At 43.0% G+C, this 64,270-nt stretch overlaps 5 protein-coding genes and 3 non-coding genes across 9 annotated transcripts; 7 read left to right on the forward strand and 1 right to left on the reverse strand.

Moving 5' to 3' along the window:
- The first annotated feature begins 5,937 nt into the window (after positions 1-5,937).
- LOC111575534 (mRNA decay activator protein ZFP36L1) lies at positions 5,938-10,284 on the forward strand. Its single transcript, XM_023280732.3, has 2 exons — positions 5,938-6,099; positions 7,783-10,284. The coding sequence occupies exons 1-2, from the start codon at positions 6,046-6,048 to the stop codon at positions 8,857-8,859; spliced, it is 1,131 nt and encodes a 376-aa protein (XP_023136500.1). The 5' UTR covers positions 5,938-6,045; the 3' UTR covers positions 8,860-10,284.
- A 9,635-nt stretch (positions 10,285-19,919) lies between these two features.
- LOC111575557 (transmembrane 4 L6 family member 5-like) lies at positions 19,920-22,278 on the forward strand. Its single transcript, XM_023280764.3, has 5 exons — positions 19,920-20,388; positions 20,543-20,611; positions 21,111-21,265; positions 21,341-21,533; positions 21,667-22,278. The coding sequence occupies exons 1-5, from the start codon at positions 20,212-20,214 to the stop codon at positions 21,685-21,687; spliced, it is 615 nt and encodes a 204-aa protein (XP_023136532.1). The 5' UTR covers positions 19,920-20,211; the 3' UTR covers positions 21,688-22,278.
- Positions 22,279-24,088: 1,810 nt separating this feature from the next.
- On the reverse strand, positions 24,089-29,981 carry LOC129349328 (protein phosphatase 1 regulatory subunit 14A-like). 2 transcript variants are annotated; one of them, XM_055012324.1, is made up of 5 exons: positions 29,840-29,981; positions 28,783-29,414; positions 27,448-27,528; positions 27,200-27,232; positions 24,089-26,527 (listed from the first exon to the last, which is right to left on the reverse strand). In XM_055012324.1, the coding sequence occupies exons 2-5, from the start codon at positions 28,972-28,974 to the stop codon at positions 26,390-26,392; spliced, it is 444 nt and encodes a 147-aa protein (XP_054868299.1). In that variant the 5' UTR covers positions 28,975-29,414; positions 29,840-29,981; the 3' UTR covers positions 24,089-26,389. The 2 variants fall into 2 exon arrangements, with proteins under 2 accessions (XP_054868299.1, XP_054868300.1); XM_055012325.1 differs by lacking the exon at positions 27,200-27,232.
- On the forward strand, positions 29,857-39,208 carry LOC111575515 (kunitz-type protease inhibitor 2-like). Its single transcript, XM_023280709.3, has 10 exons — positions 29,857-30,146; positions 33,620-33,790; positions 35,615-35,707; positions 36,323-36,346; positions 36,466-36,627; positions 36,799-36,867; positions 36,952-37,119; positions 37,211-37,255; positions 37,705-37,810; positions 37,921-39,208. The coding sequence occupies exons 1-10, from the start codon at positions 30,017-30,019 to the stop codon at positions 38,012-38,014; spliced, it is 1,062 nt and encodes a 353-aa protein (XP_023136477.1). The 5' UTR covers positions 29,857-30,016; the 3' UTR covers positions 38,015-39,208.
- An 862-nt stretch (positions 39,209-40,070) lies between these two features.
- LOC111564449 (ATG16 autophagy related 16-like 1 (S. cerevisiae)) lies at positions 40,071-60,646 on the forward strand. The gene is made up of 21 exons (XM_055012050.1): positions 40,071-40,234; positions 43,002-43,113; positions 43,283-43,379; positions 43,476-43,578; positions 45,706-45,779; positions 45,873-45,942; positions 46,414-46,595; positions 46,670-46,735; positions 46,819-46,905; positions 47,265-47,324; positions 47,422-47,463; positions 51,000-51,102; positions 52,653-52,758; positions 55,139-55,209; positions 55,288-55,359; positions 57,548-57,668; positions 58,210-58,315; positions 58,469-58,618; positions 58,744-58,791; positions 58,872-58,974; positions 60,193-60,646. Exons 2-21 carry the CDS (start codon positions 43,008-43,010, stop codon positions 60,301-60,303), a joined length of 1,878 nt encoding a protein of 625 aa, XP_054868025.1. The 5' UTR covers positions 40,071-40,234; positions 43,002-43,007; the 3' UTR covers positions 60,304-60,646.
- On the forward strand, positions 46,055-46,327 carry LOC129349395 (small Cajal body-specific RNA 6). Its single transcript, XR_008602380.1, has one exon. It is a non-coding gene; the product is annotated as a small Cajal body-specific RNA 6 (non-coding RNA).
- Positions 52,881-53,153, forward strand: LOC129349394 (small Cajal body-specific RNA 6). Its single transcript, XR_008602379.1, has one exon. It is a non-coding gene; the product is annotated as a small Cajal body-specific RNA 6 (non-coding RNA).
- On the forward strand, positions 55,424-55,698 carry LOC129349396 (small Cajal body-specific RNA 6). Its single transcript, XR_008602382.1, has one exon. It is a non-coding gene; the product is annotated as a small Cajal body-specific RNA 6 (non-coding RNA).
- Positions 60,647-64,270: the final 3,624 nt, after the last annotated feature.

A 64,270-nucleotide genomic window follows, 5' to 3' on the forward strand; every position in this document is an offset into this window, starting at 1 on the left:
CACAAAAAATACAACAAAAGATACAAAATGATGACAAAAAGACACAAAACTGGCACAGAGACAACAACATGGGACTAAATGACCACAAAAGCACACAGAATGAGAACAAGAAGACACAAAACGACTACAAAAAGATTGTGGTAGATTTGTGATCATTTTAGTGTTGTTCTCGTCATTTTGTGTGTCTTTTATGTGTGTTTTGTGTCTCTTTGGCTGATCTTCATGTTGTTGTGTTGTTTTGTGCCTCTTTGGCTGATCTTCATGTTGTTGTGTTGTTTTGTGTCTCTGAGGCTGATCTTCATGTTGTTGTGTTGTTTTGTGCCTCTTTGGCTGATCTTCATGTTGTTGTGTTGTTTTGTGTCTCTTTGGCTGATCTTCATGTTGTTGTGTTGTTTTGTGTCTCTGAGGCTGATCTTCATGTTGTTGTGTTGTTTTGTGTCTCTTTGGATGATCTTCATGTTGTTGTGTTGTTTTGTGTCTCTTTGGCTGATCTTCATGTTGTTGTGTTGTTTTGTGTCTCTGAGGCTGATCTTCATGTTGTTGTGTTGTTTTGTGTCTCTGAGGCTGATCTTCATGTTGTGTTGTTTTGTGTCTCTGAGGCTGATCTTCATGTTGTTGTGTTGTTTTGTGTCTCTTTGGCTGATCTTCATGTTGTTGTGTTGTTTTGTTTCTCTTTGGCTGATCTTCATGTTGTTGTGTTGTTTTGTGCCTCTGAGGCTGACCTTCATGTTGTGTTGTTTTGTGTTTCTGAGGCTGAGCTTCATGTTGTTGTGTTGTTTTGTGTCTCTGAGGCTGATCTTCATGTTGTTGTGTTGTTTTGTGTCTCTTTGGCTGATCTTCATGTTGTTGTGTTGTTTTGTATCTCTGAGGCTGATCTTCATGTTGTGTTGTTTTGTGTCTCTTTGGCTGATCTTCATGTTGTTGTGTTGTTTTGTGTCTCTGAGGCTGATCTTCATGTTGTTGTGTTGTTTTGTGTCTCTTTGGCTGATCTTCATGTTGTTGTGTTGTTTTGTGTCTCTGAGGCTGATCTTCATGTTGTTGTGTTGTTTTGTGTCTCTTTGGATGATCTTCATGTTGTTGTGTTGTTTTGTGTCTCTTTGGCTGATCTTCATGTTGTTGTGTTGTTTTGTGTCTCTGAGGCTGATCTTCATGTTGTTGTGTTGTTTTGTATCTCTGAGGCTGATCTTTATGTTGTGTTGTTTTGTGTCTCTTTGGCTGATCTTCATGTTGTTGTGTTGTTTTGTGTCTCTGAGGCTGATCTTCATGTTGTTGTGTTGTTTTGTGTCTCTTTGGCTGATCTTCATGTTGTTGTGTTGTTTTGTGTCTCTTTGGCTTATCTTCATGTTGTTGTGTTGTTTTGTGTCTCTGAGGCTGATCTTCATGTTGTGTTGTTTTGTGTCTCTGAGGCTGATCTTCATGTTGTTGTGTTGTTTTGTGTCTCTGAGGCTGATCTTCATGTTGTTGTGTTGTTTTGTGTCTCTGAGGCTGATCTTCATGTTGTGTTGTTTTGTGTCTCTGAGGCTGATCTTCATGTTGTTGTGTTGTTTTGTGTCTCTTTGGCTGATCTTCATGTTGTTGTGTTGTTTTGTGTCTCTGAGGCTGATCTTCATGTTGTGTTGTTTTGTGTCTCTGAGGCTGATCTTCATGTGTTGTTTTGTGTCTCTGAGGCTGATCTTCATGTTGTTGTGTTGTTTTGTGCCTCTTTGGCTGATCTTCATGTTGTTGTGTTGTTTTGTGTCTCTTTGGCTGATCTTCATGTTGTTGTGTTGTTTTGTGTCTCTGAGGCTGATCTTCATGTTGTGTTGTTTTGTGTCTCTTTGGCTGATCTTCATGTTGTTGTGTTGTTTTGTGTCTCTGAGGCTGATCTTCATGTTGTTGTGTTGTTTTGTGTCTCTGAGGCTGATCTTCATGTTGTGTTGTTTTGTGTCTCTGAGGCTGATCTTCATGTTGTTGTGTTGTTTTGTGTCTCTTTGGCTGATCTTCATGTTGTTGTGTTGTTTTGTTTCTCTTTGGCTGATCTTCATGTTGTTGTGTTGTTTTGTGCCTCTGAGGCTGACCTTCATGTTGTGTTGTTTTGTGTTTCTGAGGCTGAGCTTCATGTTGTTGTGTTGTTTTGTGTCTCTGAGGCTGATCTTCATGTTGTTGTGTTGTTTTGTATCTCTGAGGCTGATCTTCATGTTGTTGTGTTGTTTTGTGTCTCTTTGGCTGAGCTTCATGTTGTTGTGTTGTTTTGTATCTCTGAGGCTGATCTTCATGTTGTGTTGTTTTGTGTTTCTGAGGCTGAGCTTCATGTGTTGTTTTGTGTCTCCTGGTCGTTTGTCTGTTGCAGCAGTTTTTCATCTTTTCATGGGCAGGTTTGTATCTTTCAGTGGTGGGTTTGTGTCTGAGACAGATTCAGATTTAGTATTTTTCCCACTTCTTTTAATCATAAAGTCTTTTCCTCTTTTTCTGACTTTGTCTTTTAACAGTTTTCATAAATATTTCACTAGTTTCTGCTGTTAACCTGCTGAGGACCACAGAGCTGAGCAGCCTCACTCTGTGTGTGTTTTCTTGTGTGTCTGTGTGTGTTTTTGTGTATTTATTGTGTGTGTAGCTGCCCCTCCTGGTCTCCACCCTGTCCTCTGCTAACTGACGCCGTTCACGTCTCTCTGCCACAACATCACGACTTTCATCAAAAGGCACATCCTGATCCACACAAACACATAAACACACACACACACACACACACACACACACACACACACACACACACACACACACACACACACACACACACACACACACACACACAATAACACACTCTCTCTCTTTCACCCAGAGTCAGTTATTCTGATGTAACAACAGATTCTGTTGCTGCGTCACTCAGACCTTCAACCACAAAAACTCTCAGATTCACCGACACAACGGCCTGTTACCACGGAAACCACCGCAGACAGGAAACCACACACAACCCAACACACACAACTCAACACACACTCCATAATAACACACAACTCAACACACACTCCACAGTAACACACAACTCAACACACACTCCACAGTAACACACAACCCAACACACACTCCATAATAACACACAACCCAACACACACTCCACAAAAACACATGCAAATCCTGAAAAAAATCACATCGATGGAGCCCCAAGCCAATGAAAAGTTCTGAATTCTCCAGAAATCCTGTGCTGAGCACAAACCCACAAATAATTGTTCAGAAAGCAGTAATTTGGGTAGAATAAACCTTTAAACCAGAACGTATCCATCAGAAAGTACTATTTTGGACTGAACAAAGCTTTAAAACTAGAAGTAATTGAATTATTAGGTTTATTGCACCTAAAATACTACTTTCTATCCAAATATTTAGACTTTTAAAGGTCTTTTCAATTCAATTCAATTTCATTTGTATAGCACCAGTTACAGGTCAAACTGTCTCAAGACGCTTTACAGAACCCATATTCCACCTAAAATATTGAATTCTGTCCCAGTACTTGTACTCTTAAAAGTTTATTCAGTTCAACAGATCTTAAAATCTCTCCAAAAACGTTCTTTCTTCTATGAAGTTATTGTGACCATTCAGACACTTTGTTTGCTCCTAAATATTTCAAAGTTTTGACATAAAAAGTCTAATTATGGATTAAAAGCAGAAAACCCAACATGTTTGGCGGATTGTTGTCCAGCGATTAAATGTGCTGTTAGGAGCGTTGGTTTCGAACTCTTTAGAACCAGAGCTGTTAGGAGGGTTGGTTTAGAACTCTTTAGAACCAGAGCTGTTAGGAGGGTTGGTTTAGAACTCTTTAGAACCATAGCTGTTAGGAGGGTTGGTTTAGAACTCTTTAGAACCAGAGCTGTTAGGAGGGTTGGTTTAGAACTCTTTAGAACCATAGCTGTTAGGAGGGTTGGTTTAGAACTCTTTAGAACCAGAGCTGTTAGGAGGGTTGGTTTAGAACTCTTTAGAACCAGAGCTGCTAGGAGGGTTGGTTTAGAACTCTTTAGAACCAGAGCTGTTAGGAGGGTTGGTTTCGAACACTTTAGAACCATAGCTGTTAGGAGGGTTGGTTTAGAACTCTTTAGAACCAGAGCTGTTAGGAGGGTTGGTTTCGAACTCTTTAGAACCATAGCTGTTAGGAGCGTTGGTTTAGAACTCTTTAGAACCAGAGCTGTTAGGAGGGTTGGTTTCGAACTCTTTAGAACCAGAGCTGCTAGGAGGGTTGGTTTAGAACTCTTTAGAACCAGAGCTGCTAGGAGGGTTGGTTTAGAACTCTTTAGAACCAGAGCTGCTAGGAGGGTTGGTTTAGAACTCTTTAGAACCAGAGCTGCTAGGAGCGTTGGTTTAGAACTCTTTAGAACCAGAGCTGCTAGGAGGGTTGGTTTAGAACTCTTTAGAACCAGAGCTGTTAGGAGGGTTGGTTTAGAACTCTTTAGAACCAGAGCTGTTAGGAGGGTTGGTTTAGAACTCTTTAGAACCAGAGCTGTTAGGAGCGTTGGTTTAGAACTCTTTAGAACCATAGCTGTTAGGAGGGTTGGTTTAGAACTCTTTAGAACCAGAGCTGCTAGGAGGGTTGGTTTAGAACTCTTTAGAACCAGAGCTGTTAGGAGGGTTGGTTTAGAACTCTTTAGAACCAGAGCTGTTAGGAGGGTTGGTTTAGAACTCTTTAGAACCAGAGCTGTTAGGAGGGTTGGTTTAGAACTCTTTAGAACCATAGCTGTTAGGAGGGTTGGTTTAGAACTCTTTAGAACCAGAGCTGTTAGGAGGGTTGGTTTAGAACTCTTTAGAACCAGAGCTGTTAGGAGGGTTGGTTTAGAACTCTTTAGAACCAGAGCTGCTAGGAGGGTTGGTTTAGAACTCTTTAGAACCAGAGCTGTTAGGAGCGTTGGTTTAGAACTCTTTAGAACCAGAGCTGTTAGGAGGGTTGGTTTAGAACTCTTTAGAACCAGAGCTGTTAGGAGGGTTGGTTTAGAACTCTTTAGAACCAGAGCTGTTAGGAGGGTTGGTTTAGAACTCTTTAGAACCAGAGCTGTTAGGAGGGTTGGTTTAGAACTCTTTAGAACCAGAGCTGTTAGGAGGGTTGGTTTAGAACTCTTTAGAACCAGAGCTGTTAGGGGGGTTGGTTTAGAACTCTTTAGAACCAGAGCTGTTAGGAGGGTTGGTTTAGAACTCTTTAGAACCATAGCTGTTAGGAGGGTTGGTTTAGAACTCTTTAGAACCAGAGCTGTTAGGAGGGTTGGTTTAGAACTCTTTAGAACCAGAGCTGTTAGGAGGGTTGGTTTAGAACTCTTTAGAACCAGAGCTGTTAGGAGGGTTGGTTTAGAACTCTTTAGAACCAGAGCTGTTAGGAGGGTTGGTTTAGAACTCTTTAGAACCAGAGCTGTTAGGAGGGTTGGTTTAGAACTCTTTAGAACCATAGCTGTTAGGAGGGTTGGTTTAGAACTCTTTAGAACCAGAGCTGTTAGGAGGGTTGGTTTAGAACTCTTTAGAACCAGAGCTGTTAGGAGGGTTGGTTTAGAACTCTTTAGAACCAGAGCTGTTAGGAGGGTTGGTTTAGAACTCTTTAGAACCAGAGCTGCTAGGAGGGTTGGTTTAGAACTCTTTAGAACCAGAGCTGTTAGGAGGGTTGGTTTAGAACTCTTTAGAACCAGAGCTGTTAGGAGGGTTGGTTTAGAACTCTTTAGAACCAGAGCTGCTAGGAGGGTTGGTTTCGAACTCTTTAGAACCAGAGCTGTTAGGAGCGTTGGATCAGCTCTGATGAACATGTCTGGGAACCAGCTGAATGCTCCTTTAAGGTCTGCTGCTGGGTGAATAGGAGGAGGAGGCTCCATTCAGCTGCCCTCCCTGCCCCCCAGCACAGCATCACAATGGGACCCTCCCCCCCACATTAGCACACTTTAACACCCCGTCCGCCTCCAGCTGCCCCCGGGGGGTGGGGGGATAAAACTATTTAAACAGATTCCAGCAGATGGTCGGGAACTTTCCTCCTGGAGACCCGCTGCTGCTCTTCGTCCACAGACAGACTCCTGGAACTAGACGGAGCTCCAGACGGTGGACGGAACCATGCCCTCCAACTTCCTCACGCCTTTCCTGGAGCTGGACGAGGAGTTCTGCAAGGTGAGGAGAATCCAGACGTTAATCCATGAAGCTTCTCAGTGATCGGGCTTTTCTCTGACTCTAATTTATTCATCTTTTCTGCAGCTCAAATGTTCAATTTGCAACCAAAACTACAAATACTTGGACAGAAAGTAGCATGCTGGGTTCAATAAACCATTAAAACTACAAATATTTGGACACAAAGTAGTATTTAAGGTGGAATAAACTTTGAAACCATAACTTGTTCATCAGAAACTACTATTTTGGACTGAACAAAGCTTTACAATTTGAAGTACTTGGACAGAAATAAGTATTTTGGGTGAGAAAAACCTTTTAAATTACAACTACTGAGGCAGAAAGTAGCATTTTGGTAGAAACAAACCTTTTTAATTAAACATACTTGGATAAATGAAAAGTAATATTTTGGTGGAATAAACCATTAAAACTACAAATATTTGGCCATGAAATAGTATTTAAGGTGGAATAAACCATTAAAATGTCAGATACTTGGACAAAAAGAAGAAAACACAAGAGAAAAGTTTAAAGAAAGTTTGTTTTAGGATTCCCTGAACAGAGAGATGAATTAAACAGAGCTCAATATCTCTTAAATAAAGTTATGATAAAGTTGTAAAACTGATGCCTCATTTCAACAGAAGCTCCTTTTCTTTGACCACATTTCTAGTTCAGGGGTTTAAAATCTTCTTTTCTGCAGCTCAGATGTTTCATTCAAGTTTTCTACAATGAAGAAAAGTTTGTTCTTACTTATTTTTTAAGCCTTTAGCTTAAAGATTCGCGATGAGTTTATTTCAGATGTTTCCTCACACGAGACTAACTGAGCTCCAGCGTTTCCTCCTGGAGGTAAAATAAAACCAAAGTCTCTGGAAGATGAAGTCTTGTTTCTGATCTGGTGATTTTAAATTAAACTGAGGAGAGTTTCTAGCTCAAATGTTCAGTTTTAAATTAGTCTTTGTTCCAAAATCTTCAGAAGTTTTTGACACTGATAAAAAAGTTTGAAGAGACAATGCTTTTCTTTGAATTTCTAGTTTATTCTGTTATTTATTTCATCTTTTCAGCAGCTCTAATGTTTAGTTTGAAATGTATCGAACACTGAGGAACATTTGTATGAAAGTTTTAAACCCAATCTGGGGAGAAAATGCTTTATTTCAGATTTATTTTGTTTGTATTTTCAGCTGCAGATTGAAGTCAGTTTTTAGATTCCATCTTTTCTGAAGCTCAAATGTTCAGTTTGGAATTTATTTTTAATCGTTTTGTAGACCGAAGAAAGTTTCATGAACCTTCAGCTGAGAAGTTTTTAATTAGAAACATTTCCTCATTGAGGGAAAATAAAGTCATAAAAAGTTATTTTAGAAAATGTTTTTAAAATGTGGTTTTGATGAAGAAGCAGCAGAAGTTTGGATTGTGATATAAACTATAATAATGTGTGAAAAAAACATCTTATAACTCCTGGGAACTTGTTTATATGCCTGTATAAAGGTTACGCTGTTTTTTTATATTGTCAGTCACTTGTTCTGTTCATGCTGCTTCTTTGTGGCAAGTAAAACTTTGCTCTGACTTGAGAGACGACTCTGAGTATTAATCTGGAGAAGTCAGGACTCCACTGGAGAACATTCCTGACAGATTGTTTGGATTTTAAACGTTAATTTCCATCCTTCATCTCATCGTTTCTTCTTCCCCTGCTTTCAGAGTTTCCGTGGTTTGGATTCATCCGATGTTCTGTCCGGCGGCTCTCAGCGAGTTCTGGGTTTCCAGCGGCGCCACTCGCTGTGCCCCGTCACGCTGCCCAACTCCAAGTTCAACAGCGGCGACTCGTCCGAGGCGTGCTGCTGGGGGCTCAACATGGCCGCCGGCCCGCCGTGGAGCCGTGAGGGTCAGCTGAGCTCGTCGCTGAGCCACATCCCCTTCAGGGTGGACCGCTCCGTCAGCATGATCGAAGGCGCCGTCCAGGAGGACAAGATGGCCGCGTCGTCGCCACCGCTGCCGCCTCCTCCGGGCCTCTGCATCAGCAACGCCTCGCTGTCGGCCTCCCGGCCGCCGCCCCACATCTCCACCCGCTACAAGACGGAGCTGTGCCGGACCTACGAGGAGAGCGGCGCCTGTAAATACGACGCCAAGTGTCAGTTCGCTCACGGCCTGGACGAGCTGCGAGGCCTCAGCCGACACCCCAAGTACAAGACGGAGCCCTGCCGCACCTTCCACACCATCGGCTTCTGTCCCTACGGCGCCCGCTGCCACTTCATCCACAACGCCGACGAGGCCAACGCCATCGCCACCGCCGGGACTCAGAAACACAAGCTGAGGCCTCCGCTGCTCCGTCACAGCTTCAGCTTCGCCGGCTTCTCCTCGTCTCCTCAGACCTTCCAGCCACTGGAAGAGCCTTCATCCGTCCTCTTCACTCGGGCCTCCTCCATCTCGCCTCCCCCGTCCTCCTCGGTGAGTCCGGAGCTCCTCTCTCCTCTGTTTCCAGAACCAGGAGCCCTGAAGCACTGCTCCTATCCCTTCTCCGGGATTGGCGACCTGGCGGCTGACGCTGGCGACTCCCTCCGGTTCTATGCTGCGACCGACTCGCTCAGAACCTCCAAACCCCAGAACCTCCGGTTCCTGCCGCCGGGCCTCCAGCGCTGCTCCTCGGCCGACTCGCTGTCCGAGGAGGGCTACACGTCGTCCTGCTCGCTGAGCTCGGCCTCCAGCGGAACCGAGTCCCCGAGCTTCGAGGGCCGACGGCTGCCGATCTTCAGCCGGCTGTCGGTTCCGGACGAGTAGAAGTTCTACACAGACTGGGACAGACTGGTGTAACTCTGACTCCAGAGGATTAGAACTTTAGCGGTTCTATTCCCTCCTGAGTCCGGCCCAGTAAATATCTTTGTGCATATTGCATTCCTCATCCCAGCAGCTGTAGCGCTGCTCAGTGTTCGTCCACTTTTAGCCGACCTTTTGTTCTCTTTCTGTTTGTTACTGCTGTATACTGTTGTATACCTGTTAGTACAGAACCAGAACCTGTGGAGCCCAGCATTGGTTCTGATGCTGGTTCTGGAGTTCTGTGTGAGAACTTCTTGTACCCTGAAGAAGAAGAAGAAGGATTTTACTCTTTTTACCGCTTTATTTGATCCGTCTTTGTGTAGATTCTCAGCCGTCCAGGTCCTGGTGATCCAGCTGGACTTCTGCTGGGTTCTAGAAGATGTTCCATCTCCAGAACCCAGCAAAAGTCTAGTTCAAGAATCCAACATGGAAGCTCCAGTAGCTTCTATTTCTACTGAAGCTTCCATGTTTGTTGGTTGTATTTCTTCCTTTAAGTCTGCAGCTTTCAGCACCTCTCACATTCAGGGCTGAATACCTGCCACTGATTGATTGATTGATTGATTGATTGATTGATTAATTGATTGACTGATTGACTGATTGGCTGTGGACACTTGATTGTACTCGTTTTAACTGCACCGCTGTAGAGAACCCACTGACTCTAGTTACCAAAGTCCTTCCTAACCTGCTAGTTAGCTGTTAGTGACCAGACTGCTGTGATTCTAGTCTAACTCCTTCGTTTTATTTATTTATTGCTTTTTGACTCGTTTGTCGCGTCATGATTGCTTTATGCATTATTCTGTGATGCCAGAGAAATTAGGATGCTTTGTGATGCGTCCACCTGCTGGCCGTCAGAAGCTTTAAGGCGGCTGGTCGGAGAGGAGAGACCAGGAGGAGTCTTCACTTTGGCATTCTGTCTTCATGTTGCCTTACTGGCTAAAGGCCTGCAGGAATCAGGACTCTCCTCTCGACCTCCTCACCTGACCGTCGGACTCACCTTTACCTCAGCAGACCAACAGGAGGAACTGAAACTATGGCCTGTTTTAAGTGTTTTTATGCTGGTTCGTGTGAAGAATGGATCGTAAACTATAAACTCTGGAATCATTCAACTGAACTGTTTTGGTTTTTTTTTAGTCCTGAAACGGACACTGAGCTTCCTTCTTTTTTTTGTAACTTTTGTTAACTTAAAGTCTTATTTATTTTTTTGGTTTTTCGAAGCCGAACCTATATTGTGTTGATTGATTGTTGTGTGTTTTTGTTGTTTTACATAATTTAAGTGCATCTATTGTTTACAGTCTGTGGTTATGTTCATATCTTAGCTCTTTATCTTAATATATGTCCATCTTTATTTCAAAATAAAGGTCTCTGAAAAGAGCTCAGTCTGGAATCTCAGTGGATTTGGTCTCATTTTGTTATTTAGCAGCTTTAAAATAAAGATTTCAAGTTATTTAATCCAAAACTCTTTAATAGAACGCAGCTAGACTTCGTTTTTTTTATATTTTAAGAACCAAAAAAGAAGTCCAGATAACTTAATTCTTTGTCTTATTAGGTTTGCATTTGATGAGTTAAGTCCTCTTTTAATGACGTTGCATGAGATAAAATATCTCAAAATCTTGTATTGAATCCAAAGTGCTTCAGTAGAAATAAACTCGACTTAAGGTTCTAAAATACCAAAAACAAAGAAGTCCAGTTAACTTTTAGTATCTTTTGAAACCAGAAACATCCCTGATTTCATCCTAAAAACCTCTAGAAGTGAAGCGGACTTTCTGAAATCTCTAAAAAACAAGAAGTCAGGATTAAAGGGACATTAAAAAGCTTTTTTAAAAATATTTTTAGAAGCAAAAACCAACATCTAGTCAATGTCTGCTGCAGCAGTTTGGGTTGAATCTGGGATGTTTCAGGTTTTCAGATATTTTCTTGTGAATAACGTCGATTAAATCTCATTAACACAGGGTTTAACTCAGATACCAAGCAGGATAATGATCCTAAATGCTTCAGTAGAAGTTTTTCTTGTTTGCTTTTTTGGTATTTTAAGAACAAAAAACTGAAATCTAGATAATTTCTAATGAAGCTCTTAGAGGAAAATTTCTTTTAAAACCGAAAACATCCCAGCTTCAATCCAAACTGCTGCAGCAGACATTGACTAGACGGTGGTTTTGGTTCCAAAAATATCAATAAAAAGTTTTTTTAATGTCTGTTTAAACCTAAAACACCATGATTTGATCCCAAAACCTTCAGTAGAAGTTAACTAGACTTAGTTTTTGGTATTTTAAGAACAAGATATGAAGTCTATGTAACTGCTACTGAAGGTTTTCGGATCAAATCAGAGTATTTTCCAGTGAATTTAGTCTATTAAATCTCATAAAAACAGGGTTTAACTCATATCAAACAAGATCCTAAATGCTTCAGTAGAAGGTTTTTTTTTTTTTTTTTGTATTTTAAGGGCAAAAAATGAAGTCTAGATAACTTCTACTGAAGCTCTTAGAGGGAAATATCTTTTAAAAACTAAAACATCTCAGATTTGATCCTAAATGTTTGTTTTTGGAGCGTCAAGAACCAAAAAAGCAGCCTACAACCTGAAGCTTTTAGGCTGCCTTTTCCTAAGATCCCAAAATCAGGGATCTTTTAGAATATTTTCCAGTGAATTAAGGCGATTATTTTTCATGTAACTTCATTCAAACGGGGTTTAGTGCGAGAAAAACAGCATTAATTCTTTGATGTTGATATGAAGGAATGCGGGAGTGTGTGTCGTCCCACAGCGTCTCTTCAGTGTGTGTTTGTGTGTCTGTTTGTGTGTGTTTGTGTGAAACGTGGAACGACTGAAAGGCCGTAAAGGTTCAGTAACTAAATGACAAAAAGCAGAAACACAATCGTTCCCACAAGCTTCACTTTAGAACAGTTTCAGCCTCTTTACCATCGTCTGCAGCACAAAAGAACAAAGATTAACCCCGAGAGAGAGAGAGAGAGAGAGTGTGTGTGTTAGTGTGTGTGTGTGTGTGTGTGTGTGTGTGTGTGTGTGTGTGTGTGTGTGTGTGTGAATGTTTGGGCAACAGATGCTCGAACAAAGACTCGTCTGAACACAAAGGAGCTCTGAGATACTTGTGACTGATTTCCATCTATTCAGAGACTGGAGCAGAAGTTGAGGTCCTCCCAGTGTGTGTCTGTTTGTGTGTCTGTTTGTGGGTCTGTTAGTGTGTCTGTTTGTGTGTCTGTCTGTGTGTGTCTGTTTGTGTGTCCGTATTTGTGTTGCGTTGAATCTTTAAATTCTCTCACTGCAACTAATGGGAAAACGTACCAAAAAACAAAAAAAATTCTGTGTTTTATGAGCAAATTCTTCAGTTTTTGTTGTAAAATAACATCCCATAATTATAAACTGTTAAAGCTACTTTATTTTACTGACAGATTTAGTTATTTTAAGTTAAATTTCACTCATATTTACTACCAGAAAGTAGAACCTGCTGCTGTCGCCACATAATGTTGGTTACCGAACAATTAAAGGCCTTTTTAATTCAGATTAACCCCCCTGTTGTCCTCATTTACAGGCACCAAAAAATATTGTTTCCTTGTCTGAAAAAAATCAAAAAAATCAGCAAAAAAAATCCCCCAAATTTCAGAACATTTGCAAAACCTTCAGGAAGAAAATTCCAATAATTCCTTAAAAGTTTCCTTTAAAGGTTTTATTTAAAAAAAAAAAATCCCCCAAATTTGTAAGAAAATTCTTGAAAACATTTTCAAAAAATGAGTAAAAATCTTCAAAAAAATTCCTACAAATATCCAAAGTGATTCCATATATATCAGTAAAACTTCTAATATTTTCTTTAAGAACATTCACATCAAAATGGATTTTGGTTGATTTTTATGTGAATGTTTTTAAAGAAACATATTTTTTCAGCATTTCTTTTTTTCCACCAAAAAATGTTCAAAAATTTTCCAAAAATGTTGAAAATGTGGACATCAGAAGTTTTATTGTGAAAATATATTTTTTCCATATTTTCAAACTTTAAAATGGATCAATTTAACCCGCAGGACGACATGAGGGTTAAATCAATGATTGACGCCAAAAAACAAGTTTTTAAGTTGATTACTCAGAAAATGAACTTGTTCTAACTGTAATTTCTACAACTTTTGAAGGGAAAATGTTCCTAACATGCATTTAATCATCATAAATATGAACACAAACCTTTAAAACTTCAGCTGTCAGTCAGATTTGAATCAGTAGTTTTAGTCTTTTTCCTTGTTTGTGTAGTTTTTAAAAGTAAGTCTGTGTGTGTGTGTGTGTGTGTGTGTGTGTTGGTATTCAGCCTGAGGTTCAGACTCCCACAGCTGCTCTCCATTCAGCAGACGTGCACGCTGGTGGGCACGTGCACGTCCTGGAGCGTGTGCATGTGTGTGAGTGGAGCCCATAAAGGCCAAAGTGCTCAGTGGAACATCTGTATGATAATGAGGAGGAGGAAGAGGAGGAGGAGGAGGAAGAGGAGGAGGAGGAGGAAGAAGAGGAGGAGGAGGAGGAGGAAGAGGAAGAGGAAGAGGAAGAGGAAGAGGAAGAGGAAGAGGAAGAGGAAGAGGAAGAGGAAGAGGAAGAGGAAGAGGAAGAGGAAGAGGAAGAGGAGGAGGAGACTCTAGAAACTGATCAGGAGGAGTTCGGGGTTTCAGGGTTCAGATTAAATTATTGATCAGGAAACTTTAACGACTTCTGCAGCTTCAATCAATTAAATAAACTAACCAATCACTGATCAATATCTCCAGTTCACTAACCAATCACTGATCAATCAGAGACATTTAATAGCAATAATTTAGTTTCTTCGTTGTCATTACAAAATTATTATTATTATTATTATTATTATTACTATTCCTATTATTTATTTATCATTATCATCATTATTATTATTATCATTATCATCATTATTATTATTATTATTATTATTATTGTTTTTTTTTTAAGTTATTTTTTTGGCCTTTTATCAGCTTTATTGGACAGGTGCAGTGAGAGAGAGACAGGAAACAGGGGAGAAGAGTCGGGGGAAGACATGCAGCAAAGGGCCGTGAGCAGGAATGGAACCCGGGCCTCTGTGTCAGGGACCAGCCCTGTACATGGGTCACCTGCTCAACATGTTGAGCTATACGGGCACCCTATTATTATTGTTGTTGTTGTTGTTGTTGTTGTTGTTGTTGTTGTTATTTTAACAGAATCTCTTATCTCTCTCCCACAGATGATGAAGGAAGAAACAGATGTGCAGAGATGACGCCCTCTAGTGGACTCTTCAGTCAGTTACACTTGTCTTCATAATTATTCAAACCATTGCTTTGTTGTGCTTTTTAAATTTTTGTGATGAAATTAATGCATTTTGTTAAGTTTGTTTGTGAGTTATTTGTGATCAACAAGTCAAAAAACGACAACAAAACACAAGAAACTCTTCATTTCATGGTATTTTATTCCTGGAGTCCCAAAAAACACTCCATGTTCAGTATTATTCATACCTCAGTCATTAGCATAGCCTTTGTTTTTCTGACTGCTTCTAGAAGGTTCTCGTCCTCCAGCGTCCTGCAGGTCTCTGTGAGACGTTGGGTTTCCTCACCATCGCTCTGGTCTTCAAGTCTCACCACGAGTTCTGATGGGATTCAGGACTGTGACTTCTACAACGTTGACATTGTTCTCCTTGAAGCGTTTCTTCTCGACCTTGGCGGTGTGTTTGGATCATTGTCCTGCTGGTACATCCAGTGGTGAACCAGCTGGAGCTTTCATGAAGGATCCTGTCATAGTTCTCCTTTCTCATGAGACCTTGATGAGGTTCCCCGTGCCACTGGGAGAAAAGCATCCCCATAGCATGATGCTTCCACCACCATGCTTGACATGGACAGTGTTCTTCAGCTCAGATGCTTCTCCAGACTGCCTCCAGACATATTCAGAAAGTAGAACCTGCTGCTGTCGCCACATAATGTTGGTTACCGAACAATTAAAGGCCTTTTTAATTCAGATTAACCCCCCTGTTGTCCTCATTTACAGGCACCAAAAAATATTGTTTCCTTGTCTGAAAAATATCTAAAAATTCAGCAAAAAAATTCCCCAAATTTCTGAAAATTTGCAAAACCTTCAGGAAGAAAATTCCAATAATTCCTTAAAAGTTTCCTTTAAAAGTTTTATTTTTAAAAAAATCCCCCAAATTTGCAAGAAAATTCTTGTCAATATTTTCAAAAAATGAGTAAAAATCTTCCAAAAAAATCCTAAAAATATCTGAAGCGATTCCATATATATCAGTAAAACTTCTAATATTTTCTTTAAGAACATTCACATAAAAATCAACCAAAATCCAGCGAAATTCGCTGGATTTTGGTTGATTTGGTTGATTTTTGTGTGAATGTTCTTAAAGAAACATTTTAACATTTCTTTTTTTCCACCAAAAAATGTTCAAAGATTTCCCAAAAATGTTGAAAATGTGGACATGAGAAGTTTCACTGTGAAAATATTTTTTTTCCCACATTTTCAAACTTTAAAATGGATCAATTTGACCTGCAGGACGACATGAGGGTTAATTCAATTATTGAAGCTGATTACTCAGAAAACGAACTTGTTCTAACTGTAATTTTTAGGTTGCATCCGTGTGGCCAAATGACTCCAGCTTTGAGTCATCAGACCACTGGTTGACCAAACGCTGGGATCCTGCTGTAGATGACCTCTAGTGAAGGCCAGGAGAACCTCCACGTGGTTCTACGTCCAGGGAGACCTCCTCCATGGTGGACCGTGCCTGGTCAGGTGTTTCTACTAGTTGTGGTCCAGGGGGCAGGTCTGAGGGACACCTTACACTTCCTGTCTCGCCCACTGAGCTCTTTAACAGTGAACCTCTTCTGCTTGTTGATGATGCTCTGGACGGTTGCCACGGAGACATCATACTGCTTTTAAATGACCTTGGAATCCAAAGTTGTTTAAATCAATCCAACTGGACTTTAAGAAGGTTCCTTGAAATTTCAGGAATTTCAAGGAACCTTCTTAAAGTCCAGTTGGATTGATTTAAACAACTCTGGATAACCATGACCTGGATGAATGAGAAACTACACGGAGACCTTGGAATCCTTTCCAACAATAAGACGTAGACGTAGGTCCTCACTGAGCTCCTCCTTCTTCACCATGAAGACCAGAAACTGAAAACAACCAGAACACTTCCTCTATTTACGCTCTTCTGGAAAAATGATTTTTTTTTTTATTGTTGTTTAAGATTCGGTCAACAAACTTATTATTCCACTGAAACATCCTGAAATAAGTACAGGACAAACATGAACACATCTGGGACATCTTTGTTGACATGTTTTCAGGGGTACAAACAGGAAGTACCAAAATAAGAGCGTTCACAAATAAAGAATCTAAAAAAGAATGTCGTTTTTCCTGAGGTATGAATCATTTTGAGGACCACTGTACATGTTTCTGTGTTTACTGCTAATCTGCAAAGTAACTGAGTACTCTTACTTGAGTATATTCACTTCCTGCTACTTGATCCTTTCACTCTACTACAGCTCAGAGGTGAATGTTTTACTCCTTTACATTTATCTGATAACTTTAATAAAACAAAATAATCAGCTGAAAAATGATGATTATTATACAAAATCAGCTGATCTTTAAGGAGAAATTTATATTTTCATCGTTTTTCTGGTTTTAAATGCTCCAATAATCCATAGCTGACAGATTTTTACTGTTTTTTTTTTATGGATTTCTGCTTTAAATATCGTCTTTATTTGTTTTTGATCATCATTAAATTCACTTGTTTCATGTATTTATTGGGGGACAGATGAATCTGTTGTGAATTCTGACAGTATTTACCTGAAACCTCCACCTGAGGTCCTCAGAGTTCAGGTGAGATGAAGCTTCAAACATGGAGACACCTGCTGGCTGCAGACCGCTACTGCAGCTTCAAATCAACATTCGCTCTTTCTCATGTCAGCACATCTTGACAAATAGTTCTTCTTGAACGTCTCTGATCTGCCTGAACTATATCAGAATCTATGGATGTATGAAATGCTACAAATGAAACTTCAGATTTATGAAAGAAATACTTTATGAGGTAAAATGTTTTTAAATTTGACATTCAGCAGTTTTTTTTCTCACATTAAAGATGAGTCTGTTTGAACAACAACATCTGAGGAACTATTAAAGATAAAAACTTTAAAAAAAATTTTTTTTTCTTATTTCGTATCGTGTCATTGATTCAGAATCTGGAATATTGGAGAAATAGATCAATAATCTCTGAGTATGGCTGAGCTGAAATATGACAAATAAACTGATCAACAATTTTAAAAAAACTGATCATCAGAGGTAAACTAGTGATAATGTCTGAACCACATGTAGCTGCAGGTCACAATAATACCAAGCCAAACATGTAGGACGCTTTAATGTGAAATACTGGCTCACTAAAATGGAGGGGGGAGGGCTACAGTCAAATTGTCACTTAAAGATGCAAAATCACCGCAAAAGATGCAAAATTGCCACTAAGATGTAAAATCACCAGAAGAGTGTGTTTTTAATCTCTGTTTAAACATTTGTGTGTAATTTTCTGCATATGTCCTTGTTTATTAGTTATCTTTCTTCCTGCTGGGGCCTCTGGCCAGGTCATCATCATTGTAAATGAGAAATGGTTCTCAACTGATCTTACCTGGTAAAATAAAATAAAAAAATTGTCACAAAAATATGTAAAATTGCCGCTAACATCTGTTCATTGAACGTTAACTGATTTGTAGCACAGGAAGTGAGATATTATCAGATGTTCTGGTCCAAAGCAGAGTTCTGGAGTTTCACCGTGGTTCCACTGAAATCCTGTTTAATACGAGTAAATAACGTAGTTTTCACTTATTTATTGTTTTTTATTTATTCATACACACAAATATGAAGATGAAAGAACTGCTAATGTATTCTTTGACATCTGACTGTAAAATTAAACACTTTGACTGGTTCTTAGTATCATATTTTACAGATAATTCTCTCACTGCTGTCATTGTCTTTTTTTGGTTGTTTTATTGAGTAAATTCAATCTGATTCACTGGGGGTGTGGCTTGATTCATCAGGGGCGTGGCTTGACTCGATGGGGGCGTGGCCTGACTCTCTGCACCTGGCTGGTTGAGCACACCTGTAGATCATCTCATTCATCAGGACTTCCAGTAAACTCTGCTTCATCCACAGACACTCCAGTGAAACCAGTTCAGCTTCCCCAGTTCCAGTCGGATCCATCTGGTTCTGACCACTGATGACACTGAGACACAAGACAGTAAGTTCTTCACATGTGGACCTCCAGATGTGGACTCAGAGGTCTGAATATAGTCGGGAGGAAGTCTCATCACCACGCTGAGGTTTCTGTGGTTCCCCTGTGGTCATGTGACCCTGATGACTCGTGTCATCCAACCAAACCGCCGTCTTTGAGGACCAGAGGTGTCACACTGAAGTGTCTCATGTTTCTGGTTTTACTCCACAGATGTGATTTTAATAATCACATGGTTCTGAATGTCTGGATGCTGTCAGGAACCTCAGTGCTCATGTTCTGTTTCTGTTATCAAACAACTACAGCAGGACTTGTTCTCAGGAGGTTCTGGACCAACCCGAACCCTTCAGCATGAACTCTGGTTCCAGTCCTCATCAGTACCATGGAAACGCTGGTGCAGACTCAACAGGGAGTTCTGTCCATGGTCCCCTTCAACCCTGCTGGGACCAGACCAGCCACTGAACCATCCACTGAACCAACTGGACCAACCACTGGACCAACTGGACCAGCCAATGAACCAACTGGACCAACCACTGGACCAACTGGACCAGCCAATGAACCAACTGGACCAACCACTGGACCAACCACTGGACCAACTGGACCAGCCAATGAACCAACTGGACCAACCACTGGACCAACTGGACCAACAACTGGACCAACCACTGAACCAATCAGCATCGCCCACGTGCTCCAGCAGCAGATCAGACTCTTGGTTCCGTTCACAGGAGGTCGTTCTGCATCCAGCTGAAGTTGATGATGTGTCAGAGTCCTGGTGACCTACAGAGCTTGTCATCCTGAGGGGGCGGGGGCTGATGATGTCACTGCTGGATGATGAGCAGGTTTCCCATCAGGCTTTGCTGTCTGCCGACCAACACAGTGACTCAGAGGAGCTAAAATGAGACGACTGCTTTTAGAAACACTGAGAAAGAAGTGAGCAGAAGAGTCTGGATCCTGAAACAAACTGAACTCTGATCTCCACCAGACATCATCTATCAATCACAGATCATCTATCAATCACAGATCATCTATCAATCACAGAGAATCTATCAATCACAGAGAATCTATCAATCAGACATCATCTATCAATCACAGATCATCTATCAATCAGAGATAACTTATCAATCAGATATAATCAATCAATCACAGATCGTGTTGTCCTCTCTGAGGTGGTCCAGATGTGCAGCATCATTTATCACGATGATCTAGCAGCTGAACAGAGACAACTTTGTTGTTGTTGTTTTTGACGTGTTGCTGATATGAGCGTCATGCAGCAGGTTCCATGATGCAGCAGCAGGCGTGTCCCTATAAAAGCGTGTGCTGGTTCCTGTCTCAGTCTAAGCGTGTGCTGCAGCTTTACGGTGAGTCGACTCCGTTTTTCTTCATGTGATGCTGATTCAGACAAACATTAACAGGAAGTCTGTGTTTCTGCTCTCTGTGGGTTTGGTGATGTTGATGTTTGAGCAGGTTTAAGAGTTGAGGAGATGAAATTATTTATCAGTTTTGTCACCACAAACAGTAAATTTACTCGCAGTTTTAATAGGTTTAACTGCAAAAGCACAAAAGTTTCTGTCAGATTCAGTTTCTCTGTTTTATATAAATTAAATATCTTTATGTAAAACACAAACTCAGACAGTGGAGACAAAAACTGAAATGTTTTTCATCATCAGAGTAAATATTAATCTCATTAATCTGGAAGAATAGTTAATATAATTTTAAAAATCTTTTCACTATGAATCTGAGAACAGAACTGTGTCACTGAAGCTGCACTGATTCATGTTTTTGCAGCTTTTTAGCTTCTTTTAGCACAAAGTTCTGCTGCAGAACCATTTAGACATCATAGTAACGCTCATTTCTAATCAAACTATTCTTTCCATTAATCATAATATTCTGGTTTAAGCTCTGAAATGTTTCCACTTTTTGACATGAAATTGTTCTTTTCCAGGTTTCAGGTAGTTAACAAGATGAGCCAGATTCTAAATGAGTGGATAAATAATTTAAAAGTCACCAAATAACATTAAAACCTGAACAGAAAGCTGAAAGTGTGCAGCTGTAAATATTCCAGACTCCTTCATGCTCACAGATGTGTGTGTTGAGGTGTCTGCGGTGTGTCGGCGTGTCTCTGGTTCCCATGGCGATCGTCTGCATGCTGTCCAACGTCCTGCTGTTGTTTCCTGACCTGAAGGTCCGCTTCCTGCTGGAGGGTCATGTGACCAGAGAGGCTGCCTGGGCGACCGGCGTCTGGGGCTCCGGCATCACGGTACATGTGTGTGTGTGTGTGTATGACTCAGCCGTGTGTTTTCTGTGTGCATTTCATCACGTGTGCAGTTTTGTTTATTCCTCTGAGGCTGAATCAGACCGTCTGACCTCTGAGTCAACAGCATGTTTGAATCTCAGCAACCGTCTGATTCCAGGTTCTACTGGGAGCTCGAGCGTTCATCCAGAGCAGCAGAGAGAGAGGCTGCTGCGCCTTCAGGAGTCAGGTGAGGTGATGGTCCACAGGAGCTGCAGCCTTTACAGATGTTGTTCCTTGTGTCCCAGATGTTGTGCCCTGTGTCCCAGATGTTGTTCCCTGTGTCCCAGATGTTGTGCCCTGTGTCCCAGATGTTGTTCCCTGTGTCCCAGATGTTGTGCCCTGTGTCCCAGATGTTGTTCCCTGTGTCCCAGATGTTGTTCCTTGTGTCCCAGATATTGTGCCCTGTGTTCCAGATGTTGTGCTCTGTGTTTCAGATGTTGTGCTCTGTGTTCCAGATGTTGTGCCTTGTGTCCCAGATGATGTTCCCTGTGTTCCAGATGTTGTTCCCTGTGTTCCAGATGTTGTGCCTTGTGTCCCAGATGATGTTCCCTGTGTTCCAGATGTTGTTCCCTGTGTTCCAGATGTTGTGCCTTGTGTCCCAGATGATGTTCCCTGTGTTCCAGATGTTGTTCCCTGTGTTCCAGATGTTGTTCCCTGTGTTCCAGATGTTGTTCCCTGTGTTCCAGATGTTGTGCCAGGTGCTGGTGTCCTGTGCCTGCCTGCTCGCTGCTGCCTCCTGCTGTCTGGTCAGTGCCACTGGTCTTTCTCAGGGTCCTCTGTGTCTCTACAACTCGTCCTCTGGTCCTACCTGGGGGGTTCCACTGCAGCCCCTCCCGGACAGGTGAGACCCTGGGGTCCAGGTGAACGGAGGTGTCCAGATGTTTGGTTGTGTTCTGAGCCATCTCTGTGTCCTCAGACACTCGGGGTACCTGTACAACCGGACCCTGTGGTCGGGGGTGTGTCTGGAACCCGGCTCGGTGGTGCAGTGGAACGTGGTTCTGTTCAGTGTGATGGGAGGAACCAGCGGCCTGCAGACGCTCCTCTGTGGGTTCAACGTCCTGAACTCTCTGCTGGGGCTGATCCTGGGTCAGGGCTTCTGCCACAACAAGGTGAGGAACATCTGGAACATCTGGAACATCTGGTCTCCACTATATGAACCTGAGAGACAACATCACAAACTGAATCCTTCTCAGACAACTTATACATTGTGTGTGCATGTGCGTGTGTGTGTGTGTGTTGCAGGTCAGTCCGGTGTCGGTTTGAAGCTCCTTCTCAGTTCCAGGGGAGACCAGTCGTGATGGAAACTCTTCAGAATGAAATCTTTTATTTGCACTGAAGCACTTTAGTTGATACTGTTCCGATCAATCATCAATATGCTGACTTTACACATGCAGAGTGTAGGAATGTGAATATTGATCTTCTGTGAATATCAGGTTCCATGTCAGAAACGATCTGAGCCTGTTCATTTAAACAGGAAGTGATGGCAGATCTGAGAACAGACGAGGATCTGATCCCAGTTATTTCACGTCTTCTGATGAAACACATTTAAACTATTTAAACTAATCCAGTGTTTATGTTCTGCTGCTGCTGGATGTTCTGTCATTGGTCGGAACCTTCCTCTAAATCTCGTCCATCCTTTTCAAACCAGTTCTCCAACTAACGTACAGTGATGTGAAAAAGTATTTGCCCCCTTCTTCTCAAATTCTTTTTTTTCTTTTTGCATATTTTCTCCACTTTAATGTTTCAGATCATCAAACTAAGGTAAACATCAGACAAACCAAAGGAAACACAAAATTCAGTTTTTAAATCATGATTTTATTTATTAAGGAATAAACTCTCTTCAAAGCTCCCTGACCCTGTGTGAAAAAGTAATTGCCCCCTAAACCTGATAACTGGCTGTTCCGCCCTCAGCAGCGTTTTCTAGAACTAACTATGAGTCTTTCACGTCTCTATGGAGATGTTCTGGTCCACTCTTCTCTACAGAACAGTTTTAATTCAGCAGCACTGGAGGGTTTTCCAGCATCAACTTCCTTTTTAAGGTCCTGCCAGCATTTCAATCAGATTCAGGTCCAGACTTTGACTCAGACATTCCAGAACCTTCTTTAGTTCTTGAAGCCATTCAGAAGTCGACTTGCTGGAGTGTTTTGGATCGTTGTTCTGCTGCAGAACCCAAGTGAGCTTCAGCTGGAGGTGAGGAACTGATGGTGGAACGTTCTCCTTCAGGATGTTCTGGTAGAGATCAGAATTCATGGTTCCATCAAACACGGCAAGTCGTCCAGGTCCTCAGACCATCACACCACCACCACCATGCTGGACTGTTGATGATGGTTTTTTTCCAGAAAAGCTGCTGAGGTTAGTGACTGGTCTAGTGGGGCTCCTTATGCAGCACCTTGGGCTGGTAGCCTGGCTTCTTGAATGGATAGTGGACCATCTGAGGTTGCTGGAGCCATTATTTGGGCACCTGGTGTTGCTGGGGGACCTTGGGTTACTGGGGGCCAGATGTAACGAGACACACACCTTCCAGAAAGTTCTACTTTGGTCTGGTCAGTCCATAGAAGATTCTCCCAGAAGTCTTGGGAATCATTCAGATGTTTGTTTCCTTCATGTTCTTGTTGGTCAGCAGTGTTTTTCTCCTTGGAACTCTGCCATGGATCCATTTCTGCCCCATCTCTTCCTTATTGTTGAGTCATGAACACTGACCTTAACTGAGGCCTGCAGGTCTTTAGATGTTCTCCTGGGTTCCTTTGTGACCTCCTGGATGAGTCGTCGCTGTGCTCTTGGGGTCATTATTGTTGATTGAACAGGTCTGAAGGTCATCATTCTTGGGTGTGGTCGGTGAAACTGGACTTGTTTTCCAAAAAAATGTGATTAGCCACAGTTAATTCATGACTAAACCAGGGGGGCAATTACTTTTCACATGGGGCAGGTAGGTTTGGATGGCTTTATCCCTTAAACATTAAATCATCATTTACAAACTGCATTTTGGGTTCACTTTGGTTATCTTTGTCTGATATTTAAATTAGTTTTATGATCTTTAATATTTAAATGGGGGAAATATTCAGAAAAATAAGAATTCAAGAAGGGGGCAAATGCTTTTCACAACACTGTAGTGACTTTAATTTAAACTTTAACCAGCAGAGGCTCCATGGACAAACTGACAAACTCTACTCAGGCTGAAGCACACTGAACTGAACTGATATCTGTTAAATCAAACACACTTTCATCACTACATAATAGAATAGAATCATAACACACCTGCACAGGTGAGGATCAGGTGCATCAACATCCACATGCCTGAGGTTCATCTGATTTAACTAATAGAACTCTAAAAGCTGCATCTGTCATAAATAAATCAATAAATTCAGTTTCAGTGTTTCTCTCTGTAATCTGTTTGGATATTTTACCTGAGTTACCTGAAACATCTGGCTGTGTTAAGGTGAGTTTTTACTCTTCAGGTGTCAGACGGGCAGAACTAAAGCAGCTCCATTTCTTCAGATGATGCTGACATTTATTCATTATTCCCTGTGTTGTTCTTCCACTGCCTTCCAGCAGGGGGCTCTAATGCACCTTTAACTGGTTGAGTTTGTGATAACATCCACCTGGTTGCTACGGTGATTTGGTCCCTTTGCCTCCTTGAATGACAGAAGAAGAACTCTGACGGTCGGATCGTTTACATGTTTAATTAAAATAATTTAAAAAACAAAAACAACAAAAGACTTCAGACAGACATAGAAACAGGAGGAGCAGGAAACAGCTGAGAACTAAAACCGTCTCTGAGGACTGAAGATCTGGAAATCAGAGTTCAGGAAAACAGGTTCCTTTCAGTTTCATCCTCCAATCAGACGGAAAGAGAGTTTCTGTTCAGAAGAGGAGTTTAAGTCTAAATTCTACAGAGGTCAAGACCAGCTGCTGTTCAGAGGCTGTCAGACTGTACTAATCGATGCTGTTCAGAGGCTGTCAGACTGTACTAATCGATGCTGTTCAGAGGCTGTCAGACTGTACTAATCGATGCTGTTCAGAGGCTGTCAGACTGTACTAATCGATGCTGTTCAGAGGCTGTCAGACTGTACTAATCGATGCTGTTCAGAGGCTCTCAGACTGTACTAATCGATGCTGTTCAGAGGCTGTCAGACTGTACTAATCGATGCTGTTTAGAGGCTCTCAGACTGTACTAATCGATGCTGTTCAGAGGCTGTCAGACTGTACTAATCGATGCTGTTCAGAGGCTGTCAGACTGTACTAATCGATGCTGTTCAGAGGCTGTCAGACTGTACTAATCGATGCTGTTCAGAGGCTGTCAGACTGTACTAATCGATGCTGCTGTTTAAAGGCTGTCAGACTGTACTAATCGATGCTGCTGTTTAAAGGCTGTCAGACTGTACTAATCGATGCTGTTTAGAGGCTGTCAGACTGTACTAATCGATGCTGCTGTTTAAAGGCTGTCAGACTGTACTAATCGATGCTGTTTAGAGGCTGTCAGACTGTACTAATCGATGCTGTTCAGAGGCTGTCAGACTGTACTAATCGATGCTGTTCAGAGGCTGTCAGACTGTACTAAACGATGCTGTTTAGAGGCTGTCAGACTGTACTAATTGATGCTGTTCAGAGGCTGTCAGACTGTACTAATCGATGCTGTTCAGAGGCTGTCAGACTGTACTAATCGATGCTGTTTAGAGCCTCTCAGACTGTACTAATCGATGCTGTTTAGAGCCTCTCAGACTGTACTAATCGATGCTGTTTAGAGCCTCTCAGACTGTACTAATCGATGCTGTTTAGAGGCTGTCAGGCTGTACTAATCGATACTGCTGTTTAGTGGCTGTCAGACTGTACTAATCGATGCTGCTGTTTAGATTCTCTCAGACTACTAATCGATGCTGTTTAGAGGCTGTCAGGCTGTACTAATCGATACTGCTGTTTAGAGGCTGTCAGACTGTACTAATCGATGCTGCTGTTTAGATTCTCTCAGACTACTAATCGATGCCGTTTAGAGGCTCTCAAACTGTACTAATCGATGCTATCTGGAGGCTCTCAGACTGTACTAATCGATGCTGCTGTTTAGAAGCTGTCAGACTGTACTAATCAATGCTGTTTAGAGGCTCTCAGACTGTACTAATCGATGCTGTTTAGAGGCTGTCAGACTGTACTAATCGATGCTGTCGAGAGGCTGTCAGACTGTACTAATTGATGCTGTCGAGAGGCTATCAGACTGTACTAATCGATGCTGCTGTTTAGAGGCTCTCAGACTGTACTAATCGATGCTGTTTAGAGCCTCTCAGACTGTACTAATCGATGCTGTTTAGAGCCTCTCAGACTGTACTAATCGATGCTGTTTAGAGGCTGTCAGGCTGTACTAATCGATACTGCTGTTTAGAGGCTGTCAGACTGTACTAATCGATGCTGCTGTTTAGATTCTCTCAGACTACTAATCGATGCTGTTTAGAGGCTGTCAGGCTGTACTAATCGATACTGCTTTTTAGAGGCTGTCAGACTGTATTAATCGATGCTGCTGTTTAGATTCTCTCAGACTACTAATCGATGCCGTTTAGAGGCTCTCAAACTGTACTAATCGATGCTATCTGCAGGCTCTCAGACTGTACTAATCGATGCTGCTGTTTAGAGGCTGTCAGACTGTACTAATCGATGCTGTTTAGAGGCTCTCAGACTGTACTAATCGATGCTGTTTAGAGGCTGTCAGACTGTACTAATCGATGCTGTCGAGAGGCTGTCAGACTGTACTAATTGATGCTGTCGAGAGGCTGTCAGACTGTACTAATCGATGTTGTTCAGAGACTGTCAGACTGTAGTAATCGATGCTGCTGTACTGATCCTCTGGGTGTTTGGGTGGAGTGACTCTGGGTATGTTGGATAGAAGTTAAAGTGTGTTTGTTTCATACACCAGCTCCTCCTGCTCCAGTGGTGGGGGGGTGCCGTGGGTCTTAGGATCAGTTGGGAGACGCTCGGTATCTCAATGCAGTGCCTCCCTGTGGGCGGATTGGGAGCGGGTGGAGAGGATGTGTAGCTGTGGCAGGTCGATGCCGTCGTTGTGCAGATCCTCCTGCTTCTGTAAACCCTGAAGCTTCAGCAGCAGCTCGCTGATGAACACCTGACGGGAGGAGACAGACGGTTTCATGGAAATCTGCTGGTTTTTTGTTGGAGGAAAGTTTTTGCTAAACCGGAGAAAGACGCAGCTTCTGACTGAAATGTAGAAATTTAATACCAAACATGAGGCGTCGCCTTCGCTGTGGGTTTGATCAGTAACTTATTAAGTTCTTATCTGAGCTGCTGCTTTTTCCACAAGTTATCAGTTCAGTGTTGACCCACTTTAAGATCTCAGCAGGAAACACAGCAGGAAGAAATAGTGCTATACGTCCATCAGTCAATCAGCTGCTTACTGACTAACTGCAGGAACTGCAGTTTAATACCAGTATAATACCAGTATAACACCAGCAGGCAGCTGACATAGTGTTCACTTGTTGTCATGGTTACAGTGACGCCGTGCTGGCCACTATATCTCGCAATGGGAAATCTTTAACTGATCCGTGGATCCAGACTATAAGCCACATCACTGTCAAAATCTTGGTCCTTGTGTCATTTCTGACCTTCACTGGAAATTTCATCCAAATCCGTTGGTCTGTTTTTGAGTAAAGTTGCAGACAGACAGACAGACAGACAGACAGACAGACAGACAGACAGACAGACAGACAGACAGACAGACATCACGTCAGTCTGCTGAGGCTCCGCCTCCTTGGTGGAGTAATGACTCCTCTGTGCTCACCTCAGTGCTGCTGGGACATGACTGAAGGATGTTCTGGAAACACAAGACAGTTACGGACGTGTTACAGACAGTTAGACATGTTAGAGACGTGTTAGAGGCGTGTTACAGACGTGTTAAATGTGTTACAGATGTGTTACAGACGTGTTACAGACAGTTAGATATGTTATAGACAAACGTGCTACAGGCGTGTTGGAGGCGTGTTGGAGGCGTGTTGGAGGCGTGTTAGAGGCGTGTTAGAGACGTGTTACCTGCAGTCTGTGTGTTCTCTCCTCCACAGTCTTCAGGTCCAGCAGCTCATCGATGTTCAGCTCTTCAGGCATCTGCTCCTCCTGAGAACACAGTAGTACTACTCACTACAGAGGTACTACTCACTACAGTAGTACTACTCACTACAGAGGTACTACTCACTACAGTAGTACTACTCACTACAGAGGTACTACTCACTACAGTAGTACTACTCACTAAACAAATAATACTCACTACAGTAGTACTACTCACTAAACAAATAATACTCACTACAGTAGTACTACTCACTACAGAGGTACTACTCACTACAGTAGTACTACTCACTACAGAGGTACTACTCACTACAGTAGTACTACTCACTACAGAGGTACTACTCACTACAGTAGTACTACTCACTAAACAAATAATACTCACTACAGTAGTACTACTCACTAAACAAATAATACTCACTACAGTAGTACTACTCACTAAACAAATACTACTCACTACAGTAGTACTACTCACTAAACAAATACTACTCACTACAGTAGTACTACTCACTAAACAAATACTACTCACTACAGTAGTACTACTCACTAAACAAATACTACTCACTACAGTAGTACTACTCACTACAGAGGTACTACTCACTACAGTAGTACTACTCACTACAGAGATACTACTCACTAAACAAATACTACTCACTACAGTAGTACTACTCACTAAACAAATACTACTCACTACAGTAGTACTACTCACTACAGAGATATTACTCACTACAGTAGTACTACTCACTAAACAAATACTACTCACTACAGTAGTACTACTCACTAAACAAATACTACTCACTACAGTAGTAGTACTCACTAAACAAATACTACTCACTACAGTAGTACTACTCACTAAACAAATACTACTCACTACAGTAGTACTACTCATTACAGAGGTACTACTCACTACAGTAGTACTACTCATTACAGAGGTACTACTCACTACAGTAGTAGTACTCACTACAGAGGTACTACTCACTACAGTAGTACTACTCACTAAACAAATACTACTCAGTACAGAAGTACTACTCACAGTATTCATAGTATTCTACAGAGGTTGCAGTACTCCTTGCAGTATTAATGCAGTACTCACCCTCCCCCGGTACAGTACTACTTGCAGTATTGAAGTCCTATTTGCAGTATTGAAGTATTATTTACAGTACTGCAGTAGTACTTGCAGTACTACTGCAGTACTCACCCTCCCCAAGTACAGTACTATTTGCAGTAGTACTGCAGTACTCACCCTCCCCCAGTACAGTACTATTTACAGTACTGCAGTACTATTTGCAGTAGTACTGCAGTACTCACCCTCCCCCGGTACAGCTGCTCCAGTCCCCGGTCCGTCCAGCTCTCTACGTCCAGGCGTCGCTGCAGCTCCGTCCGGTTGTATTTGACGGTGACCCGTGCCTGCCGCCGCTGCAGGTTCTGACCCGGATCCCGGCTCGGTGAGGGGCTGCCGCACACCCGGTTCACCCGCCGCCCCACCCGGTTAGCCGCCATCTGACCCGGACCGAACCGAACCGGACCGAGTCAACAGAGACAGAAAGAAGAATTGAGAGAGAATTGAAACTGATTTGAATGAAAACCTAACAGGGGAGACACCGGGGAGTGTCGGTGCAGCGCATGCAGACCGGGACAGGGCGGGGCCGCTGCCGGAGCTGCGTTCAAGGACCGCTGGAAAAACAGGAAACAACAGCTGTATATCCGGTGGAGGGTCTCAGGGGGCGGAGCCCGCTGAACGGAAGATACACCTGGACAGGGGGACAGAGACACCAGAACCAGGTAGAACCAGAACCAGGTAGGACCAGAACCAAGGAGAAGCAGAACCAGAACCAGGTAGGACCAGAACCAGGTAGGACCAGAACCAAGGAGAACCAGAACCAGAACCGGGTAGGACCAGAACCAGGTAGAACCAGCAGGTGGAACCAGAACCTGGTAAACTACCAGAAATAAACAGAACAAACAAAAAGTTTTAGTTCAACAAAATGGAACGTTCTGTCAAATTAAGGTTCTAATGCAGTGGAACGGTCCAAAATACTGCATTTATCACAGTACCGTACAGGATAGTACCAGCTGTAGTATTTATCACAGTACCAGTGAGTATTTATCTCAGTGGTGTCCATGTTTCTGAGCAGACAGTGAATGCAACATCTGCTGGGTCCTAGTGCCGCTGGGTCCTAGTGCCGCTGTGTCCAGGTGCGTGTGTGTGTGTGTGTGTGTGTACGTGTGTGTGCGTGTGCGTGTGTGTGTGTGTGCGTGTGTGTGTGTGTGTGTGTGTGTGTGTGCGTGCGTGCGTGCGTGTGTATGTTGTGTGTATTTTGTGTATGTGTGTGTGACGCAGGGGGCGGGGCCTCGGTGACCTCACCTGTCGCTCAGGTAAAAGTTTCTGCGACAACAAAAAGCCTCCAGACGCGGAAGTGACCGTTTTCTGCTCGCGGAGCTAAAACTCGGTTTGGTTCGGAACAAAGTCACGGTCTGGGCCTCGGTTCTGCTCGGTTCTACTCGGCTGTACTCGGCTCGGTTCGGACGGATCGCTGTGAGGATGAACGTGCTGCCGCTCGGCCTGCTGCTCGGCTCCGGCCTGGTTCTGGTTCTGGCTCTGGATCCTGGACCGACTCCCTACGTGGTCCCGCTGCTGGATTCAGAGCCGCGGAGCAACGAGGCCAGCCACGGTAAGACCCGGTATCGATTATTGATCAGCTCTGATACAACAGACTGCGCAGGTAACAGGTGAGATGGTCACGTGGTCTGAGTTTCACTCAACAGTTTACAGTTAAGTGATCAGAACGATTGATTATGTGAAAGTGATTGATATTTTGGAGCTGATCAGTCACACCTGAGGATTGCTGCAGCTCTGGTCCAGGTTTACCTGCACAGGTGATGTCCGTGATTAAACCCACGGTTCCTCACAATTCTGCCTTATGAGAGTTAAACTGTAAACCTGCTGCTGTGTGTGGAGGTGGAACCAGGTAGAACCATGTGGAACCAAGTAGGACCATGTGGAACCAGGTAGAACCAGGTATTCCCAGCTGTTCTCTCTCAGGTGATCTGGATCCAAAGCATCAGAACTTCTTCTTGTTTCCACTTTGAGCTTCTTTACTTCAGATTCTGTTTGATGTTAAATATTCTGATCAATCAGTCGATCGGTTTTCATTTCATGACTCGTTTTTGTAATTTTGTGTCTTGTTTCTGTCGTTTGTCCCATATTTTTGTCATTTTGTGTCATTTTTTTTGTCGTTTTGTTTTTGTCATTTGTGCCTCATTTTTGTCGTTTTGTGCCTCATTTTTGTTGTTTTGTGTCTCATTTTTGTAATGTTTTGTCTTATTTTTGTTGTTGATCGACACCAACTGTTCTGATAATCGATTGATCGGTTCGAATCTAATATTTTGTGGGTTCTTTCGATAGAACATTTCTGGTTTTGGACTCTTACAAACTGATGGATTCCTCCAGAAGATGATCAGCAGATTCTAGAAATCAATAATTAGTTTTATCTTCAAACAGAAAAGCTTTCTGGTCGGTTATTGATCGTATTGATCAGAATCAGAGACTCTCAGTAACTAAACTCTCGGCTGTTCGTTTGTAGAGGGTAGAAATGAGATGTTTGAAGTCCAGACGAGCTGAACTCCAGTGTTTCCAGGAAGTTCCGATGGAATGTGTGAGATTCCTGGTTGTTGTGTAACTTCACACCATCAGAAAGCAGCTTTCAGTGATCAGCATCCGATTAAGAAGTCCTTAAAGTTCAGCCAGCAAACTACAACCAGAGATGGTTTTAATCCATTAGGAATGAAGGATTTTAAGATTACAAACATTTCAGTTGGACAATATTTTCAGCTTAGACCAGGGGTGTCCAACATGAGGCCCGCGGGCCAAAAGCGGTCCTCCACAGGGTCCAATCCAGCCCTCAAAGTGTAAAAATTCCAGAGAAGACATTAGCTGCAGATTGTAAATTAGTAAAACTATAAATTTAAAATCATTTCTAGACTGTGACAAGTTGTTTGGATCAGAAAGTAAAATACTGGATTGTTCATTTGTCGTTTTGTCTCATTTTTGTTCCTCTCATTTTCTCATCTTTCTGTGTCAGCTTTTTGTAATATTTTGTCTCGTTTTTCTTGTTTTTGTCTGACTTTTGTTGTTCATCTCATGTTTTTGACGCTTTGTTTCTCGCTTTTGTCATTTTGTGTCATTTTGTAATATTTGTCTTGTTTTTGTCTTTTTGTCTTTTTTATAGTTTTTTGTGTTTTTTGTCTGTCTTGTCATTTATTTTTGTCATTTTGTTTCTCGTTTTTGTATTTTTGTGTTTTGCTATATTTGTTGTTTTGTGTACGGTTAATGTTGTTTTCTGTTTTTTTTGTCTTGCTTGTGCTGTCTACTTTTTTGTCCTTTTGTGTTTCATTTTTGTCGTTTTGTTTCTTGTTTTTATAATATTTTGTGTTTCCTTTTCGTCTTGCTTCTGTTTTTTTGTCTATTTTTGTCACTTACTGTTTTGCTTTATTTGTTGTTTTGAGCATCATTTGTGTCGTTTTGTGGGTTTTTTTGTCTTGCTTGTGTTGTCTACTTTTTTGTTGTTTTGCTTCTCACTTTTACAATTTTTGTCATTTGTCCATTTTTTGTCGCTTTGTAACTTTTGTGTAGGGCTGCCACAAACGACGTGTCGACGAATCGCCTGAGCACGATACGTCATCAAAAGCGGAAGTGAGCGCGCAATGCAACAGAAATCACCGTCCGAGTGGAGCGCGGAACACGCATGGACATCCGCGCTGTATCATGCATATATAGTATATGCATATATTATATATGCACGATGCGGCGCGGATGTCCGCGCTGTATCGTAAACGCGGATGTCCACGCTGTATTGTGCATATACTATATATGCACGATACAGCGCGGATGTCCATGCGTGTTCCGCGCTCCACTCGGACGGTGATTTCTGTTGCATTGCGCGCTCACTTCCGCTTTTGATGACGTATCGTGCTCAGGCGATTCGTCGACGCGTCGTTTGTGGCAGCCCTACTTTTGTGTCTCTTTTTTGTTTTGTGTCGTTTGTCTCATTTTTGGTCATTTTGTGTGTGATTTTTGTAATATTTTGTCTTTTATTTTGTGCTTTTAATCCTTAAATCCTCTATGGTTCAGTTCCAGGTGACTAAATGTTGTGTTCCTTTGTCAACACTCTGTGATCTGGAAGTTGTAATGTGGAAATGATAAACTGAGCTGAATGTTGATGAAACTGAATCTATTTTTCTTCATAAATTTCAGGTTGTTCATGATGTTTAGTAAAAGATAATTCCTTAAATGTGAACATTTCTGCACTAAACCAAAGGAACCATCAGGAGTTGTGGTTATTTAGAGGTTATTATGCTGTGGATTTACTGGTCCTACTGGTCCAGTCCACTGGAGATCAGACTGGACTGAACTAAAAGGATTCGTCTCCTCTGATCTTAGACCGTCTATTTAGGTCAGTAAACTGGGCTTTTATTCTGGCGGGAACAGGTTTGATCTGTCAGATTTTTAACGTCTCATCTTGAATGTGAGCTTATTTCCTGGTCTGGTGTCACCTGAGCAGCTAGCTGCTGAGTCACAGGTGGAGGCTGTTTGTTCTCCGTCTGGTCAAACTGGTCTGACCGGTTCCCACCAGTTCAGCAGAACCTGAGAGCAGCAGCGGAGCTCTGAAGGGTAGAATCTGAGCAGCTCCGCTCTGACGGATTAAAACATTCAGATTTCTATTAATATAGATTAATAATTCTATAAATTCGTCAGTGAACACACCTGCTGACTCCACACCACCGGCTGCTCTGCTACATGTGCTGCAGAGAGGTTCAGCGCCCCTGATGGACAGACTGGAACAGCGCAGTTTATAAAATACAGAAAACAACTTTCCTCCATCAGTTTATGGAAAAGAAAAAACCTTCATGTTGGCCGGAACACAAAGACCTCTGATAGGCTGATATCAGCTGATGGTTACATCAGCTGATTGATATATCAGCTGATCTATAGACGATCAGCTGATCAATGAAACTGCAGCTTTTATTTCTGTTAGTGATTGTTTCACTGCAGGTTTTCAGGTTTAATATTAACATCTGTCTGTTGTGTGTGTGTCTGTCTGTTGCATGCCTGTCTATTGTGTGTCTGTTGTGTTTCTGTTGTCAGTCGACTGTCGGCTGCCCATGAAGGTGGGTCCTTGTAGAGCTGCCTTTCCCAGGTTCTTCTACAACCCGACCAATCAGAGCTGCAGCAGCTTCGTCTACGGCGGCTGTGAGTCCAACAGGAACAACTTCCTCACCCTGGAGGAGTGTGAGTCCTCCTGCTCAGGTGTTACAGGTGAGATGGTTTCTCAGCAGCAACGATTCTCTGATTCTGAATCCAGACTCTCACATCTCTGGTCAGAAGTAAAGGTGAGGTTTGGAGCTGATCAATAATTGTCCATCAGAGGACGATAACGGGATCATTGATGAAGCACCACATTGAACTCCGGATCACAGGAAGAAACCAGAGAGGAACCGACCAAACCAGAGAAGAAGAACAGACTAAACCGGAGAAGAAGAACAGACTAAACCGGAGAAGAAGAACCGACCAAATAACACAGTGACTCTGGTGGGACTTGAATCCACAACCTTTGAATGTCCAACACGCTATCCATTGCACCACAGAGCCGTCAGGCTACAGGGGGACAGTTATAGAGGAGGTGGGACTTTACATTGTGACTTCATGTTGTGGCTTCACGTTGTGAATTTACGTTGTGACTTCACGTTGTGACTTCACGTTGTGGCTTCACGTTGTGGCTTCACGTTGTGACTTCATGTTGTGGCTTTACGTTGTGATTTCATGTTGTGACTTTACGTTGTGGCTTCACGTTGTGGCTTCATGTTGTGACTTTATGTTGTGAATTTACGTTGTGACTTCACGTTGTGACTTCATGGTGTGATTTCACGTTGTGACTTCACGACGTGACTTTACGTTGTGACTTCATGTTGTGACTTTACATTGTGACTTCATGTGACTTTACATTGTGACTTCATGTGACTTTACGTTGTGACTTCATGTTGTGACTTTACGTTGTAACTTCATGTTATGACTTTATGTTGTGACTTTACATTGTGACTTCATATTGTGACTTAGGTTGTGACTTTCGTTGTGACTTTATGTTGTGACTTCATGTTGTGACTTCATGGTATGACTTCATGTTGTGACTTCATGGTATGACTTCATGGTGTGACTTTATGTTGTGACTTTATGTTGTGACTTCACGTTGTTACTTTACGTTGTGACTTCCATTGTGACTTTACGTTGTGACTTTATGTTATGACTTCATGTTGTGACTTTACGTTGTGACTTCCGTTGTGACTTTACATTGTGACTTCCATTGTGACTTTATGTTGTGACTTTATGTTGTGACTTTATGTTGTGACTTCATGTTGTGACTTTACATTGTGACTTTATGTTGTGACTTTACATTGTGACTTCCATTGTGACTTTACGTTGTGACTTCCGTTGTGACTTTATGTTGTGACTTTACGTTGTGACTTTATGTTATGACTTCATATTGTGATTTCATGTTGGGACTTAACGTTGTGACTTCATGTTGTCACTTTACATTGTGACTTTAAGTTCGGCTGAAATGAGGATCTTTCTCCAGCAGGGCGGATCAACTTCACCAGAGCCGCTCCCTAAAACCAACCAGCAACAATAACAGGTTGACTGAGGAAACACAAAGACAATTTGTTTGTTTGGACAGAAGAGCCTCAAAGTTGAGCTCAGAAACCAGACGAGCAGCTTGAAGACGTCAGAGATAAGTCATCTCTGGACTTCAGGCTGTTGGTGGTTTAACTACAGGGACCTTCTGACCTGGAAACTGAAGCCCAGAGAAGCAGCAGGACAAAGACTTCTGCTGGATTTGAATGTCCTCCGTTTGTTGTTCTACGTTATTTAACGTCACAACAACAGAAGCTGAAACCCAGAGCTGCACAGAAAAACAGTAAAAGACAAGAAAACTGGTTTCACAGCTGATCTGACGAATGAATATAAGTTTACCGTCTAAACATAAACCTCCAATTAATGGACTGATTGGTTCATACATCTGAAATCAGTCATCAGTGTGACCTCACAGTGTCTGTCTGTGACCTCAATGTCTACCTGTGGTTCCAGGTTCGGTTCTTCCTGAAGACTCCACTGCTGCTCTTAAAGCTCCTCGGATGGCTCCATCTAATCCTCCAGAGTCCTCGTCCCCCCAGCAGACCGGTAACACCGACCTGATCCATCAGTAAACTGATCAATAATCATGGACTAGTTACACTGACAACATTTATCAGCAGTACTGCAGTATTTCTGTTATATCACTGCAGTATTAGTGTAATAGTACTGCAGTACTACTGTTATATTACTGCAGTACTACTGTTATATTACTGCAGCATTACTGTTATATTACCGCAGTATTACTGTTATATTACTGCAGTATCAGTGTAACAGTACTGCAGTATTACAGTTCTGGTTCAGTAGTACTGCAGTAATATAACAGTAGTGCTGCGGTAATATAACAGTAGTGCTGCGGTAATATAACAGTAGTGCTGCGGTAATATAACAGTAGTGCTGCGGTAATATAACAGTAGTGCTGCGGTAATATAACAGTAGTGCTGTGGTAATATAACAGTAGTGCTGCGGTAATATAACAGTAGTGCTGCGGTAATATAACAGTAGTGCTGCGGTAATATAACAGTAGTGCTGCGGTAATATAACAGTAGTGCTGCGGTAATATAACAGTAGTGCTGTGGTAATATAACACTAATACTGCAGCTGTTACTTTAACGTCCTGGTGTCTCAGATCAGCTGATTAACGTTGTTGTTTTTCTCCTGCAGAAATGTCTGCTGAGGAATACGCAGGTTTGTTTTTATTTCTCTGTTCAGAAACTGTTGAAGCTGCTTCACTAAATAACAACATGGAAACACAGCGTAAACACAACGTAAACACATCGTAAACACAACGCTTGTTGTCCAATCAGAGCACTGTGAGGCAGAGCTTCAGGTGGGTCCCTGCAGGGCGGCGTTCAGACGCTGGTACTACGACCGGGAGGCAGGGAGCTGTCAATCGTTCACCTACGGAGGCTGCAAAGGGAACAAGAACAACTACGTCGACGAGGAGAGCTGCATGGTTACCTGCTCAGGTAAGTACTGCACCTGTGTGTGCCTGTACAGGTGAATACTGTACCTGTGTGTACCTGTACAGGGGAATACTGTACTTGTGTGTACCTGTACAGGTGAATACTGTACTTGTGTGTACCTGTACAGGTGAGAGAGTCCCCTTACCTGTGTGTTGTGTTTGTGTTGTGCTGCAGTCACTGTCCTGCCGTCCTCTAAGAAGGTGTCAGCTGATGATGATGGTGAGGCGCTGGCAGCATATAAAGGTGAGACGTTATGGATCTGTCCTGCAGGTGGCGCTGGAACAAACACAGGTCCAGTAAATGACCCCAGTAAATGTTCTGTCTCAGGTCACTGCCTGGTGTCTCCAGACCCCGGACCCTGCAGAGCCGCCTTCCCCATGTTCTACTACAACCCAGACTCCGCCTCCTGTCAGTCTTTCATCTACGGTGGTTGTCGTGGCAACGAGAACCGGTACGGCTCGGTGGAGGAGTGTATGGACCATTGCAGTGGAGACGGTAAACTCTTCACCTCCCAGGATGAAGCCTTCAGACTTCAGGTCTGCTGGTTCCATGAGATGAACTCTGAGCTGCTCTTCTTCTCCTTCAGGTCGCTTTGATGGTCGAGGAAGAACCAGGAACCGCTGGACTGCAGGTGAGTTCTTCCTCTGAAGCACCAGAATGGATGTCAGATGGACAGCATCAGGCCATGTTACAGCAGAGAGCATTGTGGTAGTTTAGCAGCAATGGACACCATGACAAAGACTCGTGAGGAGGTTAATGGACACCAGACAGAGTGAAACAATGAGACAAAATGACACAACAGAGACAAAAAAGATAAAAACAAGACAAAAAACATAAAAACAAGACTAAAAAAGACACGAACAGGACATAAAGGATAGAAAAGACAATGCAAATAAGACACAAGGCAACAAAAAATTAGACAACACAAATAGGACAAAAAAACAAGACAAAAAAACAATAGGAAGGAGCCACGAAACGACAAAAATGAGACACAAAATGACAAAAGCGAGACACAAAATGTTGTACTGTCTTCTGTCCATCTCGGTGACTGTCTCAGACCTTCATCTCTCATCTCTGCAGCCTTCTTCCTCTTCGTCACGCTGACAGTCATCGCTCTGCTGCTGGCAACGCTCGTCATCGTCACGCTGAGACGCCACCGTCTGTCCCGCCGTCCGTCCTCCATCAGGTAATGTCAACATGCCGCCCCCTGCTGTCAGAGCTGAGGACAGCAAGTAGAAGACAGAGCTGTCCTCAGACAGACAGCAGGAATAATCCTCTAACTGTGTCTGTCCTCAGCGATAAGGAGGAGCTGCTGCCTGATCCAGATGAGCTGTCCTCTCTGGACTCCCTCACCGTCCCTGAAAGCCCCAAACCAGAGCAGAAGGCCTGAGGAGCCGCTGGGGCCCCTGGGTAGAGTTCAGGTTTCATTAGCAGATCTTAGGTTGATGAACAACTGAACAGAATGTCAGTTTCCCCTCATAGAGCAGCAGTGAAGCAGCGGATCTGTCACTGATCAATACCTAACTGATCAATACCTGTACTGATCATCACTGATCAATACCTGTACTGATCATCACTGATCAATACCTGTACTGATCATCACTGATCAATACCTGAATTGATCATCACTGATCAATACCTGTACTGATCATCACTCCATTGATCAGTGCTTTTATTTGGATTAAACTCTCAGAACAGTGAAAGCTCAACTTTGAGCTAACTGTTAGCTTAACTTAGCATAAACAACAGTTTGGGAACTAAATCCACCTCCCAGCCCCATGTCCACCAATCAGAGGTCTCAGACCAACATGCTCAGCTGTGTAGGTATGGACAGGAGAGCACTGCATTTGTCTGTATGTGAGTGCTGCACCTATATAGCCTGCACAGGTGAGCACTACACCTGTATGCACCTGCACAGGTGAGTGCTGCACCTGTCCATACCTGCACAGGTGAGTGCTACACCTTTGCGTACCTGCACAGGTTAGCTGCCTGTGGTTGGTCGCTGCTGTTACACTAGCGGAGGACTACAGGATGCTACTGATGATCTGGTCTGCTGCTGTTCTCTGCTGAAGGTTTTTCTGTTCCTGTAAAATGAAGGATTGTTTTTTGTTCATCTCGTCAGGTAAATTAAGGCGTGATGTGATCGTTTATGTAGCCGTGTGACTTTTCTACTTCATGGGTGAAATTAAAGCGTAATGTGATCGTTTATGTAGCCGTGTGACTTTTCTACTTCATGGGTGAAATGGGTGTGTTTTACCTGAAGAAAAAACATGACATAAGATTTTGGTTCAGATACAGACAACAAACTGAATAAATTATGATAAGCATTTAAAATAAATCATTAAACAAACTACAAACACTACAGTTCCCATGATGCACCTGGTGTGGCTTGTTGTCTCCCCCTGCTGGCTACACTGATGAACCTGCACTGACCACAGAATCACATTTTATTGGTTTTTAAAGGTTTGTTTTACTTCTTATGTCATATAAAGTTGTTTTCTTTTAAAATGTCTGTCATGTTTTCTACTGATCCTGAACTGCTGACAATCATCTGATTAAATAAAAACAACTCATGAAAGCTGGAGTGAGAACAGATGTGACTGTATCTGCATATTTAAACATCTTCACCCTTCACTGGTTCATGGATGGATGTCAGATTGATGGATCATGAATTTATTAGTTAGCTGCAGTGTAACACTCTTATTAGACAGCAGCTGAGTTAATTATTTAGTTTTAAGACATCAGAGAACATCCGCAGTTAAATCCTATAAATCAGATCCATCCGTCAGCTCTCTGTGATGTTAATGTGAACACAGACTGATGAAGTTACTTTACCCAGACTCAGCGTCTCATTTTAGACCCATTTCACTGTAAATTAACCTGAACATAGTAAAATTATCTCATTAAACCTGAAGGTTTCTGTCTGTTGGCTTTATTTTATTATTTTATTAACTGTGGCAGAACAATCCAGGTCTCTTCATTTCAGCTAAATTATAATATTATTACATCTGTGCTATAAACAGTTGGTGTGCAGTGGTTAAATGTATTATTCATGCTTTACGATACCATACTTTCTCAATAATATGTGAAATATTTCATTATCATGAATAATAATTATGACTTTAGAGTATTATCATTTCACTTTTCCATTCTAGTATTATTTTGGCAATGTATAGTGCTTATCATGTGTGTGAGTGTGTAATTCAAGTCTAGTGTATACATTTAATTTCATAAAAACAAATGTACAAACTACCTGTAACTATCATCTAAAACAGAAACGACAGTCGGACTCATCAGTGTTTACATTACTGTTGTATTAATATTGTAATGTGTATGTTTTATATACAAGGTTAGTTTTATTTATTATAAATTTAGAACTAAACCATCTGACCAAAGCAAAGCTATTTAAGGCTACGTCATCTCCCTGCGACCCTCCCGGTAGTGTCTGGTTGGAGCCAAAATGGCGGACAGTGTGAACGCGGCTGCAGAAGCTGATGTCGGTTAACGAACGAACCGGGACCGTTGGACATCCAGAACCCAGACCCTGCAGCACCGAGGACACCGGAGAGCCTCCTCAGGACGCGAGCCGCCCCCCGGTACCGGCTGGACGGTGAGAGTTTTGGCTTTTAACCGCTTCGAAGGTCCGGCGGCTAGCGGCGCAATTAGCATGCTAACATGTCGAGTCACGGGTGTGTGAGTACCGGGAGCTGCGGCGGGAAACAGCCGTGAAACGGCGCACAGCAGCCCGCAGAGCCCTGCCCAGGAGCCGCGGCTCGGACCCGGTACTCGGTCCGTTCGTGACCGGGTTAGAATCACCGTTTTTGATAACACCGGGACCGTTAGCATGTTAGCCGGAGCCTTCCTGTTTGTGTTGTGCTTCCCGTTAGCAGCTCATGCTAACACAGCAGCTAACAGAGACTTAAAGCTCAGTACCTGGACAGGTGAGACTCACCTGACGGACATCAGTGCAGAGCTAGCAGTCACCTGTGTGTCTGTCACCAGTTTACCTGTTCACACCTGTCCTGAAGCTGCAGTCCCAAACATCAGATGAAATAATCTTGTAGTTTTGGTCGTATTCTTGTAGTTTTGTGTCGTATTGTTGTAGTTTTGTGTTGTAGTGTTGTTTTGTGTCGTCATGTGTTCCTTCAGTTAACAGATGAAAATCTTGATTTAACTTAATTAGTTAAATATGTTCATTATTTTGGTGCTCAGTACAGCTGTAGTTTGTGTGTTTTCCTGCGTGTTGGTTTTATCATGTGTAGGGCAGCAACTAACGATTATTTTTAATCGATTAATCGGTCGATTAATTTTTTGATGAATCGGATTAAAACAAACACCTTTTTAATTTCCGCCACTTTATTCAGAAACAGAAGATTTGGACTCACAGTAAATAAGATGATTGTAGTGAAGCCTTCGTCTTCAACCATCGACAGAGGCCTCATCTCAGTGACCATCATGTTGAGGATGCTCTCAGTCAGGACAGATGCTTGCTGTGGTGGACATGATGTCTTGCTCATCATGAAGCCTGTCATTGTTTGCTGTTCATGAAATGAGAAAGATAGTATAGTTTGAGTATGTATTATAGCACAATTTACAACAACTCAGTAATTATCTTGTTTTATTTGCAGTATTAGGTTAAGGCAAGTAAGTAGTCCAAAGAGCAAAACACACACACACACACACACACACACACACACACCCACACCTATACACACACACACACACACATATATACACACATACATACACAAGCACCATGAAAAATGCTTCATTACATAAATTGAGATGTAATAAGTTCCTTTAACCCCTGTTTGGTCTAAATGCAGTTCATCCTGCTTCACTCCAACACAGACCAGTGTCTTCACTCAGACTTTGTGAGAAAATTAAAACTTGAGGCTTAATCTTTAAATTACTATCACCATTGTCTGCAAGTTACGTTTATTTGTAAATCATATTCAAACCCTGCTTAAACTGATTAAAGTGAAATAAAAAGTATCGCAGACACACACACACACACACACACACACACACACACACACACACACACACACACACACACACACACACACACACACACACACACACACACACACACACGTCCTATCACTGTCATTAATCAGCTAACAAACACTAGCATCAGGAGAGCTACCAGAGAGACTAACGTTACGTTTCCTCACTGTAAAACAGAACAAACGTAGGATACTGTAGTGACTTACCTGCTGTTGAGCTCCTTCATCCTCATCAGAGACTCCGTGTTTCCGTTTCAGGTGCTGCATCATCATCATGGTGCTCCCGTACGTCATATCACTTTTGTAAAGCTTGCATGTTACACATGTTTTTTGTTTTGTGAAGCGTGAAATGCTCCCACACTTTTGAGGACTTCAGTCAAACTGTTTTCTCCGTGTCGATCATTTGTTGAATTTACTTTTCCTTTGAAAATACTGCCTCTGCTCTGCCTCCACCTCGCTCTGTTCAACTCGCTCTGCAGGTGGAGTTTTTGTTTTTTTTAAACAAAACTTTATTTCAGTCAGCCAGCATTGATTAAAAAAACCCAAAACTTTATTTCAGTCAGCCAGCATTGACAAAGCTCTGCAGGTGAAGTAGACGGCTCCCTGACATGGCGAGTGACGCATGAATCGTGCGACACAACGAATCGATAATGAAATTCTTTGCCAACGCTTTTAATAATCGATTTTTATGGCTTTTATCGATTCGTTGTTGCAGCCCTAATCATGTGTGTTTCTGGTGAATTAGTTCATTTGTTCCAGTGAAGACAGTAAACAGTTAGAGCATTATTAGAGCAGTGATCTGACCTCTCTACACCGTAACGTCTCTGTTAGTTCGCTTTACGTTTGCAGGCAGATTATTAGAGTTCCATGCGCTCTAAGGACATGTTACTGGATTATACAGAAATACTGACCAACACCTGCAGCGTGTTTACAGGTAAGGGCTCTAATTCTGCATTCAAAGGTCATTAGAACTTTGGTGCCTGATTTTAGCAGTTTCTGGAGGAATAGCAGCGACGACGTCTGAGCTCCATGTGACGTTACAGCACTCTCCTCACTAACATACGGACTCATCCCTCACCTGGACTGAGTCTGTGAGCGTGTCATCAGTCAGGTGATTCATACCTGAGACTGCTCATAGGTCAGGTAGAGCTGAGGATGCTCTGGGACCAAACATTTGCAGCAACCAAAAACACAAATCCAGCTGCTGGACCTCATGGGCTGAGATGTTTGTTAGACCGTCCTTTGACCTGTCCCTTAACGTGTCCTCTGACCTGTCCCTTAACATGTCCTCTGACCTGTCCTTTAATGTGTCCTCTGATCCGTGTGTTTCATGTGCTTAATGATGTGTGTGTTTGATTTGTGTGTCAGGTGGAGATGGCAGAGCGGCGGGTGGAGTGCACGTGGAAAAGACACGTTTCAGAGCAGCTGAAGCTCAGAGACAGACTCCAGAGACACGCCTTCGAGGAGATTGTCCACCAGTGTGAGTGAAGACACGCTAACAACATACAGCCAGAACTTGCTCATAATGTGCACTGGAGACACGCTAATAACACGCTCTGAGGGCATGCTAATAACATGCTCTGAAGACACGCTGACAGCATGATGGAGACGTGTTGTCAGTTTGTCCTACTGAAATGTTTCTGTCTCAGATAACCGTCTCCTGGAGAAGTCGGACCTGCAGGCCGTCCTCTCAGAGCGATACCAGGCGGCGGACAAATATGACATCCAGAGAGGACACGAGACCAGGTGAGGCAGCTCGGCACATCCACCTGGAGCCCACAGGCGACAAATAAAGTAACTGAACTGAATGTGTCCTCTAACACGGATCCTGTCCTGGTTCAGTCCTGCAGACTCGAGTCGCAGCGACGTCCTGCAGCAGGAGATGTCTCAGATGAGGATCAGACATCAGGAGGAGCTGACGGAGCTCCACAAGAAACGAGGAGAGGTCAGTTACCTGCGCGCCTCACTGATGATGTCATCATCCACACCTGTATGTCTGAGAGACTGTTAGAGCGTAAATGTAGCGTTACAGGGTAAATGCAGCGTTTGAGGGTAAATGTAGCGTTAGAGGGGAAATGTAGCGTTGGAGGGTAAATGTAGCGTTAGAGGGTAAATGTAGCGTTAGAGGGTAAATGTAGCGTTAGAGGGGAAATGTAGCGTTATAGAGGGTAAATGTATTGTTGGAGGGTAAATGTAGCGTTAGAGGGTAAATGTAGTGTTATAGAGGGTAAATGTAGCGTTAGAGGGTAAATGTAGCGTTAGAGGGTAAATGTAGCGTTAGAGGGTAAATGTAGCGTTAGAGGGTAAATGTAGCGTTAGAGGGTAAATGTAGCGTTAGAGGGTAAATGTAGCGTTATAGAGGGTAAATGTAGCGTTAGAGGGTAATTGTAGCATTATAGAGGGTAAATGTAGCGTTAGAGGGTAAATGTAGTGTTATAGAGGGTAAATGTAGCGTTAGAGGGTAAATGTAGCGTTAGAGGGTAAATGTAGCGTTAGAGGGTAAATGTAGCGTTAGAGGGTAAATGTAGTGTTATAGAGGGTAAATGTAGCGTTGGAGGGTAAATGTATTGTTGGAGGGTAAATGTATTGTTGGAGGGTAAATGTAGCGTTATAGAGGGTAAATGTAGCGTTAGAGAGGGTAAATGTAGCGTTATAGAGGGTAAATGTAGCGTTAGAGAGGGTAAATGTAGCGTTATAGAGGGTAAATGTAGCGTTAGAGAGGGTAAATGTAGCGTTATAGAGGGTAAATGTAGCGTTAGAGAGGGTAAATGTAGCGTTATAGAGGGTAAATGTAGCGTTATAGAGGGTAAATGTAGCGTTATAGAGGGTAAATGTAGTGTTAGATGGTAAATGTAGTGTTATAGAGGGTAAATGTAGTGTTATAGAGGGTAAATGTAGTGTTATAGAGGGTAAATGTAGCGTTAGAGGGTAAATGTAGCGTTATAGAGGGTAAATGTAGCGTTATAGAGGGTAAATGTAGCGTTATAGAGGGTAATTGTAGCGTTAGAGGGTAATTGTAGCATTATAGAGGGTAAATGTAGCGTTAGAGGGTAAATGTAACGTTAGAGGGTAAATGTATTGTTAGAGGGTAAATGTAGTGTTATAGAGGGTAACTGTAGCATTAGAGGGTAAATGTAGCGTTATAGAGTAAATGTAGCGTTAGAGGGTAAATGTAGTGTTATAGAGGGTAAATGTAGTGTTATAGAGGGTAAATGTAGCGTTAGAGGGTAAATGTAGCGTTATAGAGGGTAATTGTAGCGTTATAGAGGGTAAATGTAGCGTTATAGAGTAAATGTAGTGTTAGATGGTAAATGTAGTGTTATAGAGGGTAAATGTAGTGTTATAGAGGGTAAATGTAGCGTTGGAGGGTAAATGTAGCGTTATAGAGGGTAATTGTAGCGTTATAGAGGGTAAATGTAGCGTTAGAGGGTAAATGTAGCGTTAGAGGGTAAATGTAGTGTTATAGAGGGTAAATGTAGTGTTATAGAGGGTAAATGTAGCGTTATAGAGGGTAAATGTAGTAATATAGGGTAAATGTAGCGTTAGAGGGTAAATGTAGTGAGGCTCCAACAGATGTAGAAATCGTAGGTTTGATTCAGATAAATAACTTGATCAGTGATTAGATCAGAACAAAGTGAATGTATTCTGCTGCACTGAAGGTTCTCTAAATGTTTCTGCTGAGTCATACTGGGGTTCTCTGGATGTTTTTGCTGAGTAATGATGGTGTTTCTGTCAGACTGACTCAGTTCCTGTAAACACAGATCTGCTGACTGAATTTAAAGCTCTGATTTCACTTCACTAAATCACAGAAAGAGTCCATCTGAATGTGGTCGGTGTGTTTTACTGACTTCCCTGAAAGAAGCAGTGAGTCACATTAATGAAGACGTAAAGGACTGCAGTATCTGAGCTCCTTCAGCTGGTTTCACTCTAACATTCCTGAGAGAAAATCACATTTTACCAGCTGACGGAGCTCATGAATTCCAGTGCTGGAGTTTCCTCGGTAACCTGCATCACAGTCCTGGAAGGTCCTGGAAGTTCCTGTAATGATGATGTTGTTGTGTTTGTCCCTCAGCTGGCTCAGAGTGTGATCGAACTGAACAACCAGATCCAGCTGAAAGACAAAGAGATCCAGAGCAACGAGGCCAAGTCAGTACACACTCAGTACACACTCAGTACACAGAATACACAACCAGTACACGGTCCAGGTCTGAGGTCTGAGCTCTCCATGATGTGTTCCAGGATGTTGGAGTACCAGCAGCAGATCGCCGGCCTGGAGGGAGACTGTCGGGACCTGAGGAGCAACCTGCAGGTAAGACTTCACCACCTGTCCAATCACACACCTGGAGCGTCGTTAAGGTCAGGTGTGCAGGTGTCAGAACTCCCTACCTGTACAGGTGATCGTACCCTTCAGACGTGGTGAAGGTCAGTGATGAACAGTAAAAGGTCTGATTACCCACAATCCTCTCCTGCCGCCCTCTGGCTCCCAGCAGCCCCTGCTCTCTGCTCCCATCATGCTCTAGTGTTGCAGCGGTGGTCCAGCAGCTGCTGACAGACAGGATGTGACATCACACTGGGAGTCTGTGCCGAGGTCCAACAGGCTCCCCGTGATGACAGACATCCGACAGAACCAATCAGAACGGAACGCCGGGCTGATGGGGAGGAGGGAGCTGATCTGAAGTTTTCAACCTGAGACCTTCATCAGTCTGAACCAGAGAGTCAGCAGAATTAACCATCAGTTAATCGTCAGAGTTCACTACTATCGGCTGGCTGTGTGCTGCAGGACCTGGAGAGGGCCAACCAGACACTGAAGGACGAGTACGACGCCCTGCAGATCACCTTCTCTGCTCTGGAGGAGAAGCTGAGGAAGACCACCGAGGACAACCAGGAGCTGGTGTCCCGCTGGATGGCTGAGAAGGCTCAGGAGGCCAACCGGCTCAATGCCGAGAACGAGAAGGACAGCAGGTAGGTGAGCACCTGGAGGAGGGGGCGGGGCCGGCGATGGGCCGACGTCTCACCCGTCTGTGTCTGTGTTTCAGACGCCGACAGGCCAAACTGCAGAAGGAACTGGCAGACGCTGCCAAGGAGCCGCTGCCCATTGACCCGTTAGTGGATTCATCTTTTACTGCAGCACCTGTACCTTTACCGGTACCTGGCACATCTGAGGTCTGACGCTCTCTGTTCTCAGGGACGACGACATCGAGGTGCTGGCTGAGGATGCAGGGAAGGTGGGCGGAGAAACGTCACCAAACCGGCCGCTCTGCAGGACGTCCAGGTGAGACTATCTGAAAACATCCAGGTGAGACTCTACCTGGTTGTGTTCCTGGTTGTGTAGCTGGTTGTGTAGCTGGTTGTGTTACTACTGTAGCTGGTTGTGTTACTACTGTAGCTGGTTGTGTCCCTGGTTGTGTAGCTGGTTGTGTTACTACTGTAGCTGGTTGTGTCCCTGGTTGTGTAGCTGGTTGTGTTACTACTGTAGCTGGTTGTGTCCCTGGTTGTGTAGCTGCTTGTGTTACTACTGTAGCTGGTTGTGTCCCTGGTTGTGTAGCTGCTTGTGTTACTACTGTAGCTGGTTGTGTAGCTGGTTGTGTTACTGCAGTTACTCGTCTCTGATTGTGTGTTTGTGTCTTGCAGTAAGAAGGCCTCCCAGCCTCCTCCTGCTGGTCTCCTGGACTCCATCTCCAACATCTTCGGGTATGTAGCTGTGAGGGTGGTCCTGGTCTCTGCAGGTCTGCTGGGTCTCTGACTGACCCCTCTCTGTCCACCTGTCTGTCCACCTGTCTGTCTGCAGCGTGTCTGAGTGTGTCCAGCCTGGACTCGTCCCCCACTGCAGGTGAAGGACTGCGTGTTTCGCGTGTTCACTCTGTCAGCAGCTCGGCTCCCGTGTTCATATGAACATGTAGCTGAGGAAACGTTCAGAACATCTGCAAACATCTCGAGTTTTCTATGTCTTCTTTGCTTCATGCGTCTGAAAACTCCCTAGATTTAGTTCAGAAAACACTGTGGTTCAAGTAAGTCAGCTGGTTCCACCTGAGAATGCTGTTCTTTAGGAGAACCTGCAGCTCCTCACGTTCACCTGACCAATCAGCTCCTCTGGTTCTTGACCAATCAGTGGCTGTGGATGGAAACATGACGTCTGTTTCTGCAGGTTTTCTGAGGGTTTGTTCCAGGTTTGGAGGGAAACCTGTAGCTGTCTTAGAGCTGAGTTTTACAGCAGGATACAGGTGTGTGATTTACCTGCAGACAGACTTCGGCTCAGCAGTGAGCTCCTCTGTGATTGGCTGCTGACAGAGTAAACACACAGTGAGGTCTGTAGTGACGTGATCAATAATCTCAGCACTAATCAATAATCAGCTGAGAAGGCATGTAGAGATTCTGTGGATGATTTAAACCTTAATAACCCCTGCAGGTGTCCTCAGGTGTTCCTCACCTGTAGTGCAGACAGGTATCTGTGCCAGCAGCACTTTCAAATGTCCCAGGTGTCATATTACAGCCTGTTTATTTGTCTTATAAACATAATATTCCATAAACATCTGAAACTTGATGCCTCAGAAGTTCTCGTATGAAGAGCTGTTTTTTTTTAACCTTGTAGTCAAACGTTAAAAACAGAAAACATCAGGATTAGCAGGAAGTGGAGTTTCTCTTGAAATCAGATCAGCTTTTCCTGTCCCAAAAAGAGAGCTTCAGCCCTCATGTGACCAGACTAACAGTTTTTTTAATAAGTTACTGTGGTTAGCTTCTTAAAAATGGGTTAAAGTGTGTATTAATCTGGAAGCAACAAAGGAGAACTTTCTCCAGTTGTCCGTAGGTCTACTCTAGAAATTTCTCCAATTGTCTGTAGGTCTACTCTAAAACTTTCTCCAGTTGTCCGTAGGTCTACTCTAGAACTTTCTCCAATTGTCTGTAGGTCTACTCTAGAACTTTCTCCAGTTGTCCGTAGGTCTCCTCTAAAACTTTCTCCAGTTGTCCGTAGGTCTACTCTAGAACTTTCTCCAGTTGTCTGTAGGTCTACTCTAGAACTTTCTCCAGTTGTCGGTAGGTCTACTCTAGAACTTTCTCCAGTTGTCGGTAGGTCTACTCTAGAACTTTCTCCAGTTGTCCGTAGGTCTGCTCTAGAACTTTCTCCAACTGTCTGTAGGTCTACTCTAGAACTTTCTCCAGTTGTCCGTAGGTCTACTCTAGAACTTTCTCCAATTGTCCGTAGGTCTGCTCTAGAACTTTCTCCAGTTGTTGGTAGGTCTGCTCTAGAACTTTCTCCAGTTGTCGGTAGGTCTACTCTAGAACTTCTACAGGGGACGTTCTCCTTTCCTGATTCTAGATGAATACATACTTTAACCCATTTTTAAGACCCTAGCCACAGTTCCTTAAAGACAATAATGTTAGTCTGGTCACTTGAATGTTGAAGCTCTTTGATATTTAGTTAAAATTAATTCAGCTTCAGAGTTAACATAACCTATCCAGCTTCAAACTGAGGATGGAATCTCTTCAATTCATCTGCTTCCATCGCTGTTGTTTGAACTGCCAACCCTCTACACTCCAAACTAGTAAAGGTTGAGATAAGATCATTTACTGATGTAGGTAAACTAAGTTGAGCGATTAGAGCTCAGAGGTTTGAGAACAACACATCAAAGCTCAAAGGTTCTCAGATGAGCTTCCTTCCTCCTCTAATGACCTTCAGATGACCGTCAGACTGAAACTTGTCTGAAGGTTGAAATGGTCGTTGCTACTGGCACTGATATCGGTTCATCGGGAAACCCTGAGCTGAAGTTAAAGTCTGAAGGAAGAAGATTCAAACCACCTGCCTCCATCTGACGCCTCATTTCCACACAGCTGACCTAAAGACTACGCTACCTGGTGTCCAAAGTAAGAATTAGCTTGTTGACATCAACCGATCAACGCTAGGAATTGGTCTTCTGGTCGGAGGTCATTAACTACAACACAAGTCTTTGTCATGGTGCCCGTTGCTGCTAAACTCCCACAATGCTTTCTGCTTTAACATGTGGTCTGAGTGACGCCTCCTCTGGTCTCTACAGGACTAAACAGGAAGAGGCTCCACCAAGTTTAACATTTTCAACATACTCGAGAAGGGTGTGTCTGCAGAGCCGGAGGCAGCACCGAGAGGGCTGCACACTTCCGGTCGCACATTTAGAGCATTATTTAAAAGTTATCGCAATAGATGATCGCTAAAGTACACAAGTTACGGTTTAAATGCAGAACTTACGGCTGTAAGGATGATTTCACTGAAAATATACTTAGAATTTAAAAGATTTTTTTCAAGGAGTATGCCCCTTTCATTTTCGCCCCGGTAAGTTTGTCTACAGAGGCTGCACTTTCAGGACCACATCAAGTATTCCACACAAAGTACTACTTCATATCCTACATAAGATTTTAAAGGTTTGATTCACCCAAATAGCCCTTATTACAATATCATGACTGGGCTGCCAAGACTTGTGTTTAACAACATGAAATTTATTCGCCTTTATGCGTTGCGTTTCGAGACATGCTTTTATTCTGAAGGAGATGTGCACCGATACACGGAAGTGAAGTATTCTGTGAGTGCTGGGAAATTGTTGGTTATCGTTTGATGGTCTATGTTGACGAAGTTCCGAATACCTGTTCCACGAAGAAGCCTGGAATTAATTCCTTAACAATCTGTATTTGGACAAATTGTGAAATTATCAGGTAAAAAAAAAACAATGGAATCATGTACGGGCCTTGGTGGTGTCGAGATCTCAAACAGCACAATCTGAAAGGTTGGAATAGAGGCAATACACACGGATAACTCTGGAGGCAGATTTATATTTATTTTATACAATAACATTGAATAAAAATAAAAGTTAAATACACAAATACGCAAAGGTAAATTAGCTCTATGACTCCCTGACATGCATAAATAAAAATGTTTATAACGTTAAACATGCACAAATACAAATGTTTATAATGTTAAACAAATAAAATGTTATAAAACAAACAGCTCTCTCAGTGGAGCCTCCGGCTCTGCAGACACATACTATTGACATACTTGAGAGAAATTCCAGACTGTACCTAAACACACCGGAGGTGTTGAGGTTCCTGTAGGGATTTTTGGTGTTCCTGATCTGCAGAGCTGTGTGGAAATGAGGGCTCAAGGTGGAGTTTGGCTTCTCCTTCACTTAGTATCAGAATCTAACCTAAACTGATCTGTTTAATGGACTCTAACTGACCAATGGGTGAAGACAGGACTGGACTGGTTGTTCTGGTCCAGTTCTGCTCTCACCGTCTTGTAACTCTGCAGTTTAATTGAAGACGTTACAAGCAGCTCAGCGTGCTCAGCTTTCCCTTCCCGGCTTCTGTACGGACCAGTTTGTAAATGCTGCTTTTCTCCAGCAGGCGTCGAACTGCCAACTCTTTCAGCTCTTCCCCGGAGAGCACCGAGGCGCCTTCAGGAGTCTGTGCAGAGGTCCGAGTGCCGTCCACGGCGCTGCACGTCTTCGTGAGTACCTTCTTCACCAGTACAGCAGCAGCGATGGTTTCACTGGGAGACCAGTTCAGGCTCAGACACGTCCTGAACTGGTGCAAAACGCAGATTAAAGCTGAGAGGGAGACCTTTACCTGTAACTGATTATTTTTATAGAGCAGTTTAAGGGAGCTCAAATGAAATAACTTCGTGGTTTCATTATAAATCAGTGTCGGCTGTAGAGAAGCAGTTAAACAGTTCTCTTTACTGATATTCAGCTGTTATCAATCAATAATCAATTCATTGTTTAAAATAATCACATCTGATTTTAACCACGAACAAGTAACATCTACCAATAAAAAGCTCAGTTTTCTTAAACCCTCAGTAATTTAAACACCATCCTGGTAGATTTTGGCTAATTTTAAACACAGGAGCTCCAGTTGGAGGTCATTAACCTCCTCAGAAGTCTTTGTCATGTTGCTAGCTAACCTCTCACAATGCTCTCTGCTTTAACATGAACTGTAGTTTGAGTGATGCCTCCTCTGGCCTCTACAGCATTAAGGGGCTCCTCCTGGTGGAACAACCAAGTACTACAACTGAAGAAAATACTGTCATAGATAGATGGATACTTTATTAATCCCAAGTGAAATTCAAGAATGACCCAAAACTTGTCCACGTTTACTTAAAATTTGTTCAAGAAACTCGAAATTTGGGTGCTCGGATAGCTCAACGGGTTAAGCGGGCGACCCATGCACAGGGGCTGGTCTCCGACGCAGCGGCTCTGGTTCGATTCCCACTCATGGCCCTTTATTGCATGTCTTCCCCCCACTCTTCTCCCTCCTTTCCTGTCTGTCTACACTGTCCCTATCTAGTAAAGGCCAAAAAAATAACTTTAAAAAAAAAAAAAAAAAAAAGCTCTAAACTTGTTTAAAATAACTGACACCTTGTCCATAATTACTTGAAACTAGTTCAAAATCAGGGGCTGCACAGTGGTGTAGTGGTTAGCACTTTCGCCTTGCAGCAAGAAGGTCCCTGGTTCGCGTCCCGGCTTTCCCGGGATCTTTCTGCATGGAGTTTGCATGTTCTCCCTGTGCATGCGTGGGTTTTCTCCAGGTACTCCGGCTTCCTCCCACAGTCCAAAAACATGCTGAGGTTAATTGATCATTCTAAATTGCCCGTAGGTGTGAATGTGAGAGTGATTGTTTGTCTCTGTATGTAGCCCTGTGACAGACTGGTGACCTGTCTAGGGTGTCCCCTGCCTTCACCTGAGTCAGCTGAGATAGACTCCAGCCCCCCCATGACCCTAGTGAGGATTAAGCGGTGTATAGATAATGGATGGATGGATAGTTCAAAATGTCTACAAACTTGCTAGTTAAACTCCCACAATGCTCTCTGCTTTTACATGAACTGTAGTCTGAGTGACACCTCCTCTGGTCTCTACAGGATTAAACAGGAAGAGGCTCCATGACCTTCATCTTCTTCTGCCTTATGAGCTCATATGTATAAGTTGAAATATTAATGACTGTATGATGATTAATGCGTAGTGTCTCCAGCTGGTTGAATATTAAACCTGTCCATACGATCAGGAAGCCCACGATGGTGAAGTGAACGCTGTGAGGTTCAGCCCCGGCTCCCGTCTCCTAGCAACAGGAGGGATGGACCGCAGGGTGAAGCTGTGGGAGGTGGTCGCCGGTGAGTCTGGTTCCACAAAACCAAATATCTGAGGTGTTGAGAGCCTCAGTAGTTTATCAGGTTAATACTCTGAGAACTGTTGATGGTGAGCAGATACAAACGGTTCAGAGACACGTGGTGAAGGTCAGTGATGAACAGTAAAAGGTCTGATTACCCACAATCCTCTCCTGCCGCCCTCTGGCTCCCAGCAGCCCCTGCTCTCTGCTCCCATCATGCTCTAGTGTTGCAGCGGTGGTCCAGCAGCTGCTGACAGACAGGATGTGACATCACACTGGGAGTCTGTGCCGAGGTCCAACAGGCTCCCCGTGATGACAGACATCCGACAGAACCAATCAGAACGGAGCGCCGGGCTGATGGGGAGGAGGGAGCTGATCTGAAGTTTTCAACCTGAGACCTTCATCAGTCTGAACCAGAGAGTCAGCAGAATTAACCATCAGTCATCAGCAGAATTAGCCATCAGTCATCATCAGCAGAATTAACAATCAGTCATCAGTCAATCAGCAGAGTTCACAGGAGGTCCTCCGTTTATGACCTATAGTGTTTCATCGTTACATCAGAACTGGTTACATGGAACTAGATAACGAGTGGAGCGGATGACTATGTTGTCATGGCGCTATCAGACGGCTTTGTTTCCATTCTCCGGTTGTACGGCACCTTGGATTGTGCTACAATCTAGTTTTCTGCCCTTCATTATGGCTCCCAGCGTAAGCATATATAATAAAAAGCTCAAGTTGTAAAAACAGGTCAACATGTTCTGTTATCTTCTGGTAAAATGATTCATACATGCATGAAAGTTGTTGGTATTCATGACTTTATGAAGAACTGATCGATATCGTGATGCACGGAGCGGCTTTGTTCACATTTTCGCCAGAGTTCCGACTTACGGTGACGATTGACTTACATCGATCCGTAGGAACTAAACTGTGGCACAAGTAGAGGATCTGCTGTACTAGTAGATTTATATTGCACACTGATGCAAATTGCCAAATCCATGATTTCTTCAATTAATTGCTAATAATTCTGTCTGCAAGTTGCAAAATTTCCAAGTAGTGTGTGACAAGGAATGACTAATATTTAGAAGTGTCCGTCAGAGTAGTAAAGAACAGAATCGATCCTTAATTGATGCTTTGATAACGTCATCAGATCTCTTTAACCCTCAGGCTCTGTTTATCTTCACTGTGGTTCATTTTAAAGTCCTCTGTAGAACCAGAACAACATGAACAATGAGGGAGAACTCAGGTGTTTGTTGACACTATGACACAGAATGACAGGAATCAGAAAAAAACTATACATTTATTTGATTTTTTATTTTAGTTTAACAAATAATTTGAAATCTTGAATGTCCAAAATGACTCAGAACTAGTCAACAATGGCTTACAGTACATCCAGAATTACTTATAACCTGATGTAAATTAATCAGTTTGTCCAAAATGACTCAAATTTGCCCAAATTTACTCAAAAAAATCCCCAAATGACCTAAATTTGTCTAAAATATATCAAAATGAGTCATAAAATTCCTTGAAATCTGTGCAAAATGACTAAAAAGTGTCCTGAATGACCACATTTTGTCCAAAATGACAAAAAAAAACTTTGATTTGAATACGTGACTCTACTCTCATTTTTAAAGTCCTGCAGCTCTGTGGAACCAGAACAACATGAAGAAGGAGAGAGAACTCAGATGTCTTCTCTCAGCAGGACTCAGGAAAAATAAACATTCTTTGACTATTTATTTCATAAAGCCCGTCCAACATGACTGAAACATTTTGTAAAATGACGTGAAACTCGTCTAAAAATCTCACAAAATTGGTCGAAATATCTCAAATTTGTCCAGTATCACTCAAAGCTGTCAAAATAACTCTAAATGAATCTAAAAGATTAACTCAGAAATGTTGTCTGTGCAGAATGACACAAATAATACAAAAATAAACACTTTTTTGACTATTTTCTAAACTTGTCCAAAATGACTCAAACATTTTCTAAAATGATCTGAAACTAGTCTAAAATCGCACAAAATTGTCCACATTTTAGTGTTTTGTGTCTTGTTTTTGTAGTTTTGTGTCTCTTTTTTTTAAGGAGAGAGAACTCAGGAGTTTCTTCTGTCACTATGATGGTTGGAATGACAGGAATCATAAGAAAGAAACATTTATTTTTTTATTTGTTTAAAACATTTTTTTGTTACCAATCCTGTAAAAAATGGTGTTCTGTTTTTGTAAAATCTTTAAATGTGACATTTTGTGAGCACATTTTCAGCTCAGATTTGTTTTAGAGACTCGTCAGTGATGACTAGTTGAAGGTTGAACCTCTGAAGCTTCCTTCAGTTCTACAGACGGTGTGTTTTGTTGTCTGAAAGTTAAACCTGTGTGTGTTTTGTTGTGTTCAGGTCGCTGTGAGCCTAAAGGAGCTCTGACCGGCAGCAACGCTGGAATCACCAGCATCGAGTTCGACAGCGCTGTGAGTGTTTCTTAAGGCCACCTGCAGCTCGTCCGTTCCACCTCCTACACCCTCTGAGTTCTGCTGGTTCTGTTTCAGGGTTCCTACCTGCTGGCCGCCTCCAACGACTTCGCCAGTCGGATCTGGACGGTGGACGACTACCGGCTGAGGGTGAGTTCAGACCTGTAATGTTCTCTGTCTTTGTGCAGCGCTAGAAACAGACATCTGTATGTCTGGTCAGTGATGTGATGTAAAAGGTCTGAACCTTAGGCTCCGCCCCCTGCCGCCCTCTGGCTCCCAGCAGCCCCTGCTCCCTTCTCCCATCATGCTCGAGTGCTGCAGCGGGGGTCCAGCAGCTGCTGACAGACAGAATGTGACATCATGCTGGGAGTCTGTGCTGAGATCCGACAGGCTCCCCGTGATGACAGACATCCAACAGAACCAATCAGAACGCAGCGCCGGGCTGAGGGGGCGGGGCCTGAGTGGTGATCTCACTGTTCTACTGAGACCAGGTCATGTGACTGAGTTTAACCAGCAGGAAGTAAAGTTCTCTGGTTTCTCTGAGCAGCAGCTTCCTGTCCGTCTGATTGGTCGGATTCATGATGTCAGACAAACATTTTAAACTCCTCCATCATTGGAGATGATCAGGTGATGTACGAGGTCCAATCAGAAAGTTTCTAAAGATCCAGACCTGATTTCAGTAAGTCTGTGCAATGTTGCTCTGCTCCCAGGGCTCCTGCAGCGCTGCTAAACCAGCCCCGCTCCTAAACCAGTCCTAAACCGGCCCCGCTCCTAAACCAGTCCTAAACCGGCCCCGCTTCTAAACCAGTCCTAAACCGGCCCCGCTCCTAAACCAGTCCTGCTCCTAAACCAGTCCTAAACCGGCCCCGCTCCTAAACCAGTCCTGCTCCTAAACCAGTCCTTAACCGGCCCCGCTCCTAAACCAGTCCTAAACCGGCCCCGCTCCTAAACCGGCCCTGCTCCTAAACCAGTCCTAAACCGGCCCCGCTCCTAAACCGGTCCTAAACCAGCCCCGCTCCTAAACCAGTCCTGCTCCTAAACCAGTCCTAAACCGGCCCCGCTCCTAAACCAGTCCTGCTCCTAAACCAGTCCTAAACCAGTCCTGCTCCTAAACCAGTCCTAAACCGGCCCTGCTCCTAAACCAGTCCTAAACCGGCCCCGCTCCTAAACCGGTCCTAAACCAGCCCCGCTCCTAAACCAGTCCTGCTCCTAAACCAGTCCTAAACCGGCCCCGCTCCTAAACCGGCCCCGCTCCTAAACCAGTCCTAAACCGGCCCCGCTCCTAAACCAGTCCTGCTCCTAAACCAGTCCTAAACCGGCCCCGCTCCTAAACCAGTCCTAAACCGGCCCCGCTCCTAAACCGGCCCTGCTCCTAAACCAGTCCTAAACCAGCCCTGCTCCTAAACCAGTCCTAAACCGGCCCCGCTCCTAAACCAGTCCTGCTCCTAAACCAGTCCTAAAGCGGCCCCGCTCCTAAACCAGTCCTAAACCGGCCCCGCTCCTAAACCGGCCCTGCTCCTAAACCAGTCCTAAACCAGCCCCGCTCCTAAACCAGTCCTAAACCGGCCCCGCTCCTAAACCGGCCCCGCTTCTAAACCAGTCCTGCTTCTAAACCAGTCCTAAACCGGCCCCGCTCCTAAACCGGTCCTAAACCGGCCCCGCTCCTAAACCAGTCCTAAACCGGCCCCGCTCCTAAACCAGTCCTAGCGTTGTGGTGTTTGTGCATCTCTGACATTGTGTTGTTTGTGTCTCTGACATTGTGGTGTTTGTGTGTCTCTAATGTTGTGTTGTTAGTGTGTCTCTGACGTTGTGTTTGTGTGTCTCTGACGTTATGCTGTTTGTGTGTCGCTAATGTTGTTGTTTGTGTTTGTCTGACATTGTGTTGTTTGTGCTTCTAATGTTGTGGTGTTTGTGTGTCTCTAACGTTATGTTGTTTGTGTGTCTCTGACGTGTTGTTTGTGTATCTCTAACGTTGTGGTGTTTGTGTTTGTCTGACATTGTGTTGTTTGTGCCTCGAACGTTGTGGTGTTTGTGCCTCTCTAACGTTATGCTGTTTGTGTCTCGCTAACGTTGTGTTGTTTGTGTCTCTGACATTGTGTTGTTTGTGTGTCTCTAACGTTGTGTTGTTTGTGTTTGTCTGACATTGTGTTGTTTGTGTCTCCAACGTTGTGGTGTTTGTGCGTCTCTAACGTTATGCTGTTTGTGTGTCGCTAACGTTGTGTTGTTTGTGTTTGTCTGACTTCTTGTTTGTGCCTCTAATGTTGTGGTTTTTGTGTGTCTCTGATGTTGTTTTGTTTGTGTATCTCTAACATTGTGGTGTTTTGTGTGTCTGTTGCAGCACACCCTGACGGGTCACAGTGGGAAGGTTCTGTCAGCTCGCTTCCTATTGGACAACGCCCGGATCGTCTCCGGGAGCTACGACCGGACGCTCAAACTTTGGGACCTGCGCAGCAAAGTCTGTACGTGATTGGACCGTTTCTCACAGGTTTCCATAGCAACCAGGTGTGACAAGAGCAGCTGTCATTTCACCTGTCCTCTGTTCAGTTTGTAAATGTGTGAACAGACCAGCAGCTGAAGGAGCTCACCTGTGTCTCACCTGTGTCTTACCTGTCACTCACCTGTGTCTCACCTGTGTCTTACCTGTGTCTCACCTGTGTCTTACCTGTCACTCACCTGTGTCTTACCTGTCACTCACCTGTGTCTCACCTGTGTCTCACCTGTGTCTTACCTGTGTCTCACCTGTGTCTTACCTGTCACTCACCTGTGTCTTACCTGTCACTCACCTGTCACTCACCTGTGTCTCACCTGTGTCTTACCTGTGTCTCACCTGTGTCTTACCTGTCACTCACCTGTGTCTTACCTGTCACTCACCTGTGTCTTACCTGTCACTCACCTGTGTCTCACCTGTGTCTCACCTGTGTCTCACCTGTGTCTTACCTGTCACTCACCTGTGTCTCACCTGTGTCTTACCTGTCACTCACCAGTGTCTCACCTGTGCAGGTATGAAGACGGTGTTTGCCGGCTCCAGCTGTAACGACATCGTGTGCACGGAGCAGTGCGTGATGAGCGGACATTTTGATAAGAAGGTGCGGTTTTGGGACATCAGGTGAGTTTGACAATCAGCAGGTGAGATCAGGTGTTTAGTGACATCACAGGTTATACAGTTACAGCTAGTTGTGTGTTTTTACCCACCTGTTGTGTGTCCTTACCTGCCTGTTGCGTGTCTTTACCTGCCTGTTGTGTTGCTGTTGTGTTGCAGAGCAGAGAGTATTGTGCGGGAGCTGGAGTTGTTGGGCAGAGTGACGTCTCTGGACCTGAACCACGACCGCAGTGAGCTGCTCACCTGCTCCAGAGACGACCTGCTGAAGATCATCGACCTGCGCACCAACGCTGTCCGACAGACCTTCAGGTGAGGAGGGGGTGGGCGGGGCTTAGATGAGGTGGGCGGGGCTTAGATGAAGTGGGCGGGGCTTAGATGAGGTGGGACTCTCAGGTAAATTGGAGCAGTCATTGAACCTGCTGTTGTGGTTTCAGTGCTCAGGGCTTCAAGTGTGGAGCTGATTGGACCAGAGTGACGTTCAGGTGAGTCCAGCTCTTTGCTCTGAGTTTAGTTTACCTGCCCGCCCTGAGCTGCTGATTGTTTGTTTGTTTGTTGTTTCCAGTCCGGACGGCAGCTACGTGGCCGGAGGCTCGGCAGACGGAGCTCTGTACGTCTGGAACGTCCTGACGGGGAAAGTGGACCGAACTCTGGACCGGAAACCACAAGTAAGACGTTCAGATGTCGTCCTCCTGTCCAGCAGCAGCTCCTCTGCTGCCTCAAAGCTCCATTTAAAGCAGCTTTAGTCGTTCAAGACCAGATTCACTCATTTTTAACCATTCTTAACCATTTTTAATTCATTTTGGACCAGCTTTAGTCCTTTTGATCAAATTTTGATCGATTTCCAACCAGTTTTACAATAATTTTGATTAATTTTGGACCAGTATCAGTAATTTTGATTTTTAAATTAATTTATAACCAATTTTAGTTTTCTTTAAAACAAATTTTAATTAATTTACAACCAATTATTACCTTATTTATGACCAGTTTTTGTCATTTTGATTAAATGCCATTTCATTTATAACTAATTTCTCTGAGTTATTTTGATCTATTTTAGACATCTTGACCAATTCTGAACAATTTTTAAATTTATTTTAAATCCGATTTAGTCATTTGAGCAAATTTTAATTCATTTATGACCAGATTTAGTCATTTTGAACAATTTAGATTCATTTTGGACCAGTATCAGTAATTTTTTTTTATAAATTCTTGAATTCATTTTTGATCAGTTTTTGTCATTTTGTCTCTCACTTTTGTCATTTTTTGTCTTGTTTTTGTTGTTTGATCATTTTTTGTCACTTTTTAACTTTTTTGTCTAATTTTTTGTCTTTTCTTTGTTTTGTTTCGTGTTATTTGCGTCATTTTTGTTATTTACTGTCACATTTTTGTAATATTTTGTCTTGTTTTTGTTGGTTTTTTTTTTCTCTTTTTTTTGGTCTTTTTTTAAAAATTGTTTTGATCCTCCAGTAAATCCTCTATGGTTCAGTTCCAGGCGACTAAATGTTGTGTTCCTTTGTAGACACTCTGATCTGGAAGTTGTAATGTGGAAATGATAAACTGAGGCTGAATGTTGATGAAATTAACTTATTTTTCTTGATAAATTCCAGGTGGTTGATAATACTTCAGTGAAAAGTAAACTGGAACTAAATTGAGTTAATAAACGTCTTAAACGTTGTGGAAAACCTCCCAGAAGAGTTGAAGCTGTTGGAGCATCACAGGTGAAGAACTCCACGTTAAACCGTAACGGATTAATGACAGGACATCATTAAAGCTGTGTTCTTGTAAAGCAGACGTCCAGTACTTCAGTAGATCTCGTGTCTATGGCTGGTTTTCATTTCTCTTAAAGGTCCACAGAGCAGCGTTCCTGATGTTCTCGTTAATATGAGCTTGTGTCTGTCTGCAGCTCTGCCATTAACTCGGTGTCGTGGTCGCCGTCGGGAGCGTACGTCGCCAGCGTGGAGAAAGGCAGCAAGGCCATCCTGTGGTCCGACATGTGATTGGCTGAGCAGCTGATGATGATGATGATGAGGAAGGACTGCTCTGTGGAGACCAGCTGCTGCTTCAGTCACACGTTTTCTGAGTTTTAATGTTGTTCGCTGTCGTTTTAAGTGTGACAGAAGAAGACTGTTGGTCGCTCTGATGGTTAATAAAGTTTTATTGATGGCTGCTGGACGGACTGCGGCGTTTTCGTCCAGCTCAGAGACGTTTTCAGGCTGAAAGAAGAGGACAAGCTGAGGACAGGACTCTGATTTAAGCTCCATATCTCATTACAGAATCTCCAGAACCACTGTTTGATCACATGATGATGATGATGATGATGATTAAAGGGACGAGGAAGGAGATGTTTCTGTGACGTGTCTGTGTCGGCTGAACATCATAGAAGCAGTGCCACGTCCGTGACCTTATTCTCCATTAAACTGCATCATAGAGATTCACTCAAGCTCAACAAACCGTCTTTAAGTCGACCCAACGGCAGCTTTTTATTATCTGAAGGACAAAAATGTAGTTTTCTCTTGAACACACCATTACTGCTGGCTGATGTTCTCATCTGGAGCTAACTAACACTAACAGTTGACTGAGGACAGGGTGCTAGATTAGAAAGAAATGTATTCCAAAACAATCATCAAAAAACATGCAAAAATACCACAGAAAGATGCAGGATGGCGAGTAAAAGATGTAAAATCATCCAAAAAATATGCATGTCACCATAAAAAGATGCAAAATTACCCCAAAGAGATGCAGAAGGACCACAAAAAACTCTAAAAGACGCATATCTGACCTTTAAAGGTGCAACACCACAATGAAAAGGTGCAAAATCACCACAAAAAAAGTGGAAAATCAGCCCAAAAATGCATGTCACCATAAAAATATGCAAAATCACCACAGAAAGAAGAATGACCATGAAAAGATGCATCTTAAAAGATGCAAAACCACAAAAAAGGTGCAGAATCACCACAAAAAGACCAAAATCACCAAAAATATGGGAAGTAACCACAGAAAGAAGCAGAATGACCACTAAAAGGTGCAAATCACCCTAAAAAGATGTAGAATTGCCACAAAAAGACAAAATCACCAAAAAAACCATTCAAAACCACAACAAGGTGTAAAATCACCACAGAAAGATGCAGAATAACCAAAAAAGTGCAAAATAAAAAAAAACATGCAGTATCACCCCAAAGGGACACAAAATTACCAAAAAACACAAAATATCACCACTAAAAGATGCAAAAACCCCAATGAAAAGGTGCAAAATCAAAGAAAACATTTGCAAATCACCCCAAAAAGATGCAGAATTACTACTAAAAGACCCAAAATGACCATAAAACCATTCAAAATCACAAGAAAACATTCAAAACCACAAAAAAAGGTACAAAATCACTATTAAAAGATACAATATTACCACAAAAAGAGCAAAATCACAAAAAAACATGGAAAGCCACCATAAAAGATGCAAAATCACAGCAGAAAGATGCAAAATCATCATAAAAAAGTGGAAAATCATCACAAAAACATTCAAAACCACAACAAAAATCTGCAGAATCACCACAGAAAGACCAAAAATGAACATAAAACATTCAAAACCAGCACAAAAAGAGATGAGTTCAAGGGCGTGGGAAAGTTGACCACCGCTTTTTGTTTTTACAGCGTCTGCCAGATAAATTAGTCATGCTTTAAATCTGTGGGCAGGTTCTGGGTTCAGAGCATTCAAACAGATTCTACAGAAATATAAAATCTCTCTAAAAGTCTCCAGTCCAGCAGAATATCTTCTTATCTTCGGTTTCATCCAGAACACCGACTAAATGTTAGGAACACTCCAGGAAACGATGTTTTCACAGCTTCTACCTGAAGTTACTAATGACCTTCTCATAGCGTCAGATAATGGACTGGTCTCTATACTTATTTTATTGGACCTTAGTGCAGCATTCGATACAATCGACCACAGACTTTTATTACAGCGACTAGAACATTCTATTGGCATTAAAGGGACAGCACTGGACTGGTTTAAATCCTACTTATCAGACAGGTTCCAGTTTGTGCATGTCAACAATGACTCTTCTGAGCATACTAGGGTTAATCATGGAGTTCCTCAGGGTTCTGTCTTAGGACCAATACTGTTCACATTATACATGCTTCCCTTAGGCAATATTATTAGGAAGCACTGTATTAATTTCCATTGTTATGCTGACGACACTCAATTGTATTTATCTATGAAGCCAGATGAAACTAATCAGCTAGCAGACTGCAAGATTGTCTTAAGGACATAAAGACCTGGATGACCTATAATTTCTTACTACTAAATTCAGACAAGACTGAAGTCATTGTATTTGGCCCCAAACATCTTAGAGAATTGCTTTCAAAGCATATAGTTACTCTGGATGGCATTACATTGGCCTCCAGTACTACTGTGAGGAACCTCGGCGTTATCTTTGACCAGGACATGTCCTTTAACTCACATAAAACAAATCTGTAGGACTTCCTTTTTCCACCTGAGAAATATTGTGAAAATCAGGAACATCCTGTCTCAGAGTGATGCAGAAAAACTAGTCCATGCATTTGTTACTTCTAGGCTTGACTACTGTAATTCCTTATTATCAGGTTGTCCCAATAGCTCTCTGAAACATCTACAGCTGATCCAAAATGCTGCAGCCAGAGTACTGACGGGAGTTAGCAAGAGAGATCATATTTCTCCTATGCTGGTTTCTCTTCATTGGCTTCCTGTTAAATCTAGAATAGAATTCAAAATCCTTCTTCTGACATATAAAGCTCTTAACAACCAATCTCCATCATATCTTAAAGACCTGATAGTACCATATTATCCTAGCAGAACTCTTCGCTCTCAGACTGCAGGCTTACTTGGAGAAGCGACCTGTAACTTCTCTCTAAAAGTAGAATGTGAGGCGGAGCCTTCAGTTATCAGCTCCTCTCCTGTGGAACCAGCTCCCAGTTTGGGTTCTGGAGGCGGACACCCTCTCTATTTTTAAGACCAGGCTTAAAACCTTCCTTTTTGACAAATCTTATAGTTAGGACTGACTGGGGGACCCTGAGGGGGTCAGCTGGAGTCTTCCTCTTGGACGTCCCTTAGTTCTGCCCCTAGTTCTGCTGCTATAGGCCTAGGCTGCTGGAGGACCTCTCTGGATGCACTGAGCCCTTCTCTATCTACCATTATATTTAATATACAGTATATATACCATTATTGCATTACACTCACTCTGTTTCTCCCTGTGTCCTTTCTCCGAGTGTCCCTGATCCCAGAGCTGGATGCTTCAGATCTGTGGTGGTTCTCCCACCAACTGGCCTAATCTCCATCTGTGGGATGCTGCTGCTGACCTTCCTCCAGCCCACTGCTTCCAGCTGCCCATTTCCATCAATCTACTCTGCATCACCCTCACTATACTTGATTTGTTCATCTGCTTACTGTTTGAATTTTACTACCAGCTATATATGTAGGATATTTATGCCAGAGCCGTACATCAGAACAGGAAACTAGGAATCAGTTTCAATGTTAGCTTCTACTTTGTATGTATCATCTGTCTGATCATACATGTATCCAACTGTGTTCTATGTTCCTTGTTCCTCCCCCCTCTCTCCCCTCTTCCCATCCCCCCTCGACCTCTTCTGTCCCTCTCTACCCTCCTTCCAGCATGTTGTGTTCTGTAGTTATAATAAGCTGTCACCAGGAGGCGCTACTGAGCATATTAAGGTGATGTACAGGTGGTTTTAGTAAGTGAGGGAGAACACGAGAAATAACGCTATGAAGTGAAGCATAGATGACATTTCTTCGGGTGGTCATTTATTTTCGCGAACTGGAAATACCACACAGCAGCAGATGGGTCCCCCTCTATAAAGATCTGGGTTCTGCTCCAGATTGTTTCCCTGTTAAAGGGAGTTTTTCTGCCACTGTCTCCTTAGGGCGGCTCTGGGGGTTCTTATGGGTTCTGGGAAGCGTCTTGAGACAATTTGACC

The sequence above is a fragment of the Amphiprion ocellaris genome, chromosome 7 (genome assembly GCF_022539595.1).
Source record: "Amphiprion ocellaris isolate individual 3 ecotype Okinawa chromosome 7, ASM2253959v1, whole genome shotgun sequence".
NCBI lineage: Eukaryota > Metazoa > Chordata > Actinopteri > Pomacentridae > Amphiprion > Amphiprion ocellaris.

Coding starts and splice junctions, on each gene's coding strand:
- LOC111575534 (XM_023280732.3), top strand. CDS start 6,046: ATGCCCTCCAACTTCCTCACGCCTTTCCTGGAGCTGGACGAGGAGTTC. Junction 6,100..7,782: donor TGGACGAGGAGTTCTGCAAG/GTGAGGAGAATC, acceptor CCCTGCTTTCAG/AGTTTCCGTGGTTTGGATTC.
- LOC111575557 (XM_023280764.3), top strand. CDS start 20,212: ATGTGTGTGTTGAGGTGTCTGCGGTGTGTCGGCGTGTCTCTGGTTCCC. Junction 20,389..20,542: donor TCTGGGGCTCCGGCATCACG/GTACATGTGTGT, acceptor GTCTGATTCCAG/GTTCTACTGGGAGCTCGAGC. Junction 21,266..21,340: donor CTGCAGCCCCTCCCGGACAG/GTGAGACCCTGG, acceptor CTGTGTCCTCAG/ACACTCGGGGTACCTGTACA.
- LOC129349328 (XM_055012324.1), bottom strand. CDS start 28,974: ATGGCGGCTAACCGGGTGGGGCGGCGGGTGAACCGGGTGTGCGGCAGC. Junction 27,529..28,782: donor AGCAGCTGTACCGGGGGAGG/GTGAGTACTGCA, acceptor CTGTGTTCTCAG/GAGGAGCAGATGCCTGAAGA. Junction 26,528..27,199: donor CATGTCCCAGCAGCACTGAG/GTGAGCACAGAG, acceptor TCCTCCCGTCAG/GTGTTCATCAGCGAGCTGCT.
- LOC111575515 (XM_023280709.3), top strand. CDS start 30,017: ATGAACGTGCTGCCGCTCGGCCTGCTGCTCGGCTCCGGCCTGGTTCTG. Junction 36,868..36,951: donor GGCGCTGGCAGCATATAAAG/GTGAGACGTTAT, acceptor GTTCTGTCTCAG/GTCACTGCCTGGTGTCTCCA. Junction 37,256..37,704: donor CAGGAACCGCTGGACTGCAG/GTGAGTTCTTCC, acceptor TCATCTCTGCAG/CCTTCTTCCTCTTCGTCACG.
- LOC111564449 (XM_055012050.1), top strand. CDS start 43,008: ATGGCAGAGCGGCGGGTGGAGTGCACGTGGAAAAGACACGTTTCAGAG. Junction 43,579..45,705: donor TCCACAAGAAACGAGGAGAG/GTCAGTTACCTG, acceptor TTTGTCCCTCAG/CTGGCTCAGAGTGTGATCGA. Junction 47,464..50,999: donor GGACTCGTCCCCCACTGCAG/GTGAAGGACTGC, acceptor TTTCTCCAGCAG/GCGTCGAACTGCCAACTCTT.